Below are 61,290 nucleotides of genomic sequence, written 5' to 3'. Positions count from 1 at the left end.
TTTCTTTCTTTCTTTCTTTCTTTCTTTCTTTCTTTCTTTCTTTCTTTTCTTTCTTTCTTTTCTTTCTTTTTTTCTTCCTTCCTTCCTTCCTTCCTTTTCTTTCTGAGAACATTTAAGTTCTACTCTCTCAGCAAATTTTAATTATCTAATATAGTATTATCAACTGTATCCACCAGGTTATACTTAGATCCTCAACATTTATTCTTCTTATATAACTGAAAGTCTATATTCTTTTACCAACTTCCCTATTTCCCCATCCACAGCCTCTGGCAACAACCATTCTGCTTTCTGTTTCTATGAATTTGACTTGTTTTCTTCTTGATCACACATATAAGTGGTACTATGTAGTATTTATCTTTCTCTTCTCTCATATTTCATGTAGCATCATGACCTTTAGATTCCTCCATCTTGTTGCGAATGGCAGGATTTCCTTCTTTTTTAAGGTTGAATATTCCATGCCTTTTCTTGTTTCCATATCTTAGCTATAGGGAACGATACTGCAGTGAATATGGGAGTACAGGTATTTCATTGAGATAATGATGTCATTTCCTTTGGATATATATCCAGACAGAAGTGGAACTGCTGAATCATATATGGCAGTCCTATTTTTAATTATTTTCATTCTGTTTTTCATAGTGACTGTACTAATTGACATTCCCACCAAAAATGTACAAGTGTTCCCTTTTCTCCACATCTTTGTCAACACTTGTTATCTCTTGTTTTTGGATAATATCTGACACCCACTGTAATATCCACTGTTGTTTATTTTTGTGTTCCTTTCACCTTTTATAGGGCCCAGAACATTATAACTGATTCTTGAATATTTAACTTTGAATGATATAAAAAATGGACATTGGGCATGAATTTTCACATGGGCTGGGAGAATTGGTGGTGATCATCTTCGGAAAGAATCTCAGATATGTGATGCTGGTAATCTCTTGTCGTAAATACGTATTGATGGTAAATCTTTTCTTCTAATAACAAAAAAAGCTTGGGGAAATGTCTGGCCCCAGAAAAAAACAAATTTATGTTCTGTCCTTATTTCTTGTCAGTCTAATCTGGAGTAAATGGTTTGCTGCTCAGAGATGGGGGCTAAATGAAATTGCTGGGGATGGGAGCTGTCCTGCTTATCGGGCAACCTCAGACTCTGGCTCTCAAGGGGAATTGGCTACCTAAACTAGTGCCCTCCACTGACCAGGCCAACATAAACATGACTGGGAACAGGGCAGTGTTTTTATGATCTTCAGTCCCTAGAGATCCTTGTTCACTGGGAAAGATACTCTCACTTCAGTGAGTACTTGCTTAAGACCCAGAGGCCTCTCACGGCAGGGGCTGCCTGGGACCACCTCTATGAACTGACTCACCTCCCCAAGTTTCCAGAGGGCCTCTTCCTGGAAGCCCTTCTAGATCAATGGGAATCAAAAGGCAAACACTTTCCCAGGACTGTGGTCCATGTGAACAAGGAATAAGCAATGGCCAGAACACCCCCTTTAGTTTGCCACCTTCTAGAAAGCAATCACATTTTCCTGGGACTATGGCCTTCTGTTGTTTTTCCTCCTTTTGTGCATAAGATAAATCATTTCAATCCCATTTGAATCCCAGTTGGATCTTACTTCCCCCATTCACTACACTTAGTCCTGGTATAGGTGAGAGAGAGAGACCCAGTTCTTAAACTCCAAGCTTCCAGGCTAATGACTAACTAGGTGAGTGTTTAAGAAGAATCTGTGGCTTGCTTGCCACAGGCAGAAATTCACATCTCTATCCCCTCAATATCACTGTGAGGCAGGGATTGTCACCTGCCACCCCCTCCATGGTAATAATGAGTATTTATTGAGTTCGTACTATGTACTAAATTCTGTGCTAAGCATTATGTGTGGATTGTTGCACATAATTCTCATAAAACCCTGAGGGGTAGATACGGTTATCATCCCTAATAAACAGAGGAGGAAAACAAGCCTCACAGAGGGTAAATTGGCTTGATGAGTCAGAACTGTTTGCTCTTTCTATTGGATTGAGCTTCCTTTTAGAGAGTTTGTGAATATTTTCTGGGGTGGAAAATCCCCATCTTTGAGAGCAGTTTTGAGTTTTGGAAGAGCCTTAATGGCAGAATCAGGGGTAGGAGATCAAGTTGATAAATACTGTTTGGGCAGATAGCAGGTGTGGCCTCAGGGAAGGGACTTGGCTTTCATATGTGAGGCAGAAGGCTGTTTCCAGGAATCCCTGCAGGGTTCCAGCCTTGCAGGCCCTTTGGAATTATTCAAGGCTTCTCAGTGTTCAGAGCACATAATATTCAAAATAGGATGGGATTTAGAGATTATCTAATTTAATCACCATGTTTTATAGAGTTAATTCAGAGAGATTTATGTTTATTAGACAAGGTCACCCACCTAGAGGTAGAATAGGAACTATAGCTCAGAGCTCATAAATCCCATCCTAGCGCTCTTTCCTTCCCTTAATACAGGAGATTAAATATCATCCTCTTTGGGTACTTTTATAAAAGGGTATTTTCTTTACTCAATGTATCCAAAATATAATCGTTTCAACATATTCTTTTTTTTTTAAGTTTATTTATTTATTTATTTATTTATTTAGAGTTTGAGCTGGGAGAGGAGCAGAGGGGGAGGGAGAAGGAAGGGGGAAGAATCTTAAGCAGACTCTGTGCTGAGTGCTGAGCCCAACATGGGGCTGTTATCTCACAGCCCTGAGATCATGACTTGAGCCGAAACCAAGAGTCGGATGCTTAATTGACTGAGCCACCCAGCCGCTCCTCAACATGTTCTTGATAAAAAATTGATAATGATAATGAAAATTTTACCTTTTTTCTTTCATGATTATTTATTGTGGTAAAATAAATATAACATGAAATTTACCATTTTAAGAATTTTTTAAATGTGCAATTTAGTAGCATTAAATTAGTTGTACAGTGTTGTGCAACCATCACCACTATCCATGTCTAGAACTTTCTGGTCAGTCCAAATTGAAACTATGTACTCATTAAAAATACCTCAATCTCCCCCACCCCAGCCCCTGGTAACCTCTCTCCTACTTTCTATCTCTATGAATTTGCCTGTCCTACATATTTCATATAAATGGAATCACACAATATTTGTCCTTTCGTGTGTAACTTGTTTCACTTAGCATAATATTCTCAGGGTTTATCTATATTGTCAAATGTATCTAAATTTTATTCCTTTTAATGTCATACAGTAATATTCTATTGTATATATATAGCGTCTTTTGTTTATCTATTTCTCTGTCGATGAGCACTTGGGTCATTTCCACTTTTTTGGCTATTGTGAATATAGTGTTGCTATGAATATTGGCAAACAAGTCTTTGAATTACTTTTTAAAAAATATTTTATTTATGAGAGAAAGAGAGAGAGAGGAGAAACAGAGGGGGCGGGAGAGGGACAAGTAGACTGTATGCTGGGCTTGATCCCAGGACCCCGAGATCATGACATGAGCTGAAACCAAGAGTCGGATGCTTCACCTTTCTAGCCACCTAGGTGTCCCTGAACTATTTTTAAAAAATGAAAATCTTATTTCGCTTAGCATAAGTCAGTCAGAGAAAGACAAATATCGTATGATTTCACTCATATGTGGAATTTAAGAAACAAAAAAATGAGCAAAGGAAGAGGGAGAGACAAGCCAAGAAACAGACTCTTAACTATAGAGAACAAACTGATGGTTACCAGAGGGGAGGTGGATGGGGGGGATGAGTGAAACAGGTGATGCGGACTAAGGAGGGCACTTGTGGTGAGCACTGGGTGTTGTATGGAAGTGCTGAATCACTATATTGTACGCCTGAAACCGATATTACACTGTATGTTAACTAACTGGAATTTAAATAAAAACTTAAAAAAATGAAAGCAGTGTTTAAAAGAAAAAAATGAAAATCTTAGGGCAAAGGGAAGGGTGGGGGAGATGGCAATAGAATATGAATAAGTTGGATTGCACTGGGATACTGTGAGAGTTTTAAAAGCAAAACATACATGCTTTATTAAATTGTCGATCTGGCCATGCTCTTAGGCATATGGGGGTAGGCAGGAGGGTACGATTTAAGGTTGAGTAATGCACAGGAAGATAGAAGAGGATGGAGGTTATAGGGAGAGACTTACTGAGGTTCAATCTAATAAAAAAATAAAAATTATTTGGGGTAAGTCCTGATACCTGAATCTCTACTTTTATAGAGCATGGGTATCTCTTTGTTTCTTTAGGGAAGTCACCCATTTCCTCCATCCTCTCTCTTTCATTCAGCCTATTCTATCTGCGTTGATTAGCTGCATGACTTTGGAGGCCACTTTACTACCTTTGAGCAGGGAATCACAATTGGATGCTTACAGATACATATACTAGGAAGGCCCTTCTCCAGGAGAGAGGTTAAGTGTCTGTGGTTTCCTTCTCCTAAGAAAGAGCCCACAGATTGGAGTCTCCCTCATGGTTTATCCACCCAAGTCCCCCACCCAAGATTTGTTCAGTGAAGCCATTAAGGGAACGAATGATTATAGTCAGATTTCAGCTTCTCATGAAATCTGATTTCAACTATACAATGGAAATATCCCACCTTGATGCAATCAGCATCTTTACAGTTGTGCAAACAGTACCTGGGGTGGGAAAGTAGACTAGGGAACCTCCTGTATCTTCAAATCTGAGTTTATAGGATTCTAGAAGTATAAAAGCAGTAGATATTACACTTAGCAAAATTTAAAATAGAATTTTATTATGTCTTATACCTAAGTTAAAACCCAGACATTCAAAATGTTTGACAGGTACAGAATATACTTAAAAAAGGGAAATATTATTGAGAATATATAAGAGATAAATAGACAAAAATATTCTTCCTTAATCTGGGAAGAAGCAGGCTGTGGAACATGAAAAGTGGCTATAAAACCTGAGTAGTATTCTGGATTTGTTGCTCATGAAGGCAGGGTTATGTCTCAACACAAATACATTCATCTTAATAAGGAACACAGCAGAGAAAAAACAGGATTTGCACAAGCTGGGGAAATAAATGGCAGATGTTAAACAGGAAGCAATATAACATGGGAATTAACTTACTGTATTTGGTTATCAAATTCAATTTCAAATCTTGGCACAGCACCCACAAACTGTATGGCTTCGTTATCTTGTTAATGAAAATCTCATTTCTCTCACTTGTAATGGGGGGCAAAAATGGTACCTACTCTAAAAAGTTGTTTTAAAAATCAGATAAAACCACTAAAGCACTTAGCATAGGGCCTAGAACATGATAAGCACTCAAGACATGTTCATTGGCATTATTGTGTAGGGCTTAGATAAATTCCCAGATAATGTATAGTAAACCAACAGTGAGGTCTGTGACAAGCTTTATTTTATGTAAATTGTCAGTTTCATTTTCTTCATTTTGAAAGTTGCACATCAGCTAAACAAGATCTCCATAATAAAGAAATTTAGAAAGTAAAAACAAAAATGAATCACTATTAATTTGAGCACATTTCCTTCAAGGCAGAGGTGCTTTTCAAATTAGTTTCAATCATGTGTCCTTATTGTTTATTTTTTAACATTATATGCATGTTTCATTTTATAGCAGATTCTTTAAAAGTCACACAATATTCCTTTTATATAGATTATTCCACATAATATTCCATTAAATTAATGGACCATACTTGAGTTTACTATTCCTTACTTTTATATATTATATCCTAGTATTTTAAATATGATTTCTCTAAATAATTGTGTAACCAATATATTTTATGAAAAACCTGCTTTCTGCACTTAGGGATATTTTGTTAGGATAAATTTCCAAAAGTGAGAATATAGCATTAAAGCATAGAACCTTTAAAAAGTTCTTGCTACATATGCCAATTACACCATCACCTTTGATGGTCATGAATTTATATTTCAACATTGTGAATTTTCATTAATAAAAACTGCTAATTTAATAGACAAAAATGCTGCCTAATTATTATTTTAATATATGATTTCTCAGATTACTAGTCAGGTAGAATAATTTTTTCCTTGTTAAAAAGCCAGTTGTATTTTTTTGTCACTCTTCTTTATGTTTTTTTACTACATATTGGGACATTGGTGGATTTTCTAATTTAAACTTTTGGTACAATAATAATATCAATAACATTTTGACCTATGGAAGGAAATCATGGTAGCCTCCAAACTTTCACCCCAAGCAGAGGCAGAATTCAGAGGCCACAGCTGAGAATATCATCGATACGCTTATAGGCAACTAGAATTAAGCTAGCATTAGGAAATCCTTATGTCAAGCCATTAAAGATAAGGGAAAGTAGAGTGGTAAGGATCACCTGTTCCCCACAGCCTGAGGGTCCTTGTCATAGCTGATCTTGAACATAGCTAGCACCCGAGTTCTGATCTGTTTGGTCTTGGCACCGTAGATGATGGGATTGATCACAGGAGGCAGAAGTAGATAAACATCACCCATGAGAACATGCACAATGGGATCAAGGCTGTTTCCAAAACGGTGAACCACTGAGAGGCCAATGAGAGGAACATAGAAGGCTAACACCACACCGATGTGTGACACACAGGTTCCAAAAGCCTTGGCCCGCTCTGACTTGGAAGGTAGTTGTAGAACTGTTCGTATAATCAGAAAATAGGACAAGGAGATGAAGAGGACATCCACGCCCATAACCAACAGAATGGCAGTAAGACCATAGATCACATTGGGCAACGTGTCTGCATAGGCCAGCTTCATCATATCCTGGTGCACACAGTAGGAGTGTGAGAGCACATTGGAGTGGCAGAAGGCCAGCCGCTTGATGAGCAGAGGCAGTGGGATAAAGAAGAGGGATCCACGGACCACAGCCACCATGCCAATCTGGGCTGTTACTGTATTGTTGAGCACTGCTGCATGGCGCAGTGGGTGGCAGATGGCTATATAACGGTCAAAGGCCATGGCTAGCAGGATAGTGGACTCAATAGCTGAGAGAGCATGAATAAAAAACATCTGGGTAATGCAGGCATCAAAAGTAATCTCCCGGGAATCAAACCAGAAGAGGGCGAGGATCTTGGGCATGGTGGATGTGGACAAGGCCAGGTCAATGGCTGCCAGCATGCAGAGAAAGAGGTACATGGGAGCATGTAGGCTGCGCTCTGTCCTTACGACGAAGACCACGATGCAGTTTCCAAACACTGCCACGGCATACATTGAGAGCAGGGGGAAGCCGATCCAAAAATGGGCTTCTTCTAATCCTGGGATACCAATAAGTACAAAGGTGGTATGTGTGAAGTTGCAGGAGCTCATAGCTGGCATCAAGAAGGGGGTGCTGGAGAGGGTGAGGTCACCCTGGCAGCCTGCTAGCCTGCTAGGACATGGAGCACAATCAGAGAGGCCAACCCTGGAAACCTGGGAACTGTATGCACCTTAGCTCTCCCTCTCCTACTCTCCCCTCTCACTCTTCCAAGCCCTTTAGGCTCTTTCATAAGCTCTGAAGCCCTCTTCCAAAGGGAAAAAGGATAGCTCAAACTCATTTATCAATTGCTCCTCTCAAGGTCCATTTACATTAAACATTTTTTTTTAGATTTATTTATTCACTTTATTTGAGAGAGAGAGCAAGCACAAGTGGAGGGAGGAGCAGAGGGAAAGGGATAAGCAGACTCAGTGCTGAGTGTGGAGCCCAACATGGGGTTTGATCCCAGAACCCCAAGATCATTACCTGAGCTGAAACAAAGACTGGAATGCCCAACTGACCGAGCCACTCAGGCACCTCCCATTTACATTTTAAAAATGGAACCTGGGGAGAACAATGCTTATCCCAAAATGTATCCTTTCCAAATTTCTTTGGACTCCTGGCCCACACCTTCATTACCTGGATATTGGATGGTCCTTTTCTCAGATAGATGTTAACAGATACTCTATTGAGAACCCTTTCCAGGTATGTTCTCTTTTCTTTTCTTTCCTTCAATTATTCATTCATTTTATAAGCATCTACTTATATGACCTACTATGTACAAGGCTATTTGCTAGATGCTCATGATACGGAGATGAGAGACACATCTTTTGCCCTTCAGATGCCCTACCTATGGTGGAAGATAGACAAGTAACCCAGTTATTAGAGTTTTGGAATAAGTGTTAGCTTAAGGTGTGCATTTAATGCATGAGAGGGGGAGAGGCACGATCAGAGGAACCTTCCTGGCAAAGATAATCCTTTTGTTCCATCTTCAAACATGAGTAGGAATTAGGCAGAGAAGAGAATAATGGGTATATGAAGCCAGTGGGGATAGGGAATTTTTTTTTTCCTTCAAATTTTCAGGATTCTGGGTCCCCAGGTCTAAGGCCAGCAAGGGGAAAAAGAAACACAAAAATGGCAATTTTTAAAAGATGAGGAAAAAACCTAAGAAAAAAAGACCACAAGTCAATCTGTTAAATAAAAAAAAGAAACTCCTTTGGAGGTCATCAAATGAAAAGGAGTAGCTCCCTCCAGTGAGTGACTTATCTGGAGATGAAGGTGCTGGCAGGGTGTGTGGCCTCCAGCAGATCCTAGCTGCCTGGCATGGTCCCTTGTGAAGGCTTTTCTCTTTGCTCCTGGCTGATGTGTTTCTCCACACCTGAAAGCTGCCTCCAGGCCACACGCCTTACCCCAAGGAGAACTTGGGTCGAGTCTTGATACTCCTAGAGCTTTGTCTTTCCTGGAACCTCTGCCAACGAGCCATTCATGTTAGGGAAAGCTTTTTGTTTTTGGAAGCCCAGCATTGCTCTGCCCCTGCCCTGCCCAAACACTAGGATCTGACCTCATCAAACACTTTCTCTGCTAGTCTCCTTAGGTACCCTGGTCTTTAGAGCTAATTGTTTCTAAAGAGCTAAAGGCTTGGCTTTAAGAAGAAGGACCTCTGAAACTTGGGAATTAACTCTGCAGGTGTCTTCATCAGTGGTAGTTATGTAAACTCTTCATCTCCCCAGGATTCTTCTTCACTCCTAATCTGGGTCCATACTGCAACTGGGAGATTCTCTTTCATTTGGCTTTAGGGGAGAGGGTTTGGAGACCAGCAGTCTTAAAATATAGTGTGATAAAATAGGAACTAAAAGATTTGACTTGGATTATCCCCATAATGAATAAGCAAGGAAGAACAAATCCAAGATTCAAAGGTCACAGAATTCACACCTCTGACCACTATTTGCTCTTCTCCCTATCCTCAGATCTTATGCAAAGACATAATAGCTACTCTCCTGACAAATGTGAGATCCCAAATTTGGCCACAAGCTGCTATCAGAGAATGAGAAGCCCTTTTAATAGGCATATAATTGCATCCTTCAGTGAGATAAAAGATAGCTTATGTCTTGTATCCATCCAACCATCTATGTATCTATCATGGGTAGCTTAGGGAGAGAGATTCAGAAATCTAAACAAGTCAGGCTGAAAAGTATGGGTAATGCTAAGGAAACTTCCCTGGAGGGAGGCCAGCTCACTGGACCTCTGTGTCCAAGAGAAATGGGGCCCAGGATGAAGGAAAAGGCGTGGAGGGGTTGCAGGGAGAGCACAGTAATGTATTTCCCCTTTCCCTAAGCCTCTTGCCCATGCTACAGTGTGAGTACCCACAGATATAAAGGTCTTTGTTGGCCACAGAGTTGGATCCTTTCCTGACTCCTCTTTCTGCAGTGCATCTTTTCTGTTTTTCTAGTAGCAGTCTAAGACTTTGGGCCATTATCTTGTCTCCCCAGTTACCTATCCCAGAAGACCTCATATCTCTCTCCCATGTTGCCTGGCCTTCTGCCTAAAGTGACCTTTGGCTAGAACCAATTTTAGCTTCTCTTTGGGTCTGAATGTGGCTTTTGCGTTCATTCTTACTTGCCTTTCCGGACTGTCTGCTAGTGCTCTGGGACATTTCTTCTCAGCCTGTGAAGGTGCATTTGGGTTTCCCCCTTCTGCCATGAGACAGTTGTGGAGTCCTCAGGGTCTCTTAGGATGGTAGGAGTTTGGCCTTCCCACTCCCAAGTGAGGGTGCACTCACTTGAAAACCACGCAATTCTAGGAGAGAGCAGCTGGAGCTGGCTCACCCTTTCAAGCACAGGCCTATTTATAATGCTGCCTAGGAGGCCCATGGGAACAGGCTGTGGGAGTACAGACTGAGGCCCCTGGGGCTTGGCAGGCAGGGGACAGTATCTCCATGTTCACTTGTATGTCACTTCCATGGGCTTCCCACTGTTTCTGTCTGGTGTGTGTGTGTTGTGGGGCATGATCACAAAGGGGGCACTGCCACTGCCTCTGCCGTCACTCCCACACTTACACATCCAGGGCTCTTGACAATCTGTCCCCATTCTTCCAAATAACTCAGACTCCCCCAGGTAGCAGCAGTGGTTAGAGCTTTTCCTCATTAGCCACTTTGCTAGACATGACAGGCAACATGGATGTATAGTTATGTCCCTGGGCTCTCAGAGTTCACATCCTCTTTAAAAACCAAAATGGGTACAAAAAACCAGTAATTCCCATAACTCAGAATAAGGGCATGCACTTCAGTTTTTCATTCCCAGCTTTTCTTTCAGTTGATGAAATAGACCTTGAGGTAGGGAAGCCACTCTCTTGCACCTGTGTTACCGATAGGGAATGGATGAGATGAAGGCTCTTTGCCTTGGTCGCAGGGTTATTAGTGATAATATTGGTCAGAGAACTAGGTATTCTGATTCTTTATTCACTTGCATTTAACAAATATTTATCAGGGGTCTGCAATGTAACAAGATATGCAATTATTTTTTTAAGCCCACCGTTATGGATTATACATCCTGATGAGAGGGACACACAGTCCATAGTTAATATGAGAAACTAAATAGTTTCTCCTTATGACTACCTAAGGAGAAAAAATAAAGGGAAGAAGAGAACAGGTAAATATTGGGATGGGCAGTTGAAATTTTAAATGAAGTTGGCAGGGAATGCCTCACATAATGGAGTCATTTGAGGAGAATTCTGGAGGGAGTAAGCAATATATCCATGAGATCTCTGAGGAAGACCATCCAAAGGAGAAAGAACAGAAACTGCAAAGCTTCTGAGAAGGGAGTATATCTGGGGGTTTAGAATAACGAGGCCAGTGTGCCTGAGCAGAGAGACCAAAGAGAAGAATAATAGAGAGATAGATAGAGATAGATAATAGGGAATTGGATCATATAGGGCTTTATAGGACTTTTTACAGGACAGTTAAAGATTTCAACTTGAATTCAGGCAGCTACAACAGCAGCCGTGTGTCTACTATTGCCCTGGCTTTCAGGAAAGTCTCCAGTTCATTGTGAGCTTGTCCACTTTGGGCAGAGGTGACATTTGCTCTGCAAATCACCCATTCCCAAATTGTCCAAATTACCCACTCCCTAGTGAGAAAAGCTTATAAGTTTTCAGGATTGTTGGATAGTAGGGCCATCCATAGGTTATTGTGTGTAGGGGGTGGTGAGGTAGGAGAGAAACATCTGTAGAAGTAGTATGAACATCTTGGCTGTCTGGTTTTTTAGACTGAAATTCCTTCTCATTCTGATTTTTAGAACTCTGTGTACGCCATCATTCTTCTCGAAGTTTCTTTCTTCCCCCCCACAAACAAACAAATATCCAGCCTATAAATCTACATCATCTGAACTTTTTCACTTCTTTCCAACAGTGAATGAGTGAGTCGTAGTCCCTGGTCTTGGGAAGTGGTCACAGAGTCTGTGGTGAGGAAACAGTTATAGGAGAGTCTGAAAAGGGATGTCCTGAGAAAGAAGCACAAGGTACTGCAGAAGCACCTGGAAAGGACACCAGACAGGCTTGAGAAATCAGGAAATGTCTCCAAGAGAAAGTCATTTCTATTCTAAGTCAGGAGAAGGGAAATAGTGAGGGTGCTATAGAGGGAGGTAACAGCTTCTGCAAAGGCTTATGAGTGATCCAGAGCAATCACAACTAAGAAATGCAAGTGGTTTGTTGTGCCTGGAGCACTGAACAGAGGGCAAGCAATGAGCCTTGAGAGGTAAATAGAGCCAGTTCTTTCAGGGTTACTATTATTTTATTATGTGGCAGACCCTGGTTTGGGGTCTGGAAGGCAGCATGAATGAAACAAAATTCTTATTCTCAAAGATCTTACCTGGTAATGGGGAAACTAGAGAAGAAATAAATAGGTATTTAATATTTTGGTGGGTGTAGGGAGTGCCAGGTATTAAAAATAAGATAGCTAAGGAAGAGAGTGAATGCAGACAGGAATTGAGGGAGAGTTGGTGGTGTTATTTTTAGTGTCAGGGGCCCTGTAGGAAGGTAACACTTAGGCAGAGACCTGCATGAGGTGAGGCAGTAAGTCACGAGGGTGTCTGAAGAATATTCCAAGTAGGGAGGACAGAAAGTGTGAAGTTTGGGGTGCCTGGATGGCTCAGTCTTTAAGTGTCTGCCTTTGGCTCAGGTCATGATCCAAGAGTCCTGGGATCGAGTCCTGCATTGGGCTCTCTGCTCCGCGGGAAGCCTGCTTCTCCCTCTCCCACTCCCCCTGCTTGTGTTCCCTCTCTTGCTGTCTCTCTCTCTCTGTCAAATAAATAAATAAAATCTTAAAAAACAAAAACAAAGTGTGAAGTTTGATGTTGAAGCATGGTATGGTGAGTTTAAGGAAATATTTGGAAGTGGTGCAGGTGTAGTAGAATGAATAAAGGGGAGAGTAGTAGGAGATGAAGTTGGGATGGTAGAGGGGAGTTAAATCATATAGGTCCTAATGAGATATTATAATGACTATAATGAATAGAATTTTCCTTGGGTAAGACAGGGGGCCACTGGACATGTTGAACGGAAGTGGCATGATCTGTTTTATGTATTAAAATAATCATTCTAACTACCATGGGGAGAGTAAAGCAAAAGTGGATGAAGGAAGATCTACTAGGAGACTGTTATATTTCAGGTCCAAGATGATGATGGCTTGGCACATGGTGGCAGCAGTAGAGGTGGTAGAAAGTAGCTAGATTCCAGGTATTAATATCTGGAATATCTGAAAAAGAGTCATCAGCATTTGCTGATAGGTTGGATATGGAGTGGGAGAGACAGACAGGTATCAGTAGTAACTCCAAGAATTCTATCTCAGCAACATGAAAAATAGAGTTTCTGAGTTAGGAAAGACATGATTGATGTGAATATTAGGATATGTTTTTGGACATGATGAGTCTGAGATGACTATTAAACATTCAAGTAGGAGTACTGATACACAGGATATGAGTCTGGACTATAAATATTAATTTGGGATTTGCCAGCATGTAGGTGGGATTCAAAGCCATGATGCTAGATGAGATAACCAAAAATGGGAATATAATGAAGAAAAAACAGGTCTGAGAACAAAATCCTAGAACATTCCAACATACAAAGATCAGGGAAATGAAGACCAACAATAATGGAGCCTGAAAATGTTATTGTCAAACATACTGAGAATTTTGACACCATCCTGGTTATTAAATAGTACTGTTGTCACTTAACAAATTCCCTGTAGATACGACTGACTAATCCTTCCTTGCTGGATCTGCTGCCACCTATAGGGCCTATCTTTACTGAGTGATACCAATGTGTCATTGAAATATGTGCTTTAAATATTTGAGAATTAATGGACATCCCCAGGTTGGAAATAATAATTAACTTCCTGAATTAAGCCATTATATGAAGCATATGCCACAAATTAAACATTTCCAAGTAAATGACACAAAGCGAAATTCATTTGCGATTCTTAGTCATTTTTGAGTTTCTGCTGGGGCAGAAGGTTGATGGAAGGCAGAGAGAAATTCTGGAATATGTTTAGTTTGGAAAGAATATCAGGTAGAAATACATTTGTATTTTTCAGGTTTGAAAATTATGTTTTGGGCTTTTTCTCCGTAATTTGGTTGAAAATTTCTAGAGGATAGAGTTGTGGGGTTTTTTGTTTATTTGTTTTGCTTCTTTATGTCCCCTAGTACAAATTACATAGACTCATATATATGTATATATACAAATTATATACATGTATACTTATATTTAGTTTATATTATCGGTAGAAGTATAGCTAAAGTTGAGAGTTGGGGGACCCTGGAATCAGTTTGCATGCATGTGAAATATGGTTCTGTTGTTTATGAGCTGTTTAAGCAAGTAACTTAACATTTTTGTGCCTCAACTTTCTCATTGCTCAGAGAAGTAACTACCTTATAATGTTGTTTTAGATATGTGTTAGTAAATGGAAAAAACACTAAGAACTGTGACTAGTCAAAGGAAATAATAAATGTTAGTAAAAATTATTATTGCGTTAGAAAAATACTACCTATTTCTCCTAAAGGAGCAGCTTTCTCATAATGTGTCATTCCAACTGCTCTAAAGTGGACAAAGTCAGAAGATACAGTTTGTTGGCAGGATAAACAACAGTTCAGAATGAACAGTGATGGGTGGGAGAAATGATAGATTTAGGGCTTTACACTGTTCATTCCTTCTATTTTTATGTGTCTGTCTCCTCAGCTGTAAAATAAAAAGTCAAGCTAGCTGATGTTCTAAATATATGCCAACTTTAATTTTAAATTTTTGTTTCATGATCACCAGTTTTGTTTTAAATTGACAATGTAGGCCATCTCTAGAATTCTGTGATTCTATGTATCTTTGGAATGGAGAATTTTTATCACAGCTCTGCGTATCTGTTTGGTCTTCACACTGTAGATATTGGGGTTCATTACAGGAGAGATCAGGAGGTACGTGTTAGCAATCATTGTATGAACATAGGCTGGGGCTTGTTTCCCAAATCTGTGAACAAAGGACAGACTGATCAATGGAAGGCAGAAAATAGCAACAGCCCCAATATGGGAGATACATGTGCTGAAGGCTTTCTTCTTCTCTTCTGGGGATGCAATGCTGAGGACAGTCTTAATAATCAAAATGTAAAAAAGGAGGATGAGGATTGAGTCCACACCAACAGTAGAGATCATGGCAGTCAACCCAACTGCATTGCTGATCCTGGTTTCTGTGCATGAGAGCTTCATTACATCAGGGTGGAAGCAGTAGGAGTGGTGGAGCACGTGGCTGTGGCAGAAGGACAGTCTTTTAAGAAGTGCAACCATTGGTGTCAGCCTTAGTGTCCCCCTGATGACAATTGCCACTCCAATTTGAGCTATTCTGGAATCAGTTAAAATGGTGGCATACCTGAGTGGATTAGAGATGGCCACAAAACGACCAAAGGCCATGGCCAACAGCACTGAGGATTCCATGACAGTGAAGAGTTTAATAAAGAACATCTGTGACAAGCAGGCATTAAAGCTGATCTCCCTGACGTCGAACCAGAATATACCCAACATGGTGACCGGGATGGATATGGACAGGCCGAGGTCAGTGGTGGACAGCATGGAGAGGAAATAATACATGGGTTCATGGAGGCTGGGCTGGGTGACAATGGCAAAGAGGATCAGGCTGTTTCCTGAGAGGGTGGTTATGTAGAGAAAGCAGAAGGGAATGGAGATCCAGGTGTGGAAGGCTTCCAGCCCAGGAACACCAGTTAGCAGGAAAATGATGGAAGTAGATGTGGTATTCCAGAAGTTTGAAATGCTGGATTAAAAATACAGAGTTCCAAGATGAAACTCTGGAACAACAACAAAACTGCATTTTTTGGTATTAATCCAATTACAAATAATTTTATTCAACCAAAACTAACCGAAGACAAATATTTATATACTATGTAAAAATGAATTTCTCATTGAAATTGATAAAGGAATCATTAAGATTTCAACTGCTGTAGTAGGGTACCATTCTTTTTCTTATATGTACCTCAGCCCATCATTTTTCTTTCCTGGGACCCTTTGCTGGTAGCTATGTTCATACTGTGTGACCTTTCCTTCCATTTCTCCAGCCCAGAGATGACTGGACGAAGGGAAGTCACTTTAGTCAAGATTGGTCAATTATATTTCACCTTTTCTGGATTTTCAAATTGTGATAAAGAGGTAGCAGGTTAGTTTTTCCATATAGTTGGCATCGGAGAAAAGTAGACTGGGACTGTGGAGCAGCAATACTATATCGGCCTCAAGTGTAGAAAGCAGAGAAGCTTATAGACAATTTGGGAAGCCAGAAAATATTGAGAGAGATACTTATGATAAAAAACACATATGACACGCTAACAGATGGCTTAGGCACCAGTGCAGTCATGTGCAGATTGTCTATGGTATCTAACCTTGAAAGTGACACCTGCAGTGTAGCATCTGGTGTCTCATTTGGGAGGTGGAGTTAGAACACAGACCTACCACCTTAGAGGCCTCTGTCCCCCCCCAACCCCCCCATATGATATAGCATGCTGCCTTATACAGATAGAGTTCTCTCTTCATCTGCCTGAAGATTGGTTGTTCTCCATTTTGTTAAGACATACTTCTCAGGAGATATTTCATAGAATTTTACTGTTTTGCCTTGGAGGGAAAGATATACCTTTACTGTGAACATTACATTTCATTTTTCATTGAGTACAGAATTTCAGGCTCTTCAGATGGGTATGTATGAGTTGAAATGGGAGTCTTGGGAAAGCAGACATTAGGGCTGTGACTGGAGAGGGTTCAGTCAGTAAGGTAACTATTCCTCAGGGGAACCTAAATGTTTTCCAGACCACTCAAGTTCACTCAGATAAAGTACCTCAAGGATTCCCTAAAGAAATCTTAGTTTAAAAAAATTGGGAAATATTTAATTGAAATCAATGAAAAATTAGAGGAAAAAGAAGTGCTAAGTTACATGAATTGACACAATAAGTAAACTATAACTTTAGACTCTACAGTTTAGAGTCATAAGAATGTCCTCAGGGAACCAATGAAATTACTGTTAGAAATGTATGATCAAACCTCCTAATAGGAATAAGAGTTGACAGAAAGGAAACATTCATTAAGAAAGGGAGCATTTTCTTTTTGGCAGTGCTTCTGGTGCCTGTTTATTGAGTGTCATGAATACAACTGACATTATGCTGAAATGAATTGGATACAGATTTGCTCAACTGGCATGCATTTCAGTTAATTATGAAACTTTGAAAGTTAACAAGTTTAACAAATTTGATGTTTAACAAGTTCTATTAGCACTTTTCATAAATATATTGATTTCTGAAAACACTTTTAGTAATTATAGTTTTTAAAAATACATATTGATCAGAAAGGCAAACTAAAACTCTACTTATTAAATGAATAGTACTTATGATAATTTAAAAAAAGGGGCTCACCTCTCATGTTCCGCAAGTCTTTGACCTGTTTATTTACTATTAATTTCCGGAACCTGGGTCTCAACTTTTGAGGTTAACAACTTCCTGGAGTCCATGGAAGCTAGAGTAATTATGAAAAAGTTCATAATTGCACACACAGTTCAACTGTGTGTAAAAGGCTTGGGGTATGGAGAAGTCTTCTTAGGAAAATCAGTGCTTGAAAGATTGCTATGTTTTGTGTAAATAGAAATGAAGTATTCCAAGGCTACTAGAGTGGCATATGTGAAAGTGTTGAGCCAGAATGAACTCTTAAAGAGTTTAAAATCAAGTGAGGGAGAAAGAATAGCACCGTTTATAAATAACTTCAACATCTAGGGTCCAATGGTGAATGACAAAAAAGAATTCTGGGGGTGCAGAGTGCCTCCATACATGTCACTTATGTCTAGCTGTCATGAAGATTTTCACGATGCTTGTCGCTATGACGTGCAAAGATTGAGGTGTAACTTTTGTTATTGAGTGCTAGGAAATTTCATAAGAGATCTTTTTTTTAAAATTGTTACTAGAACAATTTCTCTTTCATCCTAATTTCTTCATGGCTCCCTTTACATTATTTTATTAATTTAAACAATTTATTCATTACACATTTTCATTCTTGTCAGTTTTTTCCCTTCCCTTTCTTGTTGAGGGATCAGAAGAAAAACATAATGTGTAGGCTGAACTGATCTGAATTGAGTCTGGCAGAAGAGAACTCCCTCAAATTCCTTCCTTTCCATTGCTCTACAACTGTGTCTTCCTGTACCCTCTCCTCATCCATGCTGGGTGCAGACATAGAAGATTCCTTATTGGTTTTCATAGCCAATAACTCCATCTAAGCTCTTGATCACCCATCACCAATGCTTAGTTCATTTCAGTATCAAACTGGGAGCTCACTGGGTATTGTGTCAGCAGTAAGGATATGAAGCAAATAAAATGACAGTGGTTTGGTGCCTGAGAAAACCAGAGAGGTTGTCAACACCTCATCTTTTTAAGGCTGAAAACTGTATCTTTAATAAGAGCCCAGTGACTCCTATGAAAATGAAAAATTACCAGTTTGGGGAACACCTACTACATGCCAGGCACACTGCATATAAGAGGATTCAGAGACAAATACCTCTAGCTGTAGAGTGCATTGGATGAGGTATTTCTAAGTGATAAGACAGGATAGTTTGGAGCGACAGATTCTGAGTGTGTGTATACATGAATGTGTCTGTGTGTGTCAAGAAGAATTAGTTCCAAGAACTCTTAACTGAGTAGATGAATTAGAACTGTGTAATGTTTTGATGGGTGGATGTGAGTTTACAAGGATTTAAAGCAGGAAAATGGTGTTCTTGACATAGATAAAAACATGAGCAGAAACCAAATGAAATAATAACAGGGTTGGTTGGACAACTACAACAAAATTAAAATGCTGGAGCCTTAAATATGATACTGGGTGACGTGGGAGCTGAGCAAGAGAAATCAGCCGGGCCAGGACATGAACACCTTTCATTCCATGGAAAGGAGAGGGAACTTCAATTTTAGTTGCAGAGCATCAAGAGCTAGGCGTTTCCAAATATTTTATGAATAACTAAACAAATCATTCTCATTTCTTCTCCCTTAACCCTAACAAAATTCCTTTCCTTCTTTAGTATCTTAGGTAGTACCAGTGGCTCCCTTTCTGCAGCTTCAGTTCTCAAGTTATACCCCAAACCATTAATGAAAGCTTCCCACACATTTATATAGATGTTTTCAACATGACATTCAATTCAACTAAGATATATTGACCATCTTTCTTAATTGGCCCCTGTGCTTTGTTAGTATGGGAAATAAGAGACAAACCCTGTTTCTCTCTCAATTTCCTGCCTTATCTTTTATAATGACAAAACACATTATTTGAAGGACAGTCTGCCTGTGTTTATTATCCCTTCACCTTCAGTAATAATCTGGGTTCTTTCTCTAATGACTCTCAGGAAATTCTCCAACTCATGTCACCAAACACTTTCTAAATACCAAGTCCAAAAGTTTATCTTCAGATTTGTTTTCCTCTCTCTCATCTCAAATTTTCACAGTTTTAGGCACCTTTTCTTTAGGCACTTTCTCCTTCATTAGCTTCAGTGTAGTTATTCTGTGTTTTTATTTAATTTCTTTATTGAACAGTATTTTTGCTCTGTCTTTTCAGTTGTGTTTTTTAAGAGTCCTTTTCTTTCAAGGAGCCCCTGTTTTTTTTTTTTACTTTTATTTCATTATGTTATATTAGTCACCATACAATATATCATTAGTTTTTGATGCAGTGATCCATGATTCATAGAAAGAAGCCCCTGTTTTTTTCTTCTCTCTGGTATACTCTCTTTGGAATATCTTAGTTTTTCCCACAGCTTTAAATAGCACTTATATTCAGATGACATGCGAATCTGAAATCTAATTATAGATTCTCCTGAGTTCTATATTTCAAAAGTTAACAGGATCTTTGAAGCCATGGCAAAATGTCTGGGCTGAAACTTGAAGGCAGTCATGAATCCTGGAACTAGAGTGAGGTGATCAAGTAGGCAATTTGAAAAACTAATGGGCAGCAGTTTGGAGAACAGGTCAAAGCTCTCTGCTTAGTGCCAGTGGGAAAAAAATGAATGAACTATCTACCCTTGAGGCATACTCCCATCCATAATCCCTCAGATACCCCAATCACAATATGAGCCAAATGGATCTCATTCCTTCCCCCATTCCAAACCCAACTCTCTCTCCTATGCCTCATTTGTCTGTAAATGACATCAAACTAACAGATCATCTAATCAGAGTTACTGCCCTCACATACACACATACACACACTTTTCTCCCTCTCTCTCATCCCCTACATACCAATGTTCATTAAATACTTATTGATTTTACTTCTAAAATGTCAAAAACTGGAGAATCCGGAGTTTTCTATTTGAGGGCTGAGTAATAGCAATGTGGTTCATAGTGGGTGCTTAAAGCTGTACTTCATTGTGCTTTCCTTAATTGAACAGACTTACCTGTTCATATCAAAGAATAAAGGGGGACTAATGGATTTATCAGGGGGAGGTACTAAAATTCCCCCAAACTACTCTGTGCTGCTATCGCCCTGGAATCTGTTCAATCCATCCTCTCCAATCCATGTACAACCTTCCTTTTCTCTTGTAAGAGATAAGCTATAGTCTCCTAATTAATTTTCCTGTCCTCCCAGATCACAGTGATGCTCTTCTTTCATTGAACTATTATGAGCTATGGCTTCTATGTCTTTAACTCCTGAACAACCATATAGCATTATCAATATTGTCCAAGCCATTGATAATGGCATCGCTATAACATGTGACTGATCTAGGTTCAGGTCCTTGCTTAGACACCAACTAGTTTTGAGACTTTTTGTAGCAATAATAAAAAATATTACTCATAACAACAGCTACCATTTATTGGAATTTGTTCTGTGAAAGTTACAGAGCTAAGCATTTGAGAAACATTCTTTTAATTCTTATTACAACATCATTTGGCAAGTATTACTAAATTCACTTTGATTCCTCTTTTCTGGTAACCGAGTATGAGAGAGGTTATGAAACATATTCAGAATCACACACAGCTAGTGAATGTCAGAATTGGAATTTTAAACCCAATTTTTAAAAAAAAATTCCCACACTATGCTCCCCAAAACTATGGTTTCATGTATAAGTAGTGTAAACTTTCTTTGATCAAGTTTCCTCATCTATAAGGTAGACTATATACTGCACCTAATACAGTGCCTTGCATGCAGTAAGTGTTCAAAATTGGTATTTTTTTAAAGTTTTAGTAAGAATAATTGGGCTTAGAAATGTGTTATTCAGCTCCTGACAACCTCTTTGGTTTTCTCAAGCACCAAACCACTAACTATGATAACTTATATATAAATGATTAAGCTATTTGCTTAACAAACCACAAACTATGCAAACCACATGGGGCAGACAAAATGCCCTTTCTCTGCAGGTTTCCTGAGAATAAATAATTCTATAAATTCTGCTGTCCACCTCAGCCCACCATCTCACTATCTTATCTAATTCTGAACATTGTGAGAAAATTCTTCCTGTGGATAAGAAAGTTTGGCTCACCTAGAGTCAAGTCTTTTCATCGAACAAAATGGTTTTACTTACAGAGTTTGTACAGCAGTTCTGCTTGTCCCTCTCAGGTTGACTCAGAAGGTTGAGGAGACTTCAGATTCCAGGGGGAGGACCGAGTTTATGAGGAGACTTGTTCCAGCCTGAATGGAGACAGGCACAGAGCTGAGAGGCCCATTCCTGCTGGTGGTGTCACTCACTGTGTCTCCAGGGGTATGGTGGTTCCCAGAAGGCTTCTTTTGCCTTATACAGTCTTTGTCTGTTTGTTCCATTACGCAATTACTTATTGTGGTCATGTGCTTTATAGGCTGATGTAATTTTTTTTTGTCCTTGTGCCCTTTTATTGAAGTGTTTTTTTGTAAAAATAATTTTAAGACATAATTCACATATCATAAAATTCACCCATTTAAAATGTACAATTCAATAGTTTATAGTAAATTTACTGAGTTGTACAAGCATCATCATGGTCTTTTAGAAAATTTTATTACTGCAAAGAGAAATCCCATGCCCCTAAGCAGTCACCCTAAAGAGTATTTTAAAAAATGAAATATTATACTAAATTGCTAAAAGGAATCTCCTCTGGTGAGTGCAAATCACATTCCACTCAGTAACTCATTAGCATCTATTACTATTTATGGCAGTCCTGTTTCATTAGTCTGTGCTTTTTAGCAGACTGTCTCTTATGACTAGGAAAAAAAATAATTTACTCATCTATACATACATCCAGTAAATATTGCATAAGACTATCCTATATTCCAAACATCATGCTAACTGCTGGAGATTAAAAAAAAGGGGGATACTACACAGTTCTTACTGTCCATGGTCTCTTGGTTTAGTTTAGAAACACACAGTTAACTGATAGTTACCAATACTGATAATGAATGATAATGTTCTCTTAGAGGCATGAACCAAGTACTTGGAGAATGTCATAGGTAAAAATCTCAGTCTACAATTAGGTGTGCAGAAAATACATTTCTATTTATTTTTTCATAATTTAACCTATTTTATGTTTTGAATCCCAGACCACTAACTGGAAGGAAACTAACAACAATAATTTGAGATTCTCCCCACTTGTGTTTAAATTTTGAGGACCTTATATTGTACTAAGGACTTTGAGTATGTGGGTGATGGATCTGGCCAATGATGCAATCTGAAAAGAGGCGACAATTGCTCTCTCTAGTCTTCAGTAAATAGAGTGCCCACAAATTGCTATAGACTGTCCATCTTCTCTACTTATGGTCCCTTTAGATCCTCAGATGGTCTCACCATTACTGGACCACTCTAGAGCATATGAGTCTTGAAATCTACCCTTGATTTCTGTCTCTTACACTCTGCATATAAGTCTTCAGATCCTAATATCTTTGAAACTATAACTGGAATGTAATCACTCTTCATCACCTCCAAAAATACCTCCTTTTTCCAAGTTGCCATTATGTCTTACTTGGATAATTTCAGTAGTTTCCTAACTATTTTCCCTGCTTCCATCCTTATCTCTCCCTACCACCCAGTCTGTTTCACCACCGAAAATATCTTGGCCTGAAATACTTTATTCTTTATAATGTAACAACAACACTTTATCATGCATTCTGTGCCCAAGGTATTATGAAGTGTTTTTGGTAGAGAATATAGTACCCCTCAAAGATGTCCACGTCCTAATACCTGGAACCCATGAATATGTTACGTTAACACGCAGAAGGGATTTTGCAGATGTGATTGACTTTGAAGACCTTGAGATGAGATTATCCTGAATCATCTGGGTGGGTTCATTCTAATCACATGTGTCCTTAAAAGTGGAGACCCAGAGAAGTGGCAGCCTGAGAAGGATTTGATCCACCATTGCTAGCTTTGAAGATGGCAGAGCGAGGGAGATGAGCCAAGGAATGTGGGCAATCTCTAGAAGGAGAAAAGGCAAGGGTATTGTTCTTCCTTATGCTCTCTAGAAAATAATGCAGCCCTGTTGATGCCTTGATTTTAGCTCAGTGAGATTCATATCAGTTTTCTGACCTACTCAACTGTAAGATAATAAATTTGATGGAAGAATCCCTTATTACTTTGATTTATTACAGTTACCAAGGATTAGAGAATATAAGTAACTTACTTAGATCTCTCAGTTAATAAGTGTGACAACCACTATTTAAAGCTTGGGCTATTGGAAACCCTTCAGGTTTTAAAACTCATTCGCTAGAGAATCTTCACATGATTATTCATCTACCACTAATTCCAATTCAAATTGTTCTAACCCAACAGCATGTGTGCATGCTTATGTGCTAGCCTGGATGTTAACATGCTGTCACCTGTGTATGCTTACATTTTGTATATGAAGTTTGGTCTGTCATATCTCCTTACAGTGAACTTCTTGAGACCTTTGGAAACATTTTCTCTACCAGTCTGGGCAAATTCTAGGGCAGTGACTGCGTTCCCATCAGTCTCAGAAACTTCTTGGGGATTATGTTTATTTATCCCCTGGCCAAAAGAATGTTACTTTTTCTCACAGCAATAGAGTTATAAGAATATTATAGTACACTCTGAGCCAGAGCTTGGTGCATGCGCATGGTGCATAGTGATAGAGCACTGACACACATTGTACTCGTACTTTCAAATTACAGTCCTTCTCACTGCCCTACTCTCATGCCAGCCCAGCAGAACAGTAGCTGGTAATTCAATTCAACTTTCTGAAAGTCTGAGCAAAATACCCCTCAATAAAATCACAAAATTTTAAGAAACTTACAATACACAGTGTTATGTTGCTGTGTTATCATGGACTAAGCCCTGTTTTACAGTATTTGTATGAACTTTCTGAAAGTGCATTTTCCAGTATATTGTTGGCTTAAAAGGTCCATTATGTTCTATTTCTAGAAATTTATCCAGAGGAAAAAATAGAGATACAGGCCACATTTTATATAGAGGAACATTTATTGCAGTATTATCTACAGTAGTAAAACATGTAGGTAACAAAAATTCTAAATGACACAGAAGTAAGTATTTTATCTGGTCATAGGCTATGACCTTTAAAATTCACACATGGAGCAGCTGATGTGGATAGTCATTTTGAATCAGGAAATGGGAAAACAGAATTCAGGACTGAGAGTTTTCTAAGGGAGTAAATAGTGTAGGTTCTGAAAGAAACAGTCTGAGACAGGAGCAAGAGGCAAATCAGATAATCGAGGGTTAATATATCCAATTGTAGAAGCAAACCTAAAAGCAAGCAAAGAATAACAATAACAACAAAAACTGGTTCCTGCCTCACTAACTGTATTTAGAAACAACCTATTTGCTATTTACAAAAAATACTAAGGTCCTACAACTCCTGCAAGCCCTCCAGGGTCTGGTGACAGTCTCATTCTCTTCTCCTGGATTCAGTCATGTTGAATTACCAGTAGTTCTACCCTATTAATTTGGCCAACATTAACCATTCAATTTTAGTGGATAAAGAAATGTAGCTCTTACTTTCCTCTCTCTATCATCTCCTCTGGCTATTCCTATTATTCCTGTTTATCCCATTCCTCTCTGCTCTCACCATGTCTTATACATGCTTCCATCAACATTCTTCATGCATTCATTTATCATTACAAAAATATTGTATGCATACTATATGTCTGTTACTGAGTAAGATTTGAAGGTGTAATAACAGCGAACACAATGGATATTGCCCCCGATGTTACAGAGTTTAGTGGAGGATAAAATTAAATATGTGGGAAATTACAGTACTGTGCTATACTTACTTTATCTAAAGGAGGAAAATTAATAGATTTCTGCTACTAAAAAACCAATAGTATTGGCATCACATGGAAGCTTGTGAGAAATGTAGAATATCAGATATACTGAGTCATCATCTGCATTTTTGCAAGATACCTAAGGGACTTATGTGACATTCAAGTTTGAGAAGCACCGATGTAGATCAAATGGATGTTGAGATCTTGCCCTATATGGTCAAGAGAGGCTCGCCAAATATAATTGCTATAATGAGATCTGAGGAAATAAGGACTTCCTGAAGGGATCTAGGGATGAGGATAGTAACATAGAGGGTAGAGTGAGGAGATGATAGAAGGTTAGGGAAATGTTGCGGGCATGGTCAACAACTGTGGTGTTTTATTCCATAGGCATCCTGAACACAATATTGGGGAACTGTAATGCAAGAGAGCTAAAAAAACAAACACAAAACAAAATAAAAACAAAGGAAAATAAAACACTCCACAATATTCAGTTTCCATTAATTTATCTTTTATTTTCAAAATTAACAAGTCAGGAAACGATAGATGTTGGCGGGGATGTGGAGAAAGGGGAACCCTCCTACACTGTTGGTGGGAATGCATGCTGGTGCAGCCACTCTGGAAAACAGTATGGAGGTTCCTCAAAAAGTTGAAAATAGAGCTACCATATGATCCAGCAATTGCACTACTAGGTATTTACCCCAAAGATACAAATGTAGGGATCCGAAAGGGTACGTACACCCCGATGTTTATAGCAGCAATGTCCACAATAGCCAAACTGTGGAAAGAGCCAAGATGTCCATCGACAGATGAATGGATAAAGAAGAAGTGGTATATATATACAATGGAATATTATGCAGCCATCAGAAGGAATGAGATCTTGCCATTTGCAACGACATGGATGGAACTGGAGGGTATTATGTTGAGCGAAATAAGTCAAACAGAGAAAGACATGTATCAAATGACCTCACTGATATGAGGAATTCTTAATCGCAGGAAACAAACTGAGGGTTGCTGGAGTGGGGGGTGGGGTGGGAGGGATGGGGTGACTGGGTGATAGACACTGGAGAGGGTATGTGCTATGGTGAGTGCTGTGAATTGTGCAAGACTGTTGAATCTCAGATCTGTACCTCTGAAACAAATAATGCAATATATGTTAAGAAAAAAAAGAAGAAGAAGAAGAAGAAGGTAGCAGGAGGGGAAGAATGAAGCAGGGGAAATCGGAGGGGTAGATGAACCATGAGAGACAGTGGACTCTGAAAAACAAACTGAGGGTTCTAGAGGGGAGGGGGGTGGGAGGATGGGTTAGCCTGGTGGTGGGTATTGAGGAGGGCACATTCTGCATGGAGCACTGGGTGTTATGCACAAACAATGAATCATGGAACACTTCATCTAAAACTAATGATGTAATGTATGGGGATTAACATAAGAATAAAAAAAAAGAATTCTTTCAATTGAAACAATTTTGAGGGGAGTCATACCTTATAATAAAAAATACAAAATATAAAAAAAATTATCTTTAATTTTCAAATCATAAAATCTTAGAACAAGTTATTTTAATTTTAATATAATGTAAGCTTTATGTCAATAAAAAATAAAATCTTTCATTATGTTATGTTAGTCACCATACATTACATCATTAGTTTTTGATGTAGTGTTCCATGATTCATTATTTGTGTATAACACCCAGTGCTCATTGCAGCAAGTGCCCTCCTTAATACCCGTCACCGGGCTAACCCATTCCCCCACCCCTGACACCCTCAGTTTGTTTCCTGGAGTCCAGAGTCTCTCATCGTTCGTCTCCCTCTCTGATTTCCCCCCCTTTAGTTTTCCCTTCCTTCATTTAGGGAGTTGAAGATAAATTCAATAAGGTTAAGCAGAGAGAGTGGAAAGACAGTGCTTTTAGGTTGGAGCCAAAAGGCCTGCAAAGCAGATTCCTCAGGGAACTGAGAAGCCGAAGGATTGGAAGCAGGGTGATGTCCTAATCAGATTTGTTTTACTATGATGGCTCTCTTACCTGTCAGAAATGTGAACTCCTTGAGGGTAGAGACTATACCTTTTCTTCTTGATATCTGGAGCATAGTATCTGATACGTGTCAGTCACTAAACAATAATTTATTAAGATCGCTATCTTAATGAAAAAAATAATTGTAATGGCAAGCAATAACAATAAATATTAAATAACCTATTATAAATGAGTACAAAATGTACTGTGCTGACTTTTCTATGGATTGATATTGGGTCACTTTGTTTATTATGAAAAGTAAATGTATGAGGCAGATATAATTATTTTCCCCATGTAAAAATGAAGAAATGGAAGTGAAGTGGTTACATAATTGGCCCAAGGTCACACTTTTGGTGACAAAGCTGAGCTTTGGAGCCTGGGCTGGTTCTAAATACTTTGATTTTAACCAATGCTTTTTAACTCTAAATGGATAGGTGAGTGCAGAGAAGGTATTCAAAATATTCAAGCCCTGGGACAGGCCAATTAGAAGAGACACTCTATCAACAGAATGAACATTGGTTATTATGCCCTTTGTTTGTGTGTCCACTAATCATTAAACTTGGGTTATTGAATGGTTTAAATCCCTCAGTTTGCACTGGAAAAGAACCAGACGTTCTAACAATATACCATCTCTTGCAGCCCTGCTCGTGGACCAGTGCTCTTTAGATTGGAATGCTTAGCATGGCTAGCAAGATTTTCACATGTATATCCCTGTAATTGCCTGGGCATCCCCCTTTGCTTCTGTATCTTGGAAACACCTGTTTGAATTGTGCATTTTCTCCCCCCGAGTCTCAGTCATTTCATGGCAAACTTACCCAGGGCTGTGAAAATGTCTACCCCATCTGTTGAAGCGCTTTCTGTGGGAAGACTATTTTTCTATTAGTCCCAAAGATCCTAAATGGATAGCATATTTTATCAGGTTTTGGACGAACTCCTGGAATGAACTGTGTCTTTCCAGAGTTTCCTGGGGATCTAGAATCTTGTGACAGAAGAAAAAAAAATTAAACAGGATAATTAAGGCCTCTGCAGCAATGCTAATCACAATAAATCATTCTCTTTTTCTGTATAGCAGATCTTTGCAAGGTAATGTCCTCTTGGCGCATAGCTTTTTATGCCAAGAAGTATGTTTAATTAGTTAATGTTCTTGAAACTACCAACCCTCTCAATTTGCCAGTAATTGTGTAAGGTTGTATTAATGGCCAAAGGTTGGAGGCTACTTATGAGTATCCACATTTTTAACAGAAGCTGTCTGCCAAACATGGTTAATGTCTCCACCACAGAGCTGAATGTATTAGTGTCAGTTTTAGACCAGTTATCAGAACACCCTAGTGCCTTTGTAAGATTGCAAGGGACATACAAGGGAATCACAAAATTTTGTATTCTTTTTTAGTTGCTTTTTGTTTTTAATAGACTATTTTTTTTAAAGATTTTATTTATTTATTTGACAGAGAGAGACACAGTGAGAGAGGGAACACAAGCAGGGGGAGTGGGAGAGAGAGAAGCAGGCTTCCCACTGAACAGGGAACCCGATGCGGGGCTTGATCCCAGGACCCTGGGATCATGACCTGGGCAGAAGGCAGACGCTTAACGACTGAGCCACCCAGGCGCCCCTAGACTATTCTTTTTTTTTTTTTTTAATTTTTTATTTAAATTCAGTTAACCAATGTATGGTACATCATTACTTTCAGATGTAGTGTTCAATAATTTATCAGTTGTGTATAACACCCAGTTCTTTAGAGAAGTTTAGGTTCACAGCAAATTGAGTGGAAGGGACAGAGATTTCCCATATATCGCCTGTGCCCACATATCCATAGCCTCCCACCATTACCAACATCCCCTACCAGAGTGGTTCATTTCTTATAATTGATGAACCTTCACTGACACATCATTATCACTTCAAGTCCATAGTTTACATTAGGGTTCACTCTTGGTGTTGTGCATTCCATGGGTTTGGACAAATTTATAATGACCATGCATTCACCATTATATAGTATCACATGGAGTATTTTCACTGCCCTAAAAATCCTTAATGTGCTGCCTATTAATTGCTCAAGGACTCTTCCCTAGCCTCAGGCAAGCCACTGATCATTTTACTGTCTGCATAATTTGCCTTTTCCAGAATGTTACATAGTTGGAATTACACAGTATGTTGCCTTTTCTGACTGGCTTCTTTTACTTAATAATATGCATTTAGGTTTCTTTCCTAACTTTTCAGGGCTTAATAGCTAATGTCTTTTTAGTACTGAAAATACTCCATTTTGTGGTTATATCATACTTTATTTATCCACACCTACTCAAGGACATCCTGGTTGCTCCCAAATTCTGACAGTTATGAATAAAAGCTACCGTAAATATCCGTGTGCAATTTTTGCATAGATATGTTTTCAACTCCTTGGGTGTGTATATAAGGAATGCAATTGCTGGATTGTATGGTAAGAATATGTTTAGTTTTATAAGAAACTTCCAGACTGTCTTCCATGGTGTCTGTACCATTTTGCATTTCCACCAGCAATGAATGGGGGTTCTTGTTGCTCCACTTCCTTGCCAGGATTTGGCAGTGTTGTCATGTTCTGCATTTTGGCAATTCTAAAGTCATTATTGTTTTACTTTGCATTACCCTGATGACATATGATGCGGAACATCTTTTCATATGCTTGTTTGCTGAATCACTTTCTTTTAAGTTATCATTTTGTATGCCTGTGTACAAGTTAGCAACACTCCCAAGATATTCTGAATGCCCAGGAACAGTCATGGGCTCTGAACCAAATACTATTGCACTAGCCTCAGTGAATATATTTATTCAGCAACTCCTTTCCTACCTGGTTCAATGTCATGATTTCTGTGACACTGGCAAATGCCTGGTGAGCAAACTCATGGGTGATCCATTAAATGCCACTTCTCTCTTACTTTTACTCTGTGCAAAGCTTTCCTTTATAAACTTTACAGCTACCTGTTCAGGGGTCAGAAAGCTCTTGAATGAGACTGGACCCCTGGAATCTCCAGGATTTTTCTTTGGTGCAGTTAAGAATGAAGCTAGACTGCAAAGAAATTGCCCTTCATGGTCTGCTTTTCAGGGCACAAAGGGTTAGTGGGACACAGGTGTGTAGAGTTCTCTCCTAGGAGTTTGATTCTCTTTTGGGAAAATGGCTCTTACCAGGCAACTTCTGGGCCCCTTAGAAAGGCTGCTTTTCTGAGAGCTGATACCTGAGTATTCGCTATGAGTTTTCTTGGCAAAAGAGAACTTTGGTGTTGGCTTAAGGGGACAGGACTGATCAGGGAGTGTTTCCCTAGCCTTAGGACAGAAGGATCTTTCTGCCCATAAGTTTGTGAGGTTGAGATAATATCTCTCTCTCTCTGGCTTTAAAAGATTTTCTCCTGCCACCTTGGATGACTCTTCAAAGAGCAGGGCATAGGAGCAAATGACCTACCTTTCCAGACTCAAGATTTCTTCTTTGCATGAGGTCAGTGTTTTAGTGCATTGAAATCTTTTCTAAATACATCAAGAATTGTACAATCTTCAGATAGTTTATGAAACCAACAGGTCAGAGAAAATTGGTGAACTTGGTAGTACATATTCAACTAATTCATATATTATATATATTCATGTATTATATCAATTTTAAAACAATGTAATAAAATATACATTAAAGTCATGAAATTATGAGCATGTGTTCATTCAACATATTTTAAAAATTGAATTCCTTTTATTTTTTATTATTTTATTATTTTTATTTTTTAAAGATTTTATTTATTTGACAGAGAGGTAGTGAGAGCAGGAACACAAGCAGGGGGAGTGGGAAAGGGAGAAGCAGGCCTCCCACTGAGCTGGGAGCCTGATGTGGGGCTTGATCCCAGGACTCTGGGATCATGACCTGAGCCGAAGGCAGCCGCTTAATGACTGAGCCACCCAGGCACCCCAAAATTAAATTCCTTTTAAATAAGTAGTGGCAAAACAGAATTTGAAGTCAGAGAGAACAGTTTAATTCTTGGATTTGCCATTGTCATGTTGGATAAATGTGAGAAAGCAACATGATTCCTCTGAGCCTTGGTTTTCTAATCTTAGCTTCAGTTTTCTCATCTGTAAAAAGGAGCTCATAAGACCCAGTGCATTTTGTGATAGTGATGGATGCAAAGCTTTGTAGTAGGGTCAGTCTATATGTTCTTGGTAGCCTGGTTACAAGGATGTGTAAGTCATACAAGCCCTTGTCTTGTCTTGGAAGAATTCTCCATTGGGGAGAAAGAGACATTTAAGTATATCTTTCCATGAATAGTTATTTAATATTTGCTCATTAGTTTTAGTGCAAGAAGACCCAAGGGGGGTTAATACTCATAGAATTAAAAAAAAAAAAAAGCTATTCTTTTCCCACAAGCTTTACTAATGGAGTTTCCTGCATTAGAATAGTCCTACTCTGTTTCCCTTTCAAAAAGAGACCTTTAGAAGCATGCAAAGCAGTGGAAAGAGGATTCAGAGAAAGAGATACAATGAAGTAAATGGTTTGTTACATAGTAGGCATTTAATACATTATCACTATTGTTATTACATAGAAGACTAGTTTGGATACTTAGATAATCCATTGGGGTCTCTTAATTTATTTAACTGTAATAAAAAGAGCATTAACTTGAGACCCTGCTTCCTCATCTTCAAAATAAAGAGGATATGATTTAAGGTCCTTACAACTTCACATAGAAAAACTTATTTTTATCACCGGGTCTGTCTTTGAGCAAAGTCATAGTACCAAGGATAAATACCAGATTAATCAGAAAAATGTTAGCTGATCTCCTATTTTAATATATGCCCATATGGTTATGAACTTTATTCATAATTCAAAGGGGCTATCTGTCAGGAATCACAATATATGCCTGATATTAAGTGTCTAGGGCCTATTACTGTTATCAGATACAATGAATTCATTCATTGAACAGATACTCTTAGAAACTGTTTTGCCAGGCATTTTTCCTGGCTCTGAGATCAGAGGTCTGACAAAAACTGATGAGAGCCTTGTGTTTTCTTTCCTGGGAGTTATTTTCCCTTAGTGGCATGCTTCTGCAGTCTCATCACTAGGTGCTGCTACTGTCTTTTTGGAAAATACTGCTATTCTCCAGGGCTCTTTCTTCTGACCTCCTTTTCACTGCTCCTGTGACTTTAAACAAGCCATCAGTTAGACAGCTCATAAGCCTTATTATCAAGGCAGGAGTCCCTTTGTAGGGAAAGTAAAGGTAAGTACATATTCCCGTTCTTGCATGGAAGTCACAGGTGAAAAAATCAGGTTTGTCTTCCAACTGAGGTCCAAGCATTGACACAAAACTCATGGATTTTATTTTGTTATACATTGCCCCACAATTCAAAATTTCTTTTTCTTTTTTCTTTTCTTTTATTTTATTTTTATTTATTTATTTTTTATTATTTTTTTAATCTTATGTTAATCCCCATACATTACATCATTAGTTTTAGATGAAGTGTTCCATGATTCATTGTTTGTGCATAACACCCAGTGCTCCATGCAGAATGTGCCCTCCTCAATACCCACCACCAGGCTAACCCATCCTCCCACCCCCCTCCCCTCTAGAACCCTCAGTTTGTTTTTCAGAGTTCATTGTCTCTCATGGTTCGTCTACCCCTCCAATTTCCCCCGCTTCATTCTTCCCCTCCCGCTACCTTCTTCTTCTTCTTTTTTTTTCTTAACATATATTGCATTATTTGTTTCAGAGGTACAGATCTGAGATTCAACAGTCTTGCACAATTCACAGTGCTTACCAGAGCACACACCCTCCCCAGTGTCTATCATCCAGTCACCCCATCCCTCCCACCCCACCCCCCACTCCAGCAACCCTCGTTTGTTTCCTGAGATTAAGAGTTCCTCATATCAGTGAGGTCATATGATACATGTCTTTCTCTGTTTGACTTATTTCCAGAGCCAACATTTAAAACTATATTTACCTTACCCTGCAACCATATTAGTGACTTTCTGTAATTAGAGGAGAGAGTTAACTCAAGGTAGTCCTGCACAGGACCTGCAGAAGGCTCTTACAATGGGACTGGACTATTGTTTTTGTATAAGAGAGAATTACTATCAAGAAATGAGGGAGGCACATAGAAAGTTACCCTAAAATAGTAGCACAAGTCTTTCTTTAAAAAAAAACCCAACACACACACACACACACACACCTACCTCATTTTATAGGACTAAAAGAGTTCACTGAGATTCTTCCAATAGTCACCTGTGTAATCTGAGGCCACACAACCTGAATTAAATGCACAAGGCTGTAATGTGTCGAGATCCTGATATATTTCCAGAATCCCTTGTCAGTTTACAACTCTTGGATTTAATTTTATCAAAAAATACCTATTGATTTCCCACACTGCACAATACAGGGCATGGTAACAGGAATATAATGATCAAAAGCAATGGTCTACCTGCCAGTAGCTGATTTCAGTTGGAGAGGCATATTTTCAAATAACTTATGATCATGCAATGGAATTAATGCTATTCTAGATGTATAAATAAAAAAGAATGTTACTCCAGAGGAATAAGTAATTCTTTCTGCCTTGACATAGAGAAAGTGATGCCGCAAAATCCTTCCTAAAGATAATATACTAATGTTGAATTTATGAATGGATCCATGGAGCAAACAATATGTCTAAAGAATTTAGGCTCACTCAAAGAAGAGTGGGAGGTATATGAATTAAACAAAGCACAGCACTATGAAATAACTTGCTATATTTGGTAGTTTGGTGAAGTAGGAAAGGTCCAGGCGGATCATATCAAAAGGTCCCTTGGGAAGAAAGAAGTTGGGCAGCAGGAGAAGTAGATTTCAGTCAGACTGAGAAGATCCTTGACTGCTGTAATAAAGGGGGAAAGAGTTTTGACTTCATGCTGAAGGCAATGAAGGCCTCTGTATGAAGAAGTACTTTTGAGAGATCATGCTGGCATCAATATGGAGAAAGTATGTAAACACTTGAAACTCAGGACAGGGAAATTACGTATGAGAAAATTGCTGTAGTTCCTGCAAAAACTAATGAGACTGTTATTACAATAGAGGTGATAGAAGTGGAAGGTAAGGATGGTCAGTCAAAGGACATTTTAGAAGTCAAACCCATAAAGGTTTGTAGATTGGCTGGCCTAGACAGTTGTGGTAGGCAGCATTCTAAAAGGGCCCTCATGATGACTGTCTTCTATGAGTACAGTGCAGTATGCAACCCACCCCTTGAGTGTGAGTGGGCCTCTGAATGTGATGGGATGTGTTGCGTTGTATGTATGGCAAAGAGACTTTGCAGATGTCAGTAGGGTTTGTGATGACTTGATGTTGAGTTAATCAAAAGGGGGATTATTCTGCTGGGCCTGCCCCAATCATGTGAGCCTTTAAAAGAGACAAGAAGCAGCAGAGAGATTCCTCCGCTGGATTGGAAGTTGCCCCCTGTCATGTGGTGAGAGGTCCACATGACTGGGTGGAGGGCAGTCTCTAGGAGCTGAGAGCAACCTCCAGTCCACGGCCAGCCAGGAAGAGGAGACCTCAATTCTATGCCACAAGGAATGTAATGCTGCCAACAGTCTGAATGGGTCTGGAAGGGACCCTGACCTCTGGATGAGCACACAGTCCTGGCTGAAAGCCTGATTTTAGCCTTGTGAGACCCTGAGCAGAGATCCTGCTGATGCTGTGCTCAGATGTCTGACTTGCTGAAATGTGAGGTAATGAATGTCTTGTTTCGAACCATGACTTTGTGCTAGGTTTTTATGCAGCAATAGAATGCAACAGAGTTTGCTTCAGTCCAAGAAAAAGCAAATTTCAGTGATAGGTGTGAACCATTTAAGAGAGAAATGAGGATAGACAAATGTTTAGTAAGTTGTTGGTAAAGGAAAGGAGATATGTACAACAGGAAAGAGACCATGTTATGATTAGGTTGAGAAAGAAGTTGAAATATTTATAGACTGTGGTAATGGTACAAATGAAAATGAACAAATTTTAATAAAGAAAGAAAATTGGTGGGGTTATTTCACAGGGCAGAAAGAAATCTATGTATTTTTTATTTTTTCAGTGTTTAGAAAAAATCCAAATTCCTTACCCTTTGATGGTGATAAAATAATTCTATACTGGATTCTTGCTACCTTTAAACACTTTTAGCACTTTGTATCTCAGATCTTCATGACATTTCTGATATCTGAAATGACACTTGGACATGCTTAGGATACTGTCACGGTGATTTTTACTTATCATCCCTGCACAAGTGTTCTTCATGTGCTCAAGGAAGCCTTTCTTGACCTTTCCCCCACATGATGTTCTAATATAGTCAACCTGTGTATTTTAAACACAAACTCATTATTTTATATATCACATTGCATTTTATTTGCTCATTTACATTTTTGTTTTTCTAAGTATCTTATCCTTTTTTAAGTATCCTTGATGGCAGGTGCCATGTTTAATTTGGTTCTGTATCCCTCTATTGGTTTACAGCATGCATTCAGTAATTTAATGTTAAACTATACAAATATCTAGAATTGATTCAGAGGCAACATAGTGGGTAGGGTTGTCTTTGGAAGTGAGCAAGAGTTCTTTTTCTTCTGAATCATGTAAGAATGAAGAAGAAAATCTTAGCTGTGGAGGAAGAAAGGAATATGAAGAAGAATATGAAGAAGTTATTAACCAGCAGTCATTGCCAAATTCAGACTTAGATAATATTTTCATCTTTTGTCTCAGCTCAGACAATAAGACCCATGACTAAGGAGGAGTGGCATGCAAATAGATGTGGGAGAGGAAGGAAAAGAAATGATTATATAATATTTTAAATTTAATTTTTAAAAATATAATAGCTGGTACTTGGTGACTTTTATATCACAGTGAAATACCCCCTGAGTTTTTCATATACATTAACTAATTTGATCCTTATAATAATTCTATGGGGTATGTATGTTATTATTACTTTAGAGATGGAGAAGTTCAGGGCACACATAATTTAGGAACTTATCATGTGAGTAACTTAGCCAATATATATATCAGTCCATGCTTTGAATGCATCAGCATGTAGAATATGCAGTCCTAAAAAATTGATTTGGGATGTCAAATAAAAATTTAAAACATCAAAGTATCCATAATACTTACCTTATTTTTTTAAGATTTTTTTTATTATTTATTTTTTTAAAGATTTTATTTATTTATTTGACAGAGACACAGCGAGAGAAGGAACACAAGTAGGGGGAGCCGGAGAGGGAGAAGCAGGCTTCCCACGGAGCAGGGAGCCTGATGTGGGGCTCAATCCCAGGACCCTGGCATCATGACCTGAGCTGAAGGCAGCCGCTTAACCGACTGAGCCACTCAGGCGCCCCTAATACTTACCTTTGAGACCTTCTGTACTCAAATAGTTCTGTTTGTAATTGTCTTGATGGCTTACACTAGTTATGTGATATGAAAGTTAATTAGATACAGTTCAAGTTATGATACTACAAATAAACTGTATGTCCATACAGGATATTATTACAACTACTAACAGCTACCAGATAGTAGGGGCTCAACAAATGTAGGCTATTATGACTGGAGATATTCAACCTGCTTCAAAAAACATATCTAGGAGATGAAGAGAACATTCTTTTTGGGCCCTCAGAAGCCAATTTACTTGATTTACTATACCAGAATCCCTACATGTACTGTTTGTTGTTCATCTAAGATTTCATACAACCCCAATATACACATTTCAAAAAGTATTTATTGACTGTATCCATGTAAAGTCAGGAAGTGATGGGTGTAGTCTGCTTAACAATGAATTTAAATAAGATGGTCACTGCTAGATTTGTTTATATACAAATTCTGTATCCTCACATAATTGTTCATTTCCTGTTTTCTGCTTCTTTATTAGATGTGATCTTAGTTTTCTTCCTTTATTTTTAACCACTATTCATAAGGTCTTTCTATAATACAGATGTTGTCCTTTCTAAATGTTTACTAGGTGAAATAATTACTTTCAGGTCAAATTCATTATAAAAAAAATACAGTTTATCATTGCAGGATGCAGTTTGAGTTCAACATGTCAACTTTCCAGAATACCACATCCTCTTCCATCATTTTCCTGCTAACTGGTGTTCCTGGGCTGGAAGCCTTCCACACCTGGATCTCCATTCCCTTCTGCTTTCTCTACATAACCACCCTCTAGGGAAACAGCCTGATCCTCTTTGCCATTGTCACCCAGCCCAGCCTCCGTGAACCCATGTATTATTTCCTGTCCATGCTGTCTGCCACTGACCTCGGCCTGTCCATATCCACCCTGGTCACCATGTTGGGTATATTCTGGTTCAACTTCAGGGAGATCAGCTTTAATGCCTACTTGTCACAGATGTTTTTCATTCAACTTTTCACTGTCATGGAATCCTCAGTGCTGTTGGCCATGGCCTTTGGTCATTTTGTGGCCATCTCTAATCCACTCAGGTATGCCACCATTTTAACTGATTCCAGAATAGTTCAATTTGGAGTGGCAATTGTCATCAGGGGGACACTAAGGCTGACACCAATGGTTGCACTTCTTAAAAGACTGTCCTTCTGCCACAGCCACGTGCTCCACCACTCCTACTGCTTCCACCCTGATGTAATGAAGCTCTCGTGTACAGAAACCAGGATCAGCAATGCAGTTGGGTTGACAGCCCTGATCACCACTGCTGGAGTGGAATCCATCTTCATTATTTTTTCCTATTTTTTAATCATTAAGACTGTCCTCAGCATTGCATCTCCAGAAGAGAGGAAGAAAGCCTTTAGCACATGCGTCTCACATATTGAGGCAGTTGCTGTATTCTATATTCTGTTGATTAGTCTGTCCTTTGTACACAGATTTGGGAAACAGTCTCCACTTTATGTACATATTCTGATTGCCAGTGCCTACCTGCTAATCCCCCCCTGTGCTGAACCCCATCGTCTATAGTGTGAAGACCAAACAGATATGCAGAGCTGTGTTAAAAGTTCTCCAGCCCAGTGCAACAAAGGAATAGATGGGGTTTTCACCTTTTTTTATTCCTTGTTATTGTATAGATGAGCAAAATGCCCATCATAGAAGTTAAAATCATGAGACTTATGTTTGGGATAAAAGCATCTCAAAAGATCACTTTAGCTTTAAGTAAGAAGACCATGAGCTAAGAGAAAAATTTAGGCTACAATTATCTATCATTATTTACTCAGGCAACCACAATGATATTAACATTTATTCATTTGTGATAAAAGGTTTTCAATTATTAGATAACCAAAATGTTTGTTTTAAAGAAGAAGGCAGGAATAAAAAGTGTGTTAACAATAGCCGGTTACTGAATTTTATCATCTAAATCTGACACATGAAATTGGCGTTGCCCATGGTTATGGAATTGTTCCAAATATTTTTACTTTTTCTCTGCCTCAGACCTATATAACCTTTTATATAATAGCTAGTGTTATCTTCAATACATGTTTTACTGCTTTGTCAGTAACCTGAACTTTTTTGATCAAATGTTCTTACTTTCTCCCAACTCTTCAGGGAAGATTTATAGCATAAGCAGCCTATGAAAAATAGCTCTTCTTTTTTTATTATTATTATTTTTTTATTCTTATGTTAATCCCCATACATTACATCATTAGTTTTAGATGAAGTGTTCCATGATTCATTGTTTGTGCATAACATCCAGTGCTCCATGCAGAATGTGCCCTCCTCAATACCCACCACCAGGCTAACCCATCCTCCCACCCCCCTCCCCTCCAGAACCCTGTTTGTTTTTCAGAGTCCATCGTCTCTCATGGTTCGTCTACCCCTCTGATTTCCCCCCCTTCATTCCTCCCCTCCCGCTACCTTCTTCTTCTTTTTTCTTAACACATATTGCATTATTTGTTTCAGAGGTACTGATCTGAGATTCAACAGTCTTGCACAATTCACAGCGCTTACCAGAGCACATACCCTCCCCAGTGTCTATCACCCAGTCACCCCATCCCTCCCACCTCACCCCCCACTCCAACAACACTCAGTTTGTTTCCTGCGATTAAGAATTCCTCATATCAGTGAGATCATATGATACATGTCTTTCTCTGTTTAACTTATTTCACTCAACATAATACCCTCCAGTTCCATCCACGTCGTTGCAAATGGCAAGATCTCATTCCTTTTGATGGCTGCATAATAACTCTTCTTTTTAAAAAAAATTTAAATTCAATTAGCCAACATATAGTACATCATTAATTTCAGATGTAGAGTTCAGTAATTCATGAGTTGTGTATAACACCCAGTGCTCATCACATCACGTGCCCTCTTTAATGCCCATCACCCTGTTACCCCATCCCCCCACCCACCTCCCCTCCCTCAACCATCAGTTTCTTTCCCATAGTTAAGAGTCCCTGATGGATGGTCTCCTGCTCTGATGACTTACCATTCCATTTTTCCTCCCTTGCCCTGTGATCCTCTCTGCTGGTTCTTATATTCCTCATATGAGTGAAACCATATGATAATTGTTTTTCTCTGACTGACTTATTTCGCTCAGCATAATACCCTTCAGTTCCATCCACATTGATGTAAATGGTAAGAGTTCATCCTTTCCATAGTTTGGCTCTTGTGGACATTGCTGCTATAAACATTGAGGTGCAGGTACTCCTTCAGATCACTACATTTATATTTGTTTCCTGCCATTCTGACTGGTGTGAAATGGTATCTCATTGTATTGTTGATTTGTATTTCCCTGATGCCAAGTGATGCTGAGCACTTTTTCTATGTCATTGGCCATTTGTATATCTTCTTTGGAGAAATGTCTGTTCATGTCTTCTGCCCATTTCTTTACTGGATTATTTGTTTTTTGGGGTATTGAGTTTGATAAATTCTTTATAGAACTTGGATGCTAGCCTTTTATCTGATATGTCATTTGCAAATATTTTTTCCCATTCTGTAAGTTGTCTTCTAGTTTTGTTGACTGTTTCCTTAGCTGTTAAAAGCTTTTTATCTTGATGAAGTCCCCATAAGTTCATTTTTATTCTTGTTTCTCTTGCCTTTTCTTGATTAAAACTCTCCACAGTATAGGGATAGAGGCAACATACTTCAATATCAAAAAAGCCATCTATGAAAAGCCCACAGTGAGTATCATTCTCAATTGGGAAAAACTGAGAGCTTTTCCCCTAAGGTCAGGAACACAACAGGGATGCCCATTCTCACCATTGTTGTTCAACATAGTAGTAGAAGTCCTAGACTCAGCAATCAGACAACAAAAAGAAATAAAAGGCATTCAAATTGTCAGAGAAGAAGTCAAACTCTCACTCTTTGATGACATGATACTTTATGTGGAAAACCCAAAAGACTCCACCCCAAAATTGCTAGAACTCATACAGGAATTCAGCAATGTGGCAGGATATAAAATCAATGCACAGAAATCAGTTGCATTTCCATACACTAACAATGAGACAGAAGCAAGAGAAATTAAGGAGTCGATCCCATTTACAATTGTACCAAAAACCATAAAATACCTAGGAATAAACCTACCCAATGAGGTATAGGATCTGTACTCTAAAAATTATAGAACATGAAAAAAATTGAGGAAGACACAAAGAGATGGAAAAACATTCCATGCTCATGGATTGGAAGAATAAATATTGTTAAAATGTCTATGCTACCCAAAGCAATCTACACATTCAATGCAATCCCCATCAAAATACCATCCACTTTTTTCAAAGAAATGGAACAAATAATCCTAAAATTTGTATGGAAGCAGAAAAGACCCCACATAGCCAGAGGAATGTTGAAAAAGAAAAGCAAAGCTGGCGGCATCACAATTCCTGACTTCCAGCTCTATTATAAAGCTGTCATCATCAAGACAGCATGGTACTGGCACAAAAACAGACACATAGATCAATGGAACAGAATAGAGAACCCAGAAATGGACCCTCAACTCTATGGTCAACTAGTCTTCAACAAAGCAGGAAAGAATGTCCAATGGAAAAAAGACAGTCTCTTCAACAAATGGTGTTGGGAAAATTGGACAACCACAGGCAGAAGAATGAAACTGGACCATTTCCTTACACCACACACAAAGATAAACTCAAAATGGATGAAAGACCTAAATGTGAGATAGGAATCCATCAAAATCATAGAGAAGAACAAAGGCATCAACCTCTTCGACCTTGGCTGCAGCAACTTCTTACTAGATATGTCTCCAAAGAAAAATAACTTCTTAATTCAACACAATGTGTATGGTTTTTTTTTTTCCAGAAGTACTAATGTCATGTCTAATGATTAATAAGTCTGTTTTGTTTTTGACAAATATAATCTCACAAGTACCAGGAACCAGAGGCAGAGATATTTTAATCTGGTTTGATTTGTGATGCTTTATTGGACTTTCTCTTCAAGGAATGTTGAAGTGGGTATGTTAATCATGCTCTAGTTAGGAAGACAGAAATCATACCAGTGGTTAACACTGGGAGTATTTAATCCAAGGAACTTGATAAACAAGTTTAGGTGGACTGAAGGCACAAAAGGAATACAGAAATAATAGAGGTAATAATTGCAGATGTTACTTCCACCTGTATGTCTATGGGAACAAAGAGGAGTTTGAATTTATGAAAACCTAGAAGCTTGGTGGAAGCTCTTCCTAGAGCTGACACTCAGACCCATATGAGAAGGTGCTATCCTGCTGGTTGTAGTATCTCAGGAGCTGAGAGAATGGGTCACATAGAATCCAAGACCGAAACCGCTGTGAAGGGGCATTTTATAGCTGGAGCTCATGCCTTAGGAGCAAAGAGGAGGATCCCTCAGGGACCTGAGAGTCAGATTCCTGAAAAGCACCCCACTGGTGTCTGGTTCTGTTTCTTCCAAGGAAGCATGATGAGATTTTGCTGGGAGTGTGGGAAAAAATAAAACTAGAATGTGGAACCAGTGATGTTGGCATTGTTGTGTGACATTGACAGGAATAACAAGCAAACATGCTGGGATACTCATCCTTCCAGTAGCTTCCAGTTTCCTTTTAGCATATTCCAATTAACGGAACATAGCAGGGAACCAGCTGGCAAATGATAATCGTGCTTCCTGATTTCCAGCTTTCATATCAAAGCATAGTAGAGAATAGTGATTCTAGAGCTGAGATACAGTATTTTCATGGCCAGCATGGTGGGGTAATATAAATGTAACACAGTTAAGTTTGATATAGCCATGACAGGGGCTGCTTAGTTGCTCTAATCTGGACTGCTGATTATAGCAAAAGTATCTAGTAATTATAGGCAAGTGCTTCCATGGTTCACCACATATTTCTACATATAATCTTCTGGAATGCACCTAGTTGACGATTTCCAGGAAACATTGGACTTGAACTATTTGTTACCCGAATGTACCTCCCTGACATATACGAAACATTTTTTCCGATAGAGTCAGAATACATCTTCTCAAACACATAGGGAACATTTTCTGGGATCAATCATATGTTAGAAAACAAGTCTTAAGAAAATTACATTTCAGCCTTGTTAGGGATTCTGAGGCAACTCAGATCTTTTGCCCGGATGCTACTGCTCACATATTTTGTTTCCTCTTGGGGAGGGGAGTTATTCTTAAGATTGTATGCCTTCTCTCTCTCTTTTTTTTTCAATGTTTGTGGTTTTGCCTTTTTAAAAAATTTTAAGTAGCCTCCACATCCAACGTGGGGCTAGAACTTCTGACCCTGAGACCAAGAGTGGTATGCTCTACCAACTGAGCTAGCCAAGGGTCCCAAGATTATTTGCCTTCTCTTGATCCTGCAGAGACAGGCTGGCTGCTGCTAGCCTCTCATCACTTTCTCTAGGATGGTTCTTCTAGTTCAATTTGTGTGCTTTCTCCCAATCCTGCAGAGTCCATCCACTGTTCTTCATGTGTCCACTGGCCATCTGCAAAAAGCTTGCACAGTCTACCCATGGGGATGCATATAGGGACCTAGTCACAGAGGATGTATGCTGAGGTATATGCAGTACTGAGAGTGTCCATAGGTCAGATAAGGGGTCTGAGGTGAGGCATCCCCACTAACTTGTGGGAAGTTTTCCCAATGGAATCCACAAAGTGGTTAATAGGATCTGCACCTGCATCCCTTCTATGAGTTCCAAACCCTGGCTGCAATGCTCCCAGCCTCTCCCTGTCCCTAAATCATGCATATCACCTCACTATTCTGGGTGGGTTGAGAAAGACATGGTCCTCTTTGGCAGCATCCTACACAGATGGGAAAGCTAGATGCTCCCTCACTATCCTCTTTCCCTTGTAGAAGAGGGGATCTCTCTTGGCACTGAGTTGTGCCATCATGGGATAGTGTGATGCAGGTAAGTTGAAACCGTTCTTATCCTTTCTAATGCATCTATTTCCACATTTTTTGCTCCAGTGGTGTAGTGGAACTTCTCCACTGGACTCCTGGACTCCCATAAAGTTACTCTTGTCTGTGGGTGACTATCAAAATCAGTGTTCTTTGGAGGGAGGGTGGTGGAATCGACTGTCTTGCTTACATTCAAAGTCTTGACCCAGAGCTATGTTTACCTCTCTCATATAGTCTGAAGAGACCTGGAGCAATAGGACATCCCATAGACCATCACATTGCCCATTATATTGATGCAGTGATGAAACTATGCTAATCAAGTGGGATGGACACGAAGTACACTCCAGAGGGTGGCTTGCAAACCTACAAAGATGCAGAATCCTGCCACATTGGTTACAACTATTAGTGGCCCAGGGTTCTGGAGCATGCTAGGACATCTCTGTCACCACAAATGGAAAGTTACTGTCTCTTGCTTCCAAGCATGAGGAGGATGCACAATGCTTAGCAGGCCACTTTGGGTTCTGAGGTATGCACACTGACTATGCTTCTCTCCCCATTTCTTTCTACACATAATTAGGTGTGGCCTCGCTGACACTGAGCTTTTCTTGACCACCAAGAGGATCCTTAGACACTTCTATGCATTTTCTGTTAAACGGTTAGCTTATCTGTGTACATTCCTTCTGAAAGAAGATGAAATCTCTAAGTATTCATGGGCCTAAGGACTATGGCTGGTGAAGAAATGAGGCTGTGGTCTGACCTTACCCTAACATGTGCAGATAGTTGTCAGTAGCTTTGTTTCCCCTCCCTTCCCCCCACATTAATGTTTCTGGGGCATAAGGGAAGGTACTGTAAGATATGCTACATGTATAGCCTGATATGGGGACACTTCCAAAAATATTCTGGATTTAATATTCTGTTACTTAATCTACTGTATGTTGTGTGTTAGCACAGGTGTGAATGTGTGCAGGTGTGGGTGCCCATACATGGGACTATTTTCTGTCAATTTATAGCCACCTGAAATGATGTCTTTAGAGATATTTCACTGTGTAGTCTTCCATATATTGAATATATTCTGTTCATATTTTCATGGCTATTGTTTATATAATATAGACTTACCACATCCAGTATAAGAGGAAGGGGTGACATATCCTGTCATGGAAAGGGAGGGACAATACATGACTAGCTCTTCATCTGGGCACATGGATTCTCTATTTCTCCTGGATGTTGGCAGAACTATTCATATTTATTTTTTCTACCCTTAGGCAAATTACTCTGTGGCATAAAATGTGGCACAAAGAAGGTCAGGTTGTGGCCAGTGGGACAGAGGTAAAATGAGTATTTCAATGGAATTCTCCAGTCTAACCCGCAGAACTTGGAACATCCCTTAGAGTAGCCTCCTTCACGTATTCTCCTTTATGTATTTTGAGCTGCAGTTTCATTGCTCAGTGTTATTTTATCCTTGTTCTATCTTCATGGATTCCTGAAATTTACAGATCACTGATTATACTTATATACCAGGGTTACTATTAATTTAATCTTTATTCCAAAGGTATTTTGTCCTTTTCCTAGAATGAGAGTAGTTTGGACATATGTGCTCTCTCCACCTTCCTTATGTAATCACCAATCTTCTTCCTTTTTGTAAAATATAATAGTTTTATTGTGATACAATTCATATATAGTACAATTTTCCCATTTAATATGTAAAAGTTTAATGATTTTTAGTATATTCACTGAGTTTTGCAATTATCATTACAGTAAATTTTAGATCATTTTATAATCCACAAATGGAACACCTTATCTGCAATCTCATCTCCATACCTTCCATCCCACCCAGCCCATGCAACCACTAATTAACTTCTGTCTCTGTAGATTTGCCTGTTTGAGACTTTTCATATAAATTGAATCATATACTATGTGGTCTTTTGTTATTGGCCGTTTTCAATTAGCATAATATTTTTAAGGTTCGTCCATTTTGACTTTTTTTTAAATTTAAATTCATTTTAGTTAACATATAGTGTATTATTAGTTAGAATTAAGTGATTCATCAGTTGCAGATAACACCCAGTACTCATTACATCAAGTGCTCTCCTTAATGCCCATCACCCACTGACCTCCCCTCCAGCAACCTGTTTGTTCCCTATAGTTAAGAGTCTCTTATGGTTTGTCTTCCTCTCTGTTTTTATCTTTTATTTTGCCTTCCCTTATGTTCACCTGTTTTGTTTCTTAAATTGCACATAAGAATGAAATCATATGGTATTTGTTTTTCTCTGACTGAATTATTTTGCTTAGCATAATACCCTCTAGTTCCATCCATATAGTTGCAAATGGCCAGATTTTATTCTTTCTGATGGCTGAGTAATATTCCATTGTGTATATATAACAAATATATATATATATATATACACACACACCACATCTTCTTTGTCCATTCATCTTTTGATGAACATTTGGGCTCCTTCCATATTTTGGCTATTGTGGACATTGTTGCTATAAACATTGGGATGCATGTGTCCCTTTGAATTACTATTTTTGTATCCTTTGGATAAATGGGTGATAGTGCAATTGCTGGGTGGTTCTATTTTTAACTTTTTGAGGACCCTACCTACTGTTTTCCAGAGTGGCTGACTTCTGGGCATTGATTTTGTATCCTGTGATTTTGCTTAATCCTGCATCAGTTCTAGCAGTTTTTTTTGGTGAAGTCTTTCAGGTTTTCTACATAGAGTATCATGTCATCTGTGAAGAGTGAGAATTTGACTTCTTTGCTGATTTGGATGCCTTTTATTTCTTTTTATTGTCTGATTGCTGAGGCTAGGGATTTCTAGTACTATGTTGAATAGCAGTGGTGAGAGTGGACATCCCTGCCCTATTCCTGACCTTAGGAGAAAAACTCTTAGTTTTTCCCTGTTGAAGATGATATTTGCTGTGGATCTTCTGTATATGGCTTTTATGATGTTGAGGTATGCTCCCTCTATCCCTCAATGGTGGAGGGTTTTTATCAAGAAAGAATACTATATTTTGTCAGATGCTTTTCCTACATCTATTGAGAGGATCATACAGTTCTTGTGCTTTGTTTTATTAATGTGGTATATCACATTGTTTGATTTTGTGTATTTTGAATCACTCTTGTATCCCAGGAATAAATCCCACTTGGTCATGGTGAATAATCCTTTTAATATAGTACTGTTGGATCCTATTAGCTAGTATCTTGGTGAGAATTTTTGCATCAATATTCATCAGGCATTTTGGTCTTAATTCTCTTTTTTGGTGGGGTCTTTGTCTGGTTTTGGGATCAAGGTAATGCTGGCCTCATAGAACAGGGAGAGTTTGGAAGTTTTCTTTCCATTTCTATTTTTTGGAACAGCTTCAGAATAGGTATTAACTCTTTTTAAATGTTTGGTAGATTTCCCCTGGGAAACTATCTGGCCCTGGTCTCTTGTTTTTTGGGAGATTTTTGATTACTGCTTCAATTTCCTTGCTGGTTATGGGTCTGTTCAGGTTTTCTATTTCTTCCTGGTTCAGTTTTGGTAGTTTATACATCTCTAGGAATGCATTCATTTCTTCCAGATTATCTAATTTGCTGCCATATAGTTGCTCATAATATCCCTTTAAAACTACTTTAATCTCAGTGTTTCCCATTGTACTAAAGCCCTTCCATTCATCTAGTTGGAAGGCTGGAAGTCTCCTACCTGAAACTCATCATATTCTCAAGACCCTGCTTTCAATGAATCCATCAACAAATTCTACTTGCTGCATCTTCAAAGCATATCCCAAGTGTAATCACATTTCATTGACTCTCTTCTCCTGCTGGATTTAAGCTTTATTTGCTGTTCTTTTCCCAGCTTCTTTAGGTGTAAGTTTAGGTTATGCATTTGAGACTTTCCTTCTTTCTTGAGAAAGGCCTGTATTGCTATATACTTACCTCTTAGGACTGCCTTTGCTGCATCCCAAAGGTTCTGAACTGTTGTGTTTTCATATTCATTTGCTTCCATGTATTTTTTTTTAACTCTTTAATTTCCTGGTTGATCCATTCATTCTTTCATAGGATATTCTTTAATCTCCATGTATTCATGGTCTTTCCAAATTTTTTCTTGTGGTTGACTTCAAGTTTCATAGCATTGTGGTCTGAAAATATCCATGTATGATCTCAGTATTTTTGTTCTGGTTGAGACCTGATTTCTGACCCAGTATGTGATCTATTCTGTAGAATGTTCCATGTGCACTCAAGTAGAATGTGTATTCTATTGTTTTAGGATGAGATGCTTTGAATATATCTGTGAAGTCCATCTGGTCCAGTGTGTCATTCAAAGCCCTTGTTACCTTGTTGATCTTCTGCTTAGATGATCTGTCTATTGCTCTGAGTGGGGTGTTAAATTCCCCTACTATTATTTTATTATTATCAATTAGTTTCTTTAATTTTGTTATTAATTGGTTTATATATTTGGCTGCTCCCAAGTTAAGGCTATAAATATTTACAATTGCTAGATCTTATTGGATGGATTCCTTTTTTTATGATATAGTGTCCTTCTTCATCTCTTATTACAGTCTTTGGTTTAAAATCTAGTTGTCTGATGTAAGGATGGCTACTCCAGCTTTCTTTTGATGTCCATAAGCATGATAAATAGTTCTCCACCCCCTCACTTTCAATATGGATTTGTCTTTGGGTCTAAAATAAGCCTCTTGTAGACAGCATATCTATGGGTCTTTTTTTTTTTTTAATCCATTCTGATACCCTATGTCTTTTGATTGGAGCATTGAGTTCATTTACATTCAGAGTAATTATTAAAAGATGAATTTTGTGCCATTGTATTACCTGTAAAGTCACTGTTCCATTCTCATGTTTGTTACTTTTGGGCTCTCTCTCCACTCAAAGGATCCCCTTTAATATTTCTTGTAGGGCTGGTTTAGTGCTCATGAATTTCTTTAGTTTTTGTTTGTCCTGGAAACTCTTTATTACTTCTTCTATTCTATTCTGAATGATAGCCTTGCTGGATAAAGTATTCTTGGCTGCATATTTTTCCCATTTAGCATATTAAATGTATCATGCCATTCCTTTCTTGCCTGCCACATCTCTGTGGGCAGGTCTGCTGCCAGCCTTATGTGTCTACCTGTGTAGGTTAAGGACCTCTTGTCCTGAGCTGCTTTCAGAATTTTCTCTTATCTTTGTAATTTTCAAGCTTCTCTATAGTATGTTGAGATGTTGACCTATTTTTGTTGATTTTGAAGTGGGTTCTCTCTGCCTCCTGGACTTTTTTTAAATGTATATTGTTTTTTAGTACTCTAATTTCCAGTAGTCTAATTATTATTATTTCTTCTTTTGTTGTTGATTTAAGACCAGTTTGCTCTTTTTTCCCCCAGTATTTTAAAGTGGATGTTTAGGTAATTGATTTGAGGTATTTTCTTTCTCAATAGAGGCATTATGGCTATAAATTTTCCTCTAAGCACTCTTTAACTTCACCTCACAGTTTTGGTATGTTGTGTCTTTATTTTCATTCATCTCAATGTATTTTCTAATTCCTTTTGTGATTTCTTTTTTGGCCCATGTATTAGGAGTGTATTGTTTAATTTTCTAATATTTGTGAATTTCCAAATTTTTGTTATTGATTTATAATTTAATTCCCTTGCAACCCACTTCTCTTGGAGTTAATCCCCTGATTTACATGCATAGAATGGCAGGATAGCATATGGCCTTTTCAGCTTGCCTCTCTTATCTTGAATCCTGTTCCTTATGATAGAGCTAAGGAAAGGCTGATTGAAGCCCCAGTATTCTCTGATTCCCATGCCTGGGATAGAGCTTCTGCCATATGAGTAGGGCTGGGTGCATGAAAACAGCCACTGACCTCTTGATTGTACTCACCTAGAATTTAGCTTCCACAACTGGAGCTGAGGTGGGAAGAATGAAGAATATGGTGGTCTGCCCTTTCTGGGAGATATCATAGCCTTAGGCTGAGAGCTGGTGGGGTTGAGGGTGGGGAAGGGGCTAGGGAACAAAGCCCTATGTTCTTGACTACACCTATCTGGAATGGAGTTATCTATATACTGCACTGTGGGGAAAGGGAGGAGTGAATACTGGCTCTGATTCAAGTGCCACAGACTCCCACTGTTCTTTTTTTAAAAATTAATTTATTTTTTAAAAAGTAGGCTCCACACACAGCGTGAGTTCAGACCTGAGCTGAGATCAAGAGTTGGACACTTAACTGAGCCAGCCAGGTGCCCCCAGACTCCTACTGTTCTTACAGTAATTTAATAGATTTTCTTGAATAGTGGTTTTTCTTTTGCTCTATGCACTTAGGGTAATTTTCAGAGAATTTAAATGTTTATACCCATGTCTATATAAATATTTACTGTTTATGGTTGTTTCCCTAAGGGAAAGTGTCCACAGATATCCTCATGCTACCATTCTAAAAGTTGACCTCTCCAGTTTTTAACTTTACAGTTTAAACAACACATTGTGATGGTTTCCTGATCTTCCCAGGTTGGACTGAATGTTGTTCTTATAAATTCTATTAATCCTTTTGCTCATATCTATATGTTGTAACATATCACATAGTATATCAGATTTTGATTGGTTGCTTTCTTATCTACATATTTTACTAATTATGACAATATCTTCTTGTTTGTCTCTACCACCCTATCATATTGTACAGTGTCTAGCAATAGTAGACAGCAAATGAAAGAATGAATCAATGGTGATTAAATTGTATGTAAGAATAATAGAGAGCTGCATCTAATTGAAAATTAAACAAAACTTAATAACTATTATATATACTTTAAGAAAACAAAATGAGACAGAAAGATATGAGTTACTGTTTTAAGCATAATTTTGGAGGCTTGGTCTAATGGGCAAGGTGTTCATTTTAGCCATTGTCATTCATGCTTTCAAAACTTTATATTAAGATATATAATACTCATTATATTAGTATATTTTATTGCTTATTTCTAAAGAGTAGATTAGTAATAGTTCTATTAAAAAAAAATTTCTGTCAAACTGCATCTCCTACCCATCCTACCCAGATATCTAGGTTTTTGGTGTCAGGCCACTGATAGAAGAAAGCATATTGATTAAATGCTAGGTCTTGAAAGTGATTACTAAGGAGTAGATTTTACTATAGAGGTATTAGAGTCAGACCTCAGATCCTTTGGCAAAGAGGACTTTTTTAATGGCCCTAATGGATCTGCTTGGTCTTCACACTATAAATAATGGGATTCATCACTGGTGGAATAAGCAAATACACATTGGCCATAAGAGTGTGTATGTAAGGAGGTGCCTTTTTCCCAAACCTATGAACAAAGCACAAGCTAATGAGAGGAATGTAGAAGATGGCAATAGCACTTATGTGGGAGATAACAAGTGCTAAAGGCTTTATGCCACTCCTCTGGGGAAGCAATGCTTAGGGTGGTCTTAATAATCAGAGTATAGGAGAGAAGAATAAAGATCGCGTCCACTCCTGCAGTAACTGCAAGGGCAATAAGTCCTAAAACACTGTTGATCTTATTGTCAGAACATGACAGCTGGATTATATCAGGATGGAAACAGTAAGAATGATGAAGCACATAGTTTTGGCAGAAGGATAAATGTTTAAGAAGCAGGACCAGATGCATTAGGATCACTGTACCCCTGACAAAGATGGCAAACCACACTTTGACAATTCTGGAATCAGTCAAGATGGCAGCATATCTCAATGGGTTACAAGTGGCAATGAAGTGGTCAAAGGCCATTGCTAGGAGCACTGAAGACTCCACGACAGTAAAGAGTTGAATGAAGAATGTCTGGCCAACACAGGCATGGAAACTGATCTGTCTTGCACTGAACCAGAATATGCCCAGTGTAGTTACCAGCATTGAAATACACAAGCCCAAGTCAGTGGTAGAGAGCATAAAGAGGAAATAGTACACAGGTTCATGGAGACTTGACTCAGTGAGGATGACAAACAGGATTATACCATTCCCAGAGAAGGCAGTCACAATACAGACAGCAAAAAGGGATGGAGATCCCGGTGTGGGCAGCTTTGAGTCCTGGAACTCCCATCAGGAAAAAGGTCAGAGAAGTGGAAGGAATGTTTGGAAAAGATGATATGATTCCTTTGGAGAAATAATTCTTTTTAAATAAAATATCCTAGAAGGAAAAATGAAAACACCATTCAGCAATTTCTTTGGGATTTCTATTAACTGTAACTAGATCAATCAAATTAGAGATTATTCTTAGGACTTTATCCTTTTCTTTTTGCTTCTCAATTATGATTTTTCTTTTTTCTTTTTTTGGTGTATTGAACTTTCCCTCTATGACTTGTATTTCCTAATTCACAAAAGAGAATAGGGATTTTTTTTTTTATCTCAGTAGTACTTTTTGTCATCTTCCACTTTAACCTAAAGTATTTTCTTTCCTCCCTCCTTGTACTTCCTATTTAGAGAATTGTAGCAAGATAATCTGAAAATGTCAAGAATTTAATGGATATCTCAAAGTAATATTAATTTTTAAAAGTAAGATTTATTATTTAATAAAGAATGTATGTGTGTTTGAGTGTTTATGTTGATACTAGTGCATTATCATGAAACTTTATCATACATTTTAAAGACATATCTTTTCAGAAAATAATTTAAGGAAATAATTTGATACATCAGTTCAAAATAGCCTATTCATTATTTCTTGGTCAGTGGATCTTATCCTTGTCTTGCTAAGGTTGTTTCTAGTCTGGGGTTACATTTCTGATATTGATTTTTTATTTTCTTATCTGTTATCACTGTAGTGTTGATACATAATTGTTACAGAAGATTTTTCCTTAGCATTGTCTTCAGCAGTTGGTCCCTTTCAGAGACAGCTATATTAAACTTCAAGGCTAAGAGTGAATGAACTATGTGTACAGAGGCCAAATATTAGATACTTCCCTCTGCAGTCTGGTGTTGTTGCAATTATTGCCACCTATTACTTATGTGTAGCCTCAGAAGAGTACACTTACAGAGGGTATCTTCATCGAAGTAAATACACATTTGAGCTTTCAGCTCCACCATTAGGTAGCATCTGAAATAAGACTTATTATTATGTAGATGAGGTCCTGGGTACGTTTTCTTCTCCTTCCTTTCTTCTTTCTCTGTACTGACTTAACTCTTTTATGATCGAGTCCCCTTAATGTACTGGAAAGTCTTGCTGAGATGTTCATTAAGCCAAATGGTAGTGCTCTGAATACCCTAAACTGTCTTCTCTTTGGCTTCTCAAAGACTGGTTACTTTTCTCATAGTCCTAGTCATTGGCTGGAATCCCATTGGTCCTTCATGGACATTGGAGCCACTGTGTCTCCAACGACTCGATTTGGAGAATGTATTCCTGCAGCTGTGTTATACCTACACAATTTTACTTCCTTAGTTATTGAAACATTCCAGCTCCAAGTTTGTGATACCTCTTGTGACTACCTGTTGTATTGTTGACTACTTATTTTTAAATCTCTAGCTACTATTGCTGTCTAGTCTCAGCTTTATTCCTGCTCTTACAGGCTGCTGAGATTCCAACATATCTTACATCTGAGGCTGCTCAGTTTGGCACATGTCCTTGGTCTTGTCATTTAATGTTGATATTAAGGATGACTGAATTAGATCTCCATTATTTTTTTTTCTTATTCTATGCAGCAGTTTAAAAAAAAAATCACAGAAACAAGCTTGTGGGCTTTACTTAATATCCTTAAATATTTGAGAGATTACTGAAAGGGCCCCATGCAGAAATTTCAATTGTGTACTATAGTCATTATGGAATAGTTACTATAGTGATTATGAGATGATTGATTCATGCTCCATAATTATTTGACTGAAAAGTGTATTAGGTGGAATGAAATCAATTTCTCAGTCTTGTGGCATCATTCAAAAATCAATATGCAAAAATAAAAATAAAAATCCCTGTGTATCAGATAATTTTTAAAGAGCATTTTAAAGGCTATATGTATATATATATATATATAGAAGGTTAGGGAAATTATTAGAAAAATAATGCCCTATGGCTGGAATCATCAATATAAATTTAAGTAGATTTAATTTAAATAAAATAAATACTCAAGAAAATTAATATTTAAAACCAGTGTCCATTAGCAGGACAATAGCAGCAGTAGGGTTCAAGAAAACATACTATTTTGGTTTTTGAAGTTCTTCTAAGGCAGCATAGGACATTGGCTTTAATTTGTAACCCTTTTAGAGTAATGTAGAATTCTAGAATTTTTATTTATTTATTTATTTATTTATTTATTTATTTATTTATTTATTTATTTTTTAAAAATATTTATTTATTTGACAGAGAGAGGCACAGTGAGAGAAGGAACACAAGCAGGGGCAGCAGGAGAGGGAGAGGCTCGATCCAAGGACCCCAGAATCATGACCTGAGCCAAAGGCAGACACTTAATGACTGAGCCACCCAGGTGCCCCAAATCCTAGAGCTTTTAAATTAGAATGTACCTGAGAGATATTTTAATTTCTTCCATAGAATGACATTAATTTTATCACATGGTCTTCTTGTGATAAAAGCAACTGCTTAATTTTATTAGTCTTAGTCCTCTTTTTTTTTTTTTTTAAAGATTTTATTTATTTATATGACAGAGAGAGACAGCGAGAACAGGAACACAAGCAGGGGGAGTGGGAGAGGGAGAAGCAGGCTTCCCGCGGAGCAGGGAGCCCGATGTGGGACTTGATCCCAGGACCCTGGGATCATGACCTGAGCCGAAGGCAGACGCTTAACGACTGAGCCACCCAGGCTCCCTATTAGTCTTATTCCTATCAAGTTTAATTGAAGGGATGGGTGTATAAAGAAAAAAAGAATGGTTGGAAATGATAAAGTTTAGAATCAGCCAGGAGAAGAGAAAACTAAGAGCAAACACATGGTTGTGTTCAAATGGCTGAAATGTTATTATATTTGAGAAGAATTACATTTGATCTTGTGCCATACCGAAGGCAAACCTAGAGCCAGCAGGAGGGAACTTATAAAGCACTAAGGATGGAATGATCCAGAAACAGTGGAGGACCGAGCTTCCAGTACTACATGTCAAAGCAGTCACTTTAAGCACAAATACTGAAAATTCATTCAGTCATTCAGAAAATATGTACTGCGCATCTACTATGGATCAGAAACAGGAAATTAAATGTTAAGCACAATGATGTCTCCGACCCTGAAAATTCTTAGTTGACTAGGAGACACAGACAAGTAACATGGAATTACATAGCGTAAAGAATAAATCTAGAATGCTGTGAGAGCACATAAAGAAGACAACAAGCTCACTGTGAGGGATAAGGAATGGTTTCCAGTAAATAATGGTGTCTAGATTGAGACCTGAATTCTAAGCAGAGTTGGCAAAAAATGGATTTAGGTATGTGTATGCGTGACAGTTAGTTTTATATGTCAACTTGACTGAGCCACAGAATGTCCATATATCTGATTAAATGTTATTTCTTGGTGTGTCTGTGAGGGGTTTAGCATTTGAGTCAGTAGATTTGAGTGAAGCAGATTACCCTCCCCACTGTGGATGGGTCTCATTCAGTTAGTTGAGGGCCTGGATAGAACCAAAACGCAGAGGAATGAAGAGTTCTCTCTTTCTGCCTGACTGCTGAGCTGGGATATGGGTCTTCTGCCCTTGGGCTGGGAGTTACACCATCAGTGCTCCTGGTTTTCAGGCCTTCATGTTTGGACTGGTACCATAGCACTGGCTTTCCTGGATCTCCAGCTTATAGATGGCAGACTGTGGGACTTCTCAGCCTTCATGATTGTGTGAACCAATTCCTCATAATAAATCTCTATATCTGTCTATCTATCATCTATCTATCTATCATCTATCTATCTATCATCTATCTATCATCTATCTATCTATCTATCTATCTATCTATCTATCTATCTATCATCTATCATCTATCAATCTATCTATCAATCATCTATCATCTATCTATCTATCATCAATCTATCTATCATCATCATCTATCATCTATATATCTATCTATCATCCATCTATCATCTATCAATCTATCATCTATCTATCTATCAATCATCTATCTATCTATCATCTATCTATCTTTTTTAAAAATTATTTTTATTTTTATTTTTTTATTTATTTGAGACAGAGAGAATGAGAGACAGAGAGCATGAGAGGGAGGAGGGTCAGAGGGAGAAGCAGACTCCCTGCCGAGCAGGGAGCCCAACGCGGGACTCGATCCCGGGACTCCAGGATCATGACCTGAGCCGAAGGCAGTCGCTTAACCAACTGAGCCACCCAGGCGCCCCTATCATCTATCTATCTATCTATCTATCTATCTATCTATCTATCTATCTATTTATCTATCATCATCTATCATCTATCTATCTATCATCTATCTATCATCTATCATCTATCTTTCTCATTGGTAAATTGGAGATAATAATATAGTTGCTTGGAAAAGTAACTATCATTTATGAAATCCCCCACAATCTGTCAAGCTTTACATGAATTTTGTGCTTTATGTGATTATCTTAATTAATTTGAAAACCATATTGTATATAAGCTTCCAATTTTTCATCCCAGGAAGGTAAAAATTAGATAAACAAACTGCAATGTTTCATACAGTGGGAAAGCTAGGATTTGAATTCCATTTATGTAATTTAAAATTGGTTAAAATTCCACTATGCTGCATATCAATACTTCTTGATGTGGTGAAATTTGTAGAATAACATTAAAAAAATAAACTTTTGGGCGCCTGGGTGGCTCAGTCAGTTAACCATCTGTCTTTGGCTCAGGTCATGATCCCAGAGTCCTGGGATCAAGTCCTGCATTGGTCTCCCTGCTCAGTGGGGAGTCTGCTTCTCCTTCTCCTTCTGCCCCTCCCCTCTGCTCATACTCTCTCTCTCTCTTTCTCAAATAAATAAAATCTTTTAAAAAATAAACTTTTATGTTGCATATGCATGTGAATTACTAAAATGTCAAGTATTCATGTGATATTTTCCCCCCTTCAACAGTCTTGCACTACCATTGTTCCTTGGCTCTAAATACTCATATAAATGCATATGTATTATGGTTTCAAACACTTGATATTTGATAGATTTGTTTTTCACTTCCTGATTTTTGTTGCATTATTTAAAACTTATTTCCTTGTCAATTGAGGTCCTTACATGCTAAATTATTAAGACCACTGGTAAAATTAATCATGTATGTTAGATAATGATGTCTCCTGGAGTCATGGATTTGAGCTATGGATACTTCTATTAGTGCTGCTCATTTTTATAGCCACTGCTGACATATTTTACCTAAGTTAATTGACTTCAAATGCATCTCCTCATTATCAGTCTGGCTTGAATGTCTTGGTCTCTTTAAGAATATTATAGTAACACTACATCAAAAACTTATGATGTACTATGTGCTGGCTAACTGAACATAATAATAATAAAAAATAATATTATAGTTTGTTATTCTGAAAGGACCAGCATCATCCCCACTATAAGAAAAAGAACTAAAATCTCATGCCTTACTAATAATAAATCTCTATTATTTTTGGATGACTTATTTATCTCTTTGGAAATTCAACATTGGGAGTTGGGCATATGACCCTAGATATCCCATATTTTATGTGTTTGCTTAAAGAAATTATATTGTTCTTACTTTTTATGACAGAATTCTACATTGACGACTCAAATTCAATTTTGGGGTTATTCAGACTCCCCATGTCTAGTACCATGGACAATACAGTTTGGATATTTTATCTTATCTAGGGAATCCTAGCCAGATTTTAAACTGACCACATGTTCTGGATTTTTTTATTTTCAGAATTTTACTGTTTATGAGTTTTTTTTCAGAATTGAGATTCAGTACATTGGAAGAATCTCTATTTTTTATTTCTAAGCTTTGTTGACAACTCTACAATACTAGGACATTTCCAGAGTAAATGCTTAAATCAAAGGCAGTTCCACAGAATCTTATGTTTGCATCTTAGAAATACTTCCTCTAATAAAGCCAGATTTCTTGTTGCAAGATGAGCCCACATAAACCTAACATTAATGTATATCCACTGTCTCTCTGATGCCCCTATACTTACATCAAGTGAAGATGATGAGGAAGAGACAAGGATCTGAGGTTATCATTCACATCTGAGGGGAGGGTATCTAGGAGAAACCCATTCTCAGGAGAATCATTTGCCTCTTAGAAAAATCTATTCCTAAGGGATCTCTTTCTGGTCAGCTGGATTTTCTTGTTTTGCCTTTGTGCTTCAAAAATACTCTGCATTGCCTAAATCTGCTTGCTGTCCCATGTGGTTTAAGGTACTGCAATTGCTAAGGTGGTTTTCTTTTTAACTTGCTATGAATAATATTGAAATATATGCCAGGGAAATATAAATATTGAAGAAACATGGAAAGTGTATGAATATAGTTTTCACACCTACTTTGGGAAGGAGACCACTGAAATCACTTGATATACTCTGGTATTTTAGATCCAGTTTTTCCACAGAGAGAAAGATTTAAAGATTATTCTGTCCCGCCACAATTCCCTACAGAGATCAAAACAAATAAATATTGTATTGAAGATAGTAAACAAACAACAGAGAGATATACAGTTATACCTTGTTATAGTTCAGTGGCTTCCCAAACCGGCTGAGTATTAGACATACTTGGGGATTTTGTTATAAATACAGATTCATAGGCCTCATCCTTGAACTAGTAAAATAAAATATTTTAGGAGTGGGACTCAGGAATCTGCACTTTCATAGATTTGGGGTTTTTAAGAGCAGTTTTAGGTTCACAGCAACACAATTCAGTGGAAATTACAGAGTTCCTGTATACCCCTCACCCCATCTTATGCATAGCCTTCTCTATCATTAACATCTCTGATCAAAGAGATGTGTGCATTTGTCACAATCAGTGAACTTGTCTTTGGCACCTGGAAATTTTTTTTTAAATTCTGTGAAACCATTCATGAAAAAAAAAATGGCTTAAATTACTCTTAGTCAAATTGGGCCATATCCAAACTGGGATAAATTCCAGAGACTGTGATCTCAAGTTCTAAAATAGCCCTTTGCCTATGTGGTTTGGAAAGTCAGAACTATGATCAGTTGCTGGATAATATAGGTAGAAAAATTGGGATCACTTGTAAGAAAATGTCTTACACATGCAAAATGAATTAAATGACACAAATTGTTCAGATGGACTATTTGATAGTCTGTTATGTTCAGTTCAATTCAACAACTATCATTGAGTATCTGCTATGTGAAAGGTATTCTGCTAAGAATTGTAGAAGCTTTAAGGCTTTTTTTTATTTAGGGCATTTATAAACTTGTGACAGCCTTTATATTCATGTTCATATTCATATTCATATTCATATTCATATTCATATTCATATCATATAGTCTAAAGTCCATAAATGCAAAAAGATATTGGAAAAGTGCTATAAAAGGCAAAATATGGGGCACCTGCATGTCTCAGATGGTTAAATATCTGCCTTCAGCTCAGGTCGTGATCCTCGGGTCCTGGGATGGAGTCCCTCATGGGGCTCCCTGCTCAGTGGGGAGTCTGCTTCTCCCTCTGCCTCTGCTTCTCCACCCTGCTTGTTATCTCTCTCTCTCAAATGAATGGAGTCTTTTTTTTTTTTTAAAGGCAAAATATGGGAAGGAGAGATCAAGTGTCATTGGGGAAATCATAAAAAATTTAATGAAGAAGATATTTAAAGATGAGCCTTGACATATAAATAGACTTTCAAGGTGGAAGATGGGTGTCAAGGTTGAAGTAGAGTTAACAGTGAAACTCACCATTAAGAAAGTTGCGTGTATATGAAGGAACAGTTAGCAGACTGGTATTCTATGACTGCGGACTATGTGAAAAGAGAAAGAGGTAAATTTTAAAGGAAATTTGAATCCAAATTGTGGAGGACTTTGTTAGAGATAGGAATGGTGTATGAGCAATAAACATGGAAGAGATGCTTATTGGTTTCTTATTAAATTTTATTTGTGCTGGATATTTGAAAAATTAATTCAAAGTGAATGTTGTGTAGTTTTGATAGAAATAGCAGAGAGATAGGAAGTCAATTAGTAATCTATAGGAATAGGGTAACTGAGAGGTACTGAGAATCTGACTTAGTATTTTGGTGGTAGGAAAGGTTAAATTGCCTTAGGTAGGACTAACAGCATTGTGGAGATGTTTGAATTAGATGACACCTAGTTCCACCCAACTCTAAAATTGCATGGGTTATAACTCCAATTTATGATCAAATTTCACTGACTTTGAAATAGGTCTTTATGGGCCAGTAATTGTTAATATGAGTTCCCTTAGAACATACAAGTTTGAGCACAGCTTTTTGAATCTGCTTTGTTTTCACACTGTAGATGATGGGATTCATCACAGGGGGAACGAGCAAATAAATATTAGCAATCAGTGTGGGCACGTATGGTGGAATGTTTCCCAAATCTGTGAACAAAAGACAGGCTGATTAAAGGGTTGTAGAATATGGCCACAGCTGTGATATGAGAAATGCAGGTGCTGAAAGCCTTTTCCCTCTCCTCTGGGGATGCAATGTTGAGAACTGAGCGAATGATCAGGACATAGGAAAGCAGGATAAAGATAGAGTCCACTCCAACGGTAGAGATGATTGCAGTTAGTCCAAATGCACTGTTGATCTTTGTGTCTGAACATGAGAGTTTCATTACATCAGGGTGGAAGCAGTAAGAATGACGGAGCACGTGACTTCGGCAGAATGATAGACGCTTGAGAAGCAAGACTAGTGGTGTCAGAATGACAGTCCCCCTGGTAATAACTGCCAAACCAATCTGTTTAATCCTTGCATGAGTTAGAATGGTAGCATATCGCAATGGGTTGGAAATGGCCACAAAACGATCAAAAGCCATAGCCAGGAGCACTGAAGATTCCATGAAAGTGAAGAGGTGAATGAAGAACATTTGTGATAAGCAAGCATTAAAGCTGATCTCTAGGGCACTGAGCCAGAATATACCTAGTACTGTCACCAGTGTAGAGATGCATAAGCCAATGTCAGTGGTGGACAACATGGAGAGGAAATAGTACATGGGCTCATGGAGGCTTGGCTCAGTGAGGACTATGAACAGGATCAGGGTATTCCCAGAAAGAGCAGTTAAATAGAGGCAACAGAAGGGGATCGAGATCCAGGCATGGGCCCATTCAAGTCCAGGGACCCCAGTCAAGAGGAAAGTAGGGAAAGTAGAATTATGGGAAATTTGCATTATGATCTGCAGGAGCTGAATTCTCTTGTTAAGATCTTGATTTTCTAAATTTAGAATTTAAAAGTTACTTTTCAATTTTTTTTTTAAAGATTTTATTTATTTGACAGAGAGAGATACAGCGAGAGAGGGAACACAAGCAGGAGAGTGGGAGAGGGAGAAGCAGGCTTCCCGCCGAGCAGGGAGCCCGATGCGGGGCTCAATCCCAGGACCCTGGGACCATGACCTGAGCTGAAGGCAGACGCTTAACGACTGAGCCACCCAGGTGCCCCTACTTTTCAATTTTAATACACATTTAGTCAAGTGCTCAAAACTTTAGAGTACAGCTTAATACACCTGTATGCACTCATATAACTACTTTCAAGATAACTGATAGAACATTACCAGCAACCCAGAAGGCTTCCTAATGCCTCATCCTCATCAATATCCTCTCCTGTTGTAACCATTATTCTGACTTCTGTTACCATAATGACTTTTTCCTGTTCTTGATCTTGATATAAATAGAGTCATGCAGTATATACTACTTGCATCTGGCTCCTTTCACTTAGTATTATGTCTGTGGGATTCATCACTGAACTAAGATATTTAATTAAGTTCAATTTAATTTCATACTCAGCTAAATTTGTTGTTTCTCACTTACTAATTTGGACTCATCAATATTTTTTGTTACATTTTTTATCCTTCAACTAGATTATAAGTTTATACTTATTAATATGGTCTCATGAGAATAAGAGTTTATTTTTAGCTAAACTTTGCTTAGTATAATTCTTTGCTCATAGAAGATATTCAATATGTTTTTGCTAATTTCTATTTTATTTGCCCTTCCTGAAATACTCTAATGATGAGTAGGTCTAAGCCTAAGAAAATAATTGATTAATTTTGCCTTGCAATTTTAGAATTATTAAACCCATATTCTAAGTGAAAATTTATTTTAACTTAGCAGGGAAACATTTCTTTTC

At 38.2% G+C, this 61,290-nt stretch overlaps 4 protein-coding genes and 1 pseudogene across 5 annotated transcripts; 1 reads left to right on the top strand and 4 right to left on the bottom strand.

Annotated features, from left to right (window-relative positions):
- Nucleotides 1-4,694: 4,694 nt before the first annotated feature.
- Nucleotides 4,695-21,417, bottom strand: LOC118004308 (olfactory receptor 51E2). Of its 2 annotated transcripts, none has more exons than XM_034995621.1 (2): nucleotides 21,249-21,417; nucleotides 4,695-7,316 (listed from the first exon to the last, which is right to left on the bottom strand). In XM_034995621.1, exon 2 carries the CDS (start codon nucleotides 7,262-7,264, stop codon nucleotides 6,293-6,295), a length of 972 nt encoding a protein of 323 aa, XP_034851512.1. In that variant the 5' UTR covers nucleotides 7,265-7,316; nucleotides 21,249-21,417; the 3' UTR covers nucleotides 4,695-6,292. The 2 variants fall into 2 exon arrangements, with proteins under 2 accessions (XP_034851512.1, XP_034851511.1); XM_034995620.1 differs by having other exon boundaries at nucleotides 4,695-7,313.
- LOC118004009 (olfactory receptor 51F2-like) lies at nucleotides 13,838-20,131 on the bottom strand. Its single transcript, XM_034995135.1, has 2 exons — nucleotides 20,124-20,131; nucleotides 13,838-15,479 (listed from the first exon to the last, which is right to left on the bottom strand). Exons 1-2 carry the CDS (start codon nucleotides 20,129-20,131, stop codon nucleotides 14,534-14,536), a joined length of 954 nt encoding a protein of 317 aa, XP_034851026.1. The 3' UTR covers nucleotides 13,838-14,533.
- A 15,333-nt stretch (nucleotides 21,418-36,750) lies between the features above and the next one.
- LOC118004008 lies at nucleotides 36,751-37,894 on the top strand (annotated as a pseudogene).
- A 12,391-nt stretch (nucleotides 37,895-50,285) lies between these two features.
- Nucleotides 50,286-52,171, bottom strand: LOC118004007 (olfactory receptor 51F1-like). The gene is given in 5 exon segments (XM_034995134.1): nucleotides 50,286-50,330; nucleotides 50,332-50,508; nucleotides 50,510-51,127; nucleotides 51,129-51,244; nucleotides 52,090-52,171. Coding segments are annotated over 5 exon segments (1,038 nt in total).
- Nucleotides 52,172-59,503: 7,332 nt separating this feature from the next.
- Nucleotides 59,504-60,218, bottom strand: LOC118004065 (olfactory receptor 51F2-like). The gene has a single exon (XM_034995192.1). It carries the CDS (start codon nucleotides 60,158-60,160, stop codon nucleotides 59,504-59,506), a length of 657 nt encoding a protein of 218 aa, XP_034851083.1. The 5' UTR covers nucleotides 60,161-60,218.
- Nucleotides 60,219-61,290: the final 1,072 nt, after the last annotated feature.

Source organism: Mirounga leonina, unplaced genomic scaffold (genome assembly GCF_011800145.1).
Source record: "Mirounga leonina isolate KUSES-001 unplaced genomic scaffold, KU_Mleo_1.0 Mir_92, whole genome shotgun sequence".
NCBI lineage: Eukaryota > Metazoa > Chordata > Mammalia > Carnivora > Phocidae > Mirounga > Mirounga leonina.
This window is presented reverse-complemented; position numbering and strand designations above follow the sequence as displayed.

Bases quoted from the DNA above. Each gene is read 5' to 3' on its own strand.
- LOC118004065 (XM_034995192.1), bottom strand. From the start codon at position 60,160: ATGTACTATTTCCTCTCCATGTTGTCCACCACTGACATTGGCTTATGC.
- LOC118004308 (XM_034995621.1), bottom strand. From the start codon at position 7,264: ATGCCAGCTATGAGCTCCTGCAACTTCACACATACCACCTTTGTACTT.